At 45.1% G+C, this 59,378-nt stretch overlaps 2 protein-coding genes across 2 annotated transcripts; one reads left to right on the top strand and one right to left on the bottom strand.

Annotated features, from left to right (window-relative positions):
* Nucleotides 1–19,596: 19,596 nt before the first annotated feature.
* On the top strand, nt 19,597–31,486 carry GSG1L2 (GSG1 like 2). Its single transcript, XM_084832369.1, has 5 exons — nt 19,597–19,891; nt 25,921–25,968; nt 28,011–28,163; nt 30,820–30,931; nt 31,192–31,486. Exons 1-5 carry the CDS (start codon nt 19,597–19,599, stop codon nt 31,484–31,486), a joined length of 903 nt encoding a protein of 300 aa, XP_084688495.1.
* Nucleotides 31,487–48,475: 16,989 nt separating this feature from the next.
* Nucleotides 48,476–55,671, bottom strand: LOC146354153 (olfactory receptor 2D2-like). The gene is made up of 2 exons (XM_084829787.1): nt 55,653–55,671; nt 48,476–49,413 (listed from the first exon to the last, which is right to left on the bottom strand). The coding sequence occupies exons 1-2, from the start codon at nt 55,669–55,671 to the stop codon at nt 48,476–48,478; spliced, it is 957 nt and encodes a 318-aa protein (XP_084685913.1).
* Nucleotides 55,672–59,378: the final 3,707 nt, after the last annotated feature.

Below are 59,378 nucleotides of genomic sequence, written 5' to 3'. Positions count from 1 at the left end.
ATTTAAGAAGTCACACACTTTGGCAGGTGTTTATCTATAATATAGATTCTACATAGATGATCCCTAAAGGACAGTATAATAACCACATTTCAAAGATGGGCATGTGTGAGATCTATCCGTAGGCTACTGTAGCCAAACTAGATATTACACACAAATGTGGTTTTTGTTTTATTTTTTTAAAAGGCTGATGGCCACTTTGTTTCTTGAAAAACAACTTCAGGAGCAGGTGATTTCGAGTAGAGAAGTGGTGGGGGTATACTTGCCATTTTTCTGCTCCAAATCATGCCCCACCAAGCTGCTCTCCCTCTTGCTGGCTTCCAAGACCCATGTTTACTCCTGCAAACATGCACATGGACGTAGCTGGGGAGGGGGGAGATCTGGAATGCAAAAACACCCTCTCCTTGCTGCTGCTTCTCTGTTCTAATTTGATCCCCGCCCCCCTTGAGCTGTTCTAAATTGCTCCCCTCCATTTGTATGTAACCTCACTGTAATCTGGCCCTGAGTGTGTATCCATTACATATCCACTGGACATTGTATATCTACTTACTGTGCAAACCGCCACCATCATGGGTATGATTGGGGTCAGTGAACTTGTTTCTCTGTTTACCACCCTTAAGGGCTCCTAAAGTCTGCTTCTTTTGGCTACCTCACCTAATGGCTAGGCTGCCTCTGAAAACCAATGAAGGCTATGACCCCTGGAAGGGTCCCTGGGTCTGACCTCAGAGAAGGATATCTGATCTCACAAACCCCCTCCCAGCCACTACAGAAACATCCATGGCCCTTGTTTCTCTGAAGTTGGAGTTCTGACAGCAGAAGAGGCAAAAGGGGAGTGGGTGTTCCTTGGGCAGATCAGGGACAGATGGAGAGAAGGCGATGGATCCACAGGAAGTCATAAAGTGGGGGGAGGATGTGGGGGGAAGAAAACACTGTTCCTCCCTGACCCTGCCAGAACAACCCCAATAAGTCTTTCGATAAGGCAGTTTCTCTGCCTTCGCATCTCTACCCCCCCACCCCCCAATAGGATTGCTCCGTTGGGCTGTAGTCCTATACCTTCCTGGGAGCAAGTCCTATTAAACTCAGTGTGGCTTATTTCTGAATAAGGATGTACAGGATTGTGCAGTACATTTGTAGTATAGATTAGCTCCCCCATGCGACAGAATCAGAAGCTGGAAGCTGGAAAGCATAAAAAAAATCAGACCCATGGTCACCAGTGATGTGGCAGGGTGTGTAGAAGGAAGAGGGAACATGGAGAGATAAGAAATGATTGCTGCTTCTCACCACTAGGCATGCTTGCTTCCAGCCACTCTCATTGACAAGGATTAAAATTCTCCCCTCCTCACTGTTACTTGCCCTTGTTCTTCATCTACAGCACACTTTTTTTCCAGGGCCACATACATCTTTTCTCCTCATTTTTCCCTTTTGTGTTAGTGTTGTGCTTAGGTGCAATGGATTAACTGTATACTGTCCCAGTAAGTAAAGTCCCGCCTCTAGCCCCCCCCCCCGACTTTCCTCTGACTACTAGTAGGAAACCTGCTGCAAACCCGCATTAAGCCTTGCCAGGGAGGTGTATGTTGTTCAGTCGTTAAGTCGTGTCCAACTCTTCATGACCCTATGTACCAGAGCACACCAGGCCTTCCTGTCCTCTGCTCTATCCTGGAGCGTGCTCAAGTTCATGTTCATTGCATCAGTGATGCTAGCACCCTGTTAAACTTGTTAGTTAACGACATATGCCTGGAGCCTGAATCTAGTAGCCAATCTACATACAACAAGATTCCTGAGCAGTGAACAATAAAAGAAAGCAGAATCAAAATACAGAATTAAATTATTTAAAATCAGATTATAACAATTGGGGCTGTGCACCACTTTGGTTCTGGATCTGAATTCCAAACTGAAATGGGGTGATTCAGGCTGAATTGGTCCAGATCCGAATCAGATCTGAATTGGGTCAGATCGAAGCGAATTGATTCAGATCTATTTGGACTGATCGGGATCTGAAGCCCAGACAGCCTGTCTGGGAAATGTAAATATTTTCTTACAATTAGGCAAGGGGAGAGGAGGAGTTGAGAGGGGAAACTGAGCCTTGGCAACTGACATCTCTAGCTGCCAATAGGGCTGAACCTTTAACCCAGCAGTCTCCAATCACAGTGGTGGAGGTGGAGGTGGGGGTGTATATAACAGGAGATTCTGCTTTTGTTTTCCAGTGTGAGAGAGAGAGTGGGTAGAAGTGTAGGAGGAGAGTTCTTTATTGCTGAGTGTTTGTTGGATAGTGTTAGTGTAGCTTTACTTGTTTATTCTTCCCAGCACCCAGCCCTTCTCAATTCCATTTCTTAGTCTTCCTTTTCCCTTAAATCCTTCTTCTAGATTCTTCACACACACCCTTTCTCTTCTAGTTGTTGGTCTTCAGTTTGTTTCCTTGCTTTGTTTACTGCTTGTTCTTTGCCCCCACCACCGCCCTGCGGCCTTCTCAATTACTATTCCTTCCCTTCCCATTTTTCAACTCTTCATTTATATTCTTATAAGAAACATAACAAAATACCAAAACCCCCACCCCCTTTTCTCTTCTGCTAGTCTTTAGATAGATAGTTGGTATTAGTGTTAATTCCCTTCCCCACCCCCCTTAGCTTGTGAAGGTAGTTTTGTAGTCAGACCATTTCAGCTCAGCACCAAACCTGAGTCAAGGTTTGGAAAAATGAGTCTTTATGCTTCCTGTTGACTATCATTGGATTTATTTATTTTTTAAAAAAACTAACTTTTTCTCTTGGTCAGAACTAGATGATCATTTCAGGCATAGTAGCTCCCAAAAAGGGGATTATACCTGCCCAATGTCAGAAAAATAGGTGGTTTATGTTTTGGTTTTCTTTTAAAGGGAACTGCCAGTAACATTTTTATTACTTGGAAGAACTGAATAAACATTTCAGAATTCATTGTCCCATCAGAGGATATCATGTCTCCAAATTTCAGAATTATAGCCACAAGGACTTTTGTGCAAGGGTGGCCTTGACATTTTGAGGTCTCCAAAAGAGGACATATTTCTCTCCTTATTTTCCTTGTGGACCATTGTTCTGAAAATTACAGACAGCCTAGAGTTGTCCCTACGTAAGAAACCAGCAAAGTTTCAGAAGGATAGGTGCAGCAGTTCATGTGGAAGGGGAGTTCTCCAAGGGAGTGATTTGCTTTCCCTTCACCCCTTCCCCAGTAGTTTTTTTGGGTAAATTTATGTTTCCCAGGCAAGAAACCAGCAAAGTTTCTGAAGGATATACCTGCATGCAAATTTAGAATGACTGCAATTTATTTACATTTCACCAATATAAACAGCAGGGGAGCATGGGTGGTAAGGTGCTATTGCACTCATGTCCTACTTGTGGGTTTCCCCGTGGGCATCTGCTTGGCCACTGTGTGAACAGAATACTGGACTAGATGGAGCTTGGTCTGATGCAGCATGGCTCTTCTTAAGTTCTTAAATACAGAGTGCCTCTGAGTATATGCAGAATGCTTTTCTTTCACCACTGAGCACTTACATTCTCCCCTCACCAGTTCTCTTCCCCTCTGTGCAACCATCTCTCCTCATCCTACCATCCTCCAGCAACTCATCATAAAAATAGATGTCTTGTTTTGTGCAACTCCTCTCTACCGCCTCCTTGTCATGCACAAGCTCTCAGTGTATCCTCCTCCGCATAACTTCATTTGTGCCACGACTTCACCAAGTTTCAGCCAATGAGCCTGTTTTCAAAACCAGGGCTCATTTATGGAGAAACTCTGAGCATGCACTAAGTGCCTTTCCCTCACCACTGAAGCTAGAGTTCATGCAAAATGGAAAAAAGCACACACAAATGACAAAACATGCATAGGACTGAGCTGAAAGGGCAGTCAATTCATTAAATGGAATTGGGTAGGCACTGTATTAAGCAGTACCATGCTCACAACTCAGGACTTATTTCTGAATAAACATGCAGAACATCAAGGTGCAAACCTCCCTGCAAAAGTACTCGTGCTGGAATCCTATGCACACTTTCCTGAAGGTAAGCCTCATTAAACATAATGGGGCTTCTGAGTAGGCATACATAGGATTATATAAATGAGCAGTATTTATCTTCCCGCCACTTTAAAAAACAAACCCCAAACTCCTATTTTTATTAAAGCTTTCTGTTCATAGGAACATGGGAAGCTGCCTTATACTGAGTCAGACCCTGGGTCCATGTAGTGCAGTATTGTTGACACCGAGTGGCAGCAGCAGCTCTCCCGAGTTTCAGGCAAGATTCTTTGGTAGCCTTACCTGGAGATGCTGGGGATTGAACCCAGGACCTTCTGCATGCTAAGCATGTGCTCTACCACTGAGCTACAGCCCTTCCTATTGCTGGATAACAGCAGCTGACAAACAAAACAGCCCCAGATTTGTTTCTCTGCAACCATGTGAACCCACTCTTCTCAAAGACTTGAGTGAGAAGGAGAAAACGAACCCTCTTGTCTGTTTGTATAAAGTCAAATACAGTTCAGAACTTCTCTTGCCCACCGAAGAGAATTCCCTTTAAGAATTCCCCAAGATATGCTCTGGGTGGAATAAAGAAGAGAAAGGAAGAACAGGATGGGGGAGGGAAGAAGAAAAGAAGAACGGTGACTGGAAATGGCGGGTGGGGTAGAGAGAATTCCCTAAGCCAAGTGGCTCCTTTCAGAGAGGTAGTACTTCAAAGAAATTTAGCCGGCTGTGGAGGGTTTGTAAGGATTTGTTGTTGTTCAGTCGTTAAGTCGTGTCCGACTCTTCATGACCCCATGGACCATAGCACGCCAGGTCTTCCTGTCCTCCGCTGTCTCCCGGAGTGTGCTCAAGTTCATGTTCATTGCATCGGTGATGCTATCTAGCCATCTCATCCTCTGCCGTCCCCTTCTCCTTTTGCCTTCACTCTTTCCCAGCATCAGGGTCTTTTCCAGTGTTTTCTCTTCGCATTAGGTGGCCAAAATATTTGAGCTTCACCTACAGTATCTGTCCTTCCAGTGAGCACTCAGGGTTGATTTCCTTTAGGATGGACTGATTTGACCTCCTTGCAGTCCAGGGGACTCGTAAGAGTCTTCTCCAGCACCACAGTTCGAAAGCATCAATTCTTCGGCGCTCAGCCTTCCTTATAGTCCAGCTCTCACAGCCATACATTACTACTGGGAAAACCATAGCTTTGATTAGACAGACCTTTGTCGGCAAGGTGATGTCTCTGCTTCTTACTATGCTGTCTAGGTGTGCCATAGCTTTCCTCCCAAGGAGCAAGCGTCTTTTAATTTCATGGCTACAGTCACCGTCTGCGGTGATCTTGGAGCATGCACTTAAATGAACTTTATGAGGTGGGGTGGCGGAGGGCTTTTTCTAGCTTTTTTTTAAACTGCAGAACCTGTTTAAAAGCCTTAGCAGTTCCTTGATCATGACTCCACATAGTCCTAACCCTCCCTTTGGGATTATTTGAGTCCTACAGGTATTTTGGAGAAATTAAAGGGGGGGGGTGAGAAAGAGGTTTGTGGAGGCTGATTGGATCCTTTGCTGTACTGAAGCTACTAAACTTCTGCAGAATCTAAAGGTTCCACTTTGGGGCAGTAAAATCAGGTGCTGTGTGAAATACCAGTATTTCACATGAAGGTCTTTCTTCCCTTCCTTCTCCCTCTTCAAAATGTTATTGCAATGCAAGCAAGCTCCCAAAAGTGGGTGAGTAAGCGTAAAAAATAGGGGGAGAGGGTTTTTCTTCACCTCAAAATAAAGCTACCCCAGAGATTAGGGATAGTGATCTCCTAATGGTCACCATAAATACCTTCTGATTAGGATCTATAATCCCCTGTGTGGCTTGGCAGTTTTTACTTATTGTTTTAGTCTTTGAGGAAAGGAAATTTTACGCATGGCTAGCACAAAAGTCACTGGACCCAACTGTCTGAAATTTGGCAAGTTCCATCACCTCCATAAGGGCTGCTAGGTCTCCAAATTTCATGTATTTATCATAAAAACTAAAAAAAAGTTATGGACATTTATGTTTTCCAATGCAAGTCAATGGGAAAATGTAAAATCTGAATAATCTGGATTTCCCAATCTTGATTTGGATCTGAGGTGTGAATTGGGTTGGATCAGGTCTGAATTAATCAGAGGTGGATTGGGGTCCAATCAGAAGCTCCTAGTCGGCCTCCGAATTGGGTTGGGGGTTCATGCACAGCCCTAATAACAATAAAGTGTGGGTGATCAATCAGGGAAGGATTGTTTAAATGAAAATACCTACAGCAGGTGCCGAAAACAAGACCACGTCGGTGCCTGCCTGACATCAGCAGGCAGGGAGTTCCACAGAGAAGGATCCAGGACCCTGAAGGCTCTAGTCTGAGTGGACTCCAAAAAGACTGCAGATCCTTGCAGAACCACTCCTGTAATATTTTTACTAACAAATGCAAAAATTAGTTTTAAAAACTAATTAGTCTTAAATTTTGCAAATTTAATTACTCTAGACAAGAGTAATTTGTATAATTTATTCTAGAGGTAGGCAGATGTCACGCTTTTCAGATCTACTGTTGCTTCCCCCCCCCCCACAACCCCAAGATCCACCAATCAGTCAGGTACAAAAGACATATACTTAGATGTGAAGAAGAGGGTGCCTCTGAGCATGTTCTGAGTTATTTATTTTCAGTACCAGCACTGATCTGAGCTCACTGTCCTTTCAACCAAAAGTCTGCTCCTGGTTACTCCAAGCTTTCTTCATTTCAGCAGACTAATTTAGGTGGTAAAAGACATTTTGTTGTTGCTATTGTTAAACAATTGGGAGCCAGAAACCCTTGGCAATCTTCAGCAAACCACCTAGAAATCTGCCAGCAGTTCCCAATCTACCTTCTGCCTACCCCTGATGTGGTCTGATGGCAGATTTAGCTTTGGTGAGCACAAAGAAGTGGATAGAGTTCAGCACAGAACTCTGGCGCGCTTATTTTTTCTCCATGTATCTGCAGGAAGACTAATAAAACACAGCATGTTCTGCAGTCTTGTGGTACGTATGTGTCACAGCCCTAACTCTTTGCTCCAAAAGGTGGGAGAAGTAATTAGGTGGTAGCTATTTTAATACTGATCTTGACTAATAAGGCTGGAAATTGGTTGAAAATGGAGGCTGATTGGCAAATTGGAAGAAAACATTCATTACATGAGTTTTCAAAAGAAAAGGAAGGAGTGGGAGTTATGTAATGAGGAACATGGACCTGAACAAACTTTTAAAAGAGTGATGTTTGAATTTCAAATGATTGTCAGTGGATGGTCTTGTGACTTGGGTATCAAGAGGTCTCTCTTTCCCTTCTCCCACATACAGTTCAGCAGGGGTGGGCAACTTGGAACCCTCCAGGTGTTTTTGCCTACAACTCCCATCAGCTGAAGCCAACACAGTCAATGCTGAGGGATGAAGGGAGTAGTGCAAAATAGTATGTCAGCTAACATGCTACCAATGGCCATGCTGGCTGGGGATAATGGGAGTTATACTCCAACACATCTGGCGGGCACCAGGTTGGGGAAGGCTGCTCTACTGCTTCAGTGAAACCACCAGGTTTATTTATTTATTATATTTTTAATCCAAACAATAACCAAGCAGTTAAAAGACTAAAATGCTATAGAAACAGTTAAAAATATAAAATATAATACAAACATTTAAAAGAATACAGTATAATATAAACACAACAGGAATAGATAAAACAGCCATAGAAATCTAGAACTAGGTCTCTAAAATTCCTGGGAGAAAAGAAAGCTCTCTGCCTGGTGCCAAAAAAATAATGAAGCGGGCCTCAGAGGCAAACCTCTTTGAGGAATTCATTCCGTAACCACGTCCACAGTTAAGAAGGCCCTCTCTCATGTAGCCACCTGCCTAGCTTCCTTCAGCGGGGGGCACCTGGAGAAGAGTCCCTGAAGACGACCTAAGCCTCCGAACAGGTACATATGGGAGGAGATGTTCCATTAGATACTGTGGTCCCAAGATGTTTAGAGCTTGAAGGTCAACACCAACACTTTGAATTGGGCTCAGAAATGGGTGGGAAGCCGGTATAGCTGATGAAGCACTAGCATCCCGTGATCGTATCAGCCAATCCCAGTTAGTTCAAATCAGAGCAGCTAGGTTACTACCTGAAGTTTCCGAACCGTCTTTAAAGGTAGCCCCATGTACAATGCATTACACAGTAATCCAAACAGGTGATTACCAGAGCGTGGACAACTGTTGAGATAGGGTCACAGCTGGTCTATCAACCTAAGCTGATAAAAGGCACTCCTGGCCACCAAGGCCACCTGGCCCTCAAGTGACAATGATGGGTCCAGGAACATCCTCAAGCTGCTCTTTCAGGGGGAGTGCAGCCCGCATCCCACAGGATAGGCTCTTATGCTCCCGTTTTTTCCTGACTTACAGTGCAATCCTATACATGTCTACTCAGAAGTAAGTCTCATTGAGTTCATGGGGTTTACTCCTAGATAACCATGTACAGGACTGTAGTTTTTATTTGGTAGAAACTAGTAGAGCTGTGCACTGCTTCCATTCTGGATCCAAATTCCAAACTGAAGCGGGATGATTCCAACCAAATCAGAACTGGATCCAGATTGGCCCAAAGTGGTCCAAAGTTGGTCGGGTCAATCCAAATCGCTTTGGATTGCTTCGGACCTCTCCAGATGATTCTCAAGGCCAGACAGCTTGTCTGGGAAAGTAACAATTTGTTTAAGATTAGGAGAGGGGAGGAGTTGGGGGGGGGACTGAGACTTGGCAAGTGAAATCTCTAGTTGCCAGTAGGGCTGAACTTTTAATCCAGTAGTCTCCTATCACAGTGGTGGAGGAGGGGGTGTATATAACAGGAGATTCTGCTTTCGTTTCCCAGTGTGAGAGAGAATTGGTAGAAGGAGGAGAGTTCTTTATTACTGGATCATGCTAGCGCAGCAGTTCCCAGTACCTACCCAGCCCTTCTCAGTTCCATTTCTTAGTCTTCCCTTTCCCTTAAATCCTTCTTCTAGCTTCTTTAAACACACACACACACACACACACACACACACACACACTCTTTCTCTTCTAGTTGTTAGGTTTCAGTTTGTTTCCTTGTTTTGTTTACTGCTTGTTCTTTGGTTCCGCCACCCCTGCCCTTCTCAATTCCTTTCCTTCCTATTTTCCAACTCTTCATCTATATTCTTATTAAAAGACAAAAAATCTTCTGATCTGTTAGGCTTTAGATAGATAGATAGATAGATAGATAGATAGATAGATGATAGATAGCATTAATGTTACTTCCTTTCCCGAAATCCCTTAGCTTGTGTAGGTAGCTTTTCTTCTGTATCTGCTTTTCTTTTGGTCTCGTGTGTCTGTGTGTGTGCCGTGTGAGTACACCATACACATTACTATGCACACGCAGACAGTGTCTGGCCAAAGCAGTAGGTACATAGTCCTATATATATTGTGCAGCAAATCACTATACACAATACACACATGAACCATCTTTGGGGTACCATCACCCATGCTGCTGCTCTTGGCAGGGACAGAGGTGGGTGGAGGAGAGGTGCTGGTGAGACCAGCAGCACCAGTAGCCAGGCTGGCCCGAACTAGTCAGAGCAGTGCCTGGAGGTCAGGGTTTCAGGAGGTAGGTGCTGAGTTCAGTGTGACTTACTCCTGGGTAATGTGTATTGGAGCCAAAGACAGATTTAACTTTTTTCAGTTAAATTCAGTCCTTAATGAGGCGCTTCAGGTCATTCAGTGAAGCTGAATAGTGGCAGATTCAGGACAAAAGGAAAGTACTATTTGTACTTCAAAAAAGCCTACGCCAGAGATTAGGGATAGTGACCACCTAATTGGCACTTTAAACACTTCCTAATTAGGATCTCTAATCCCCTGTGTGGCTTGACTGTTGTTGTTTTTTACCTTTTGTTTTAGTTTTTGAGAAAAGGAAATTTATGCATGGCTAGCACAAATGCCACTGGACCTAACTGTCTGAAATTTGGCAGATTCAGTCAACTCTATAGGGGCTGCCATGCCACCAAATTCCATGCACTTATGTGGAAATACAAAAAAATATATAACTATTTGACAGATTTTCTTGGAAAAAAAACGAATTTTACCTGTGGCTAGAACAAAAGCCACTGGACCTAACTGTCTGAAATTTGGCAGGTTCAATCACCTCCATAGGGGCATCCAGGTCTCCACATTTCATGTACTGATCATAAAAACTAAAAAAAAAAAAAAAAACAGGGCTATTTCTGATTTCCAGTGTAAGTCTATGGGAAAATGCAAAACCAAATAATTAGAATGTCTGAATTTTGCTTCAGATCCAGAGTCCGAAGCAGGTTGAAGTGGATCTGAGCCAAATTTGAAGCTCCAAATCGGCCTCCAAAGTGGGTCGGTGGGTGGGTCTGTGAACAGCCCTAGAAACTAGTTATCAACTTAAGGTGATCTAGTGTGATACTCCTCAATTGGTGAATGGACACATTCTAAAAGGCATATTCTATCCAGGATAAAAATGTACTTTTGTCTCATGGTGGGAGAGAGAAAGAGAGCTGGCCCAGCTAGTGGCTGGAAAAACAAAATGAAAAAGCACCCAAGGAAAGCATTGTCTTAATGACTCTGTGTTAAAGATGCAAAAGGAAATAAGCTTTATGCACTGGAAAGAATGGAAGGGGAATAGAAAAAGAGACTAATGTGGCACCACTAGGAGCTTTATAATGATAAGGAATCACAGGAAAAAGCAGAGACGCACAGGCATAACATGAATTGCAATTAACAAGAGCTTTTAACATTAGCAAGAAGAAGTTGCAAAGGCACATTAGAGGAAGATGAAGGAGAGTGTGCAGGGGAATAGTACCAGAAACCTCTGTACCTCATTTCTCAAATGTTCTGAGTACGTTCGGGGAACCAAACGGGAGTGCTATTTATATCAGCCTATACACTGGTGGTGCACCCCTCCATATTGGAAGTCATTCACTGAATTCAGCTGTTCAGCAGGATTGGAGCATGGCTTCCTGGGGTTTGGGGACTGCTCTGACACACTTATTCACACCATCAGGGGTGTTGCTAGGCCTGGGCCCATGGGGTTCTGACCCTGAATCTATTTCCCACAGCCCTGGATTTATTCCCCAGAGTCCTAAGTGTCCATTGGTGCCAATTGAAGGTTTTTCCTCAGCTTAATTGCCATTCGCGGCAATTTTCAAGGGGAATTGCAGCTGGGAAGATGCAAGGTGCCCTGAAATCCCAGCTGTATGGCAATTCAGCTTTTTCTTTTTTTAACATTGGTGCTAATGGGAGAATTTTCCAAAGCTTACCTTCCATCCGGAGCGGGATTTCCAGGAGGATCACAGTTGGGTTACCCTCCCCCCATATGCCCAGTGGGCCCCCCAGATCCCCCTCAACATGGCAGTTAAGCTTAGAAAAAACCTTCCTTTGATATCTGTGGGAAAATTGGTCCCCAAGTCTAAGTGCCTAGCACCACCAGTGCACACCATCTTGCATTCAGAATCCACATGCTTGCTGGGCATTATGGGAGTTGTAGTCCAACACATCTGGAGGGCACCGGGTTTATTATTTATTTATTATTTATTTATTTCCCTGGGTTGGGGAAATCTGCTGTGCACAGAAAAGGACAAGCAAGATCCCTACCCAATATGATGCCCAGGTGGCAGGTTGATCTGCCGCTTCCATTTGTGTACTAAAGCTCAGAACCTGAGGGTACAGAAAGCCCCCAGCAGGGAGAGCCTTAGATTAGCCTTCCCCAGACTGGCCCCCTCCAGATGTGTTGACTGCAATTCCCATCATCCCCAGCCAGTATGGCCAGAGTTAGAATCATAGAATAGTAGGGTTGGAAGGGGCCTACAAGGCCATCAAGCCCAACCCCCTGCTCAATGCAGGAATCCAAGTCAGAGCATCCCTGACAGATGGCTGTCCAGCCTCGTCTTGAACGCCTCCAGTGTGGGAGAGCCCACCACCTCCCGAAGTCATTGGTTCCATTGTCATATTGCTCTAACAGCCAGGAAGTTTTTCCTGATGTTCAGCCAGAATCTGGCTTCCTGTCACTTGAGCCCATTATTCCGTGTCCTGCACTCTGGGATGATCGAGAAGAGATCCTGGCCTTCTTCTCTGTGACAGCCTTTCAAGTACTTGAAGAGCGCTATCCTATCTCCCCTCAGTCTTCTCTTCTCAAGGCTAAACGTGCCCATTTCTTCCTGTCTCTCCTCATAGAGCTGGGTTTCCAGCCCCCTGATCATCTTCGCTGCCCACCTCTGCACCCTCTCCAGCTCGTCTGCATCCTTCTTAAAGTGCAGTGCCCAGAACTGGACACAGTACACATCTGATGGGCACCAAGTTAGGGGAAGATCCCTTAGATGATGATAGTTTAGATAACAGGCAGGATCTTATGTACTTTTTCCAGCGGTACCATTCAGTCCTACTACAGAAACCTAAGTATGGCACACTTCCTTCTTTAAGCGAGGTGATGACTCTCAGTGACTTCTTTGCTTTTATCTATCTCTGCATCTCAGTTGAAGATCACCACACTGCAGGGCAACCTATTCATTTGAAAACAATAAAGAAGTTTGTGGCAGCAGAAGACAAATGGAATCTGTTACTCTTTCAGGTGCCACAAGACTCTCTCTTGTTTTTCTTGCAACAGACTAATATGGCTATCCCTCCGGGAGTTGTTCATGGAAGAAAAATTAATTAAACATATATCCTACTCTTACGGAAGATTTTAAGTAGTCTCTGAGACTTACCAGGTTCATATCCAGCTTAGCTTTATGCATACTACAGCATCAAGTGCACCCAGACTACTCATTGCACCTTGAGTAACCTGTTAATGTGAATATAACTCAGGTTTGGAAATAGCTTCTCCCTGGTCACCTGTGGTGAGTGAAAGTTGCTTTCAGGTGACCAAGCAAGGAAGTCTAGCAAAAATTGTGGTCTCCTCCCCACCCCCCAGCAAACTACAAATAACTAACAAAGATATGTTTGGGTTCTTGGGTAGTAACTTTTGTGGCCTTATTTGCAAGAGTGATGTGTTATATTGAGGCACAATGAATTAACTGTGTACTGTCCCTTTAAATACAGTCCAGCTTCTTTCCCCTCTCTCCCTTGGACTAGGAGAAGCTCTGCTGCAGGCTTGTGCTAAAAGCTCTGCTAGGAAGTTGCATTTAACCTTTTAAAGGGTAAAACTCAACATGAGTGCGTTAACCAACACTTGCCACCATTTTGTCTAGAAACTGGAGGTGGGAGGGGGACTCTACTTTAAATGTCAGATCGAGTGTGCGGGGAGGGGAGCAAAATCACGTCACCTTGTTGTGCATGGCTGTTTTCAGCCATTTCCCCTCACCCGGCCACCAGTAGTGGAGGGAAGCAGGCCTAAGGGGGGAAAGGCAGGAAAGGGGGGGTTGATGTCTCTCTCTTTTCCTACTTGTTCTGTCCTGTTTGATATGAGAAGTGCAGACATACACATGGCTGGCCCTACCATTGGACAGAGTGAGGCAGTTGCTTCAGGCAGCAGATGCTGGGAGGTGGCAGCAAGGTGTTGGAGGAGAGCTGTGTATGCTATGCGGCCTGGCCTGCACTCCCTAAGCTAGTCTGCCGCCTTCCAGTATGGCGGAGGATGCCATTGGCAGTGTCAAAGAAAGATTCAACTGCCAGTCCAGTCAGCTTTTGTGCATGGAATAGGAGGGGGAGCCATCTTGTGCTTCATTTCAGGCAGCAAAATGTCTTGGGCCAGCCCTAGACATACACGTTTATTTATTTTATTTATTTAAAATATTTCTGGGCCACCTTTCAGGGCAGAAACCCGCCCAAGGCGGCTTACAACAATAAAAAACATAAAAACAATTAAAGTATTAAAAGTGATAAAAAATATAAAAACAATAAAACCAACAACGATGTTAACAGCAGCAACAGCAACAATAGCAGTCATATCAAGAGAAGGCAAAGGTAAAATAATATGTTTTCAAGGCCTTCTTAAAAGTCTGCAATGACGGAGCATGGCAGACCTCCGATGGCAGCTTGTTCCAAAGGTGTGGGGCCACTGCAGAGAAGGCCCTCTCACATGTGGCCACCTGACTGCTGTCATGGGTGGGCAAATGACAAGAAAGGGCCTCTCTTTCTTGTCTTAAAGTGTGGGCAGGCTGATATGGGTGAAGGCGGTCCTTCAAATAACTTGGTCCCAAACTGTGCAAGGCTTTAAAGGTCAAAACCAGGACTTTGAATTGGGCTTGGAAATACACTGGTAACCAGTGCAGCTGGCGCAATACAGGTGTTACGTGATCGAATAGCTTCGCCCCCACCAATGCTTGGGTGGCCGCATTCTGCACAGGCTGGAGTTTCTGAACCGTCTTCAAAGGCAGCCCCACGTATAGCGCATTACAGTAGTCCAGCCTGGACATGACTAGTGTGTGGATGTCTGACGAAAGGTCCGTCCTCTCCAGACAGGGCCGCAGTTGGCATACCAGCCTAAGCTGGTAAAAAGCACGCCTGGACACCGCAGCCACCTGGGCTTCCCCAGTTAGCTCAGAGTCCAGGAGGACTCCCAGACTGCACACGTGGTCTTTCGGGCGGAGCACAACCCCATCTAAGACCAGTTGTAAACCTCCATCCGAAGTAGTTGGTTTCCCAACCCACAGTACCTCCGTCTTGTCTGGATTAAGTTTCAGCTTGTTCACCCTCATCCACCCCAAAACAGCCTCCATACACACACACACACACACACACACACACACACCAAGGAGGGCATCACATGTTTGATAAACATGCATTTGTCTTGTTTGGCCCAGAATCAATTAACTTATCATCACCAGTGCAGAGGTTGAAACCACAGCCGAGATTCTGTAGAGATCACAGTTGATATAGCCTGCATGAGCTAGGACAGCAAAGCAGTTTCGTAATTTTGTGAAGTGAGTCCCAGGCCTCCACTTTCTCTTTCCTACAGTGAATCTCCTTGATAGCTGCCTCACTTGCCCCCTGCAGCAGCCCACCAGACCTTCTCCAATACCTGCACTCACACCCAGACCACCTCCAAATTTAGGGCATGTGACCAGAAAACCTTCTGTTTAAAAATATCATGGTGTCGTGACAACAAGGGCACTGCATGTTACTCTTAGGAAAACAGTGTTTGGTTTGTTCAAGCAGTGACATAATACCTATGCTAAATGGATGCATGCATAATCAAAAAGGGATTAAAAAATGCCAAGGAAATTAATCTGTTCTGAAGAATCCCTGATCATCCATTACTTGCAGTCACCTTGAGCAAATCTCTCAGCTCCAGCTCTCCTGTTTATAAATGGGAGTAATAGAGATGTTATTGGCATGTCTGCAATAATTAACTTGGCCTGCAATCCTTTTAAACTGAAATTTGAGGGTTAAAGCAGACAGAAGTTCCATTTTCTCCTGTAGTTCTGAAATAACTTAATGTCCAAGTGCTCTGTTTATGAGATCCCATGCATCTTCACTCAGAAGTTAAGTCCCAACGTAACTAAATTATGCATCAACTTGCAAAATGGCTATATTTGAAGAGAACTTTATGCTGGTTAAAAAAGCACAAAAGCAGAGTTGAAAGCTCTTTTTTGAGTTTACTGATATGTATTATAGTCCTCCAGGAGCAGAGTTGGCTTGCCTGATTCCGTGCCTCTGAAGAGGCAACCTGCAAGCATCATGAACCGCAGCAGTGGACGGGGGCACGCACACACACTTCTCCAGAGCCCTTAATCATGTACGCTGTCCCCCCTTTTGTGCTGCTCCCCACCCTTTCTCCCACCTAAGTTATTGGCTGGCAATTCTGACAGAAGACGAAGGGTTTACAGGGAGGGTCAACATAGGTTAGCCATCTGTCCTGGTTTGTCCTGGACAAGTCCCATTCTTGAGTGGGTGGGTGCGTGGAGTTTGAGAATCTCTGGGAAGCCCTGTGTTGCAAACTGGAGGCGGTTGTGTCTGGCTTTTCTGCCTGCAATTGGCACTATCTAAAATATATTTTTGCATTGTCTCTTTTTTAGTATTTGTGGTTGGCAGCCACAAATGCAAAGCCACCTGAAATAAATGGGATTTCTCCTTCATGAGACTACATAGGCTGCTTCATCTCCTAAAATTTAAACATAGCTACCTTCTAGTCCTCATGATTGTGGTAAGAAGACTGAATATGTTCAAGTCATAAGCTCTGCAGCTCATTATTCCTCCCCTTGGCTCTTAGTCCATTATCCCCCCACTCCTACTGCCTCTCCTCTAACATTGTGTCCGCTCTTTCCTTGGCCTCTCCCATCCCAATACTTGCTAAAATATTCTGATCCCCCCCCCCAAATATACAAAGTGGTTGGCATAATTACTAACTCCAATCACTGCCAGTAGTCTTGAACTACCAAGGAAACACAGCAGCCCCTCCAACCACAGTTTGGCTACTTCTGATAAGGTACACATAGGCAAAGCATCTGCACACCCATGATTTGAGGGTGGGGATCAGATATGCTTTGCTGGTTTCAGCATATCCAACCCCTGCAAATCAGACAAATACTGGTGTTTTGGCCCAAGCTGTTCCTGCACTTGAAATGCAGATGGGACTGGGGCCTGTGGAGGCATATCACAGCAAAATGAGAGCTGGTTTCCCCTGGTGCAATTCCATGACCCTCCAAGAATGTTTAGATGAAGGAATTGCATGGCTGGAAAGTGTGGGCACGGGAAGGAACATTATAATTGACTCATCTGGTGCCTACATATAGATCAGAGGTGAACAACACACAGCCTGAAGGCCACAGGTGGCCCCCACTGCCCCAGAAAACTTTTAAATCTCTCCCTAGCATCCGTAGCAGCTACAGAGCACCCGAACAGGCAAATTTAACTTGTTTGTGAACGAACAGATGAGAGCAGGGGTGTGTGAGTAAGAGAGAGAAAAGATCACCATCACCCCTCTCTGTGTGTGTGTGTGAGAGAGAGAGAGAGAGAGAGCGCGAGCGCGCACACGCGTGAGAGAGTATTCACACACACCCTTCACACCCCATCCATCTGTACAGCTGAGCACGGGGGTGGGGGTGGGGAGCAGATAAAAAATAAAGGTATCTTTTCACCATTGCTCAATTGTTCCAGGCTGATCAACTGAGTAGTGCAGCAGAGGCTTAACCCTTCCCTCCCCTGCAGTCCTGAGGATCACTCCCTTGCAGTGCTATTAAGCTTTTTCCTAAGTTTTGAAGCAGCGTGTAGGTAGGGTGATTTTCACCAGGACTTTAGGGGCGAAGAAAGTATTAAACCTCTTCCTCACAGACACACCCATGCTGCTCAGCAGGGAACAGAAAAGAGGCTGAAGCCATGTCCCCCTCTTCCAGCTGCACAGGTGATCAGTGGGAAGAGACACTGAAGGTTGCTTATAATTAGACAGCAGGCAGTGTGTGACCTGTGGGCAATTGGTTGCCCACCTCTGAACTAGAGTTAGAAACCAAGGGCACATTTCTGGGAGACTATGGATATTAACCAAAGAATGTCAATATTGCCTGCAGAATGTACAAAATGCAGTTGGGATATGAACATTCCCAAGGCCTGCTAGAGATTATGCATGTTGACCAGGAAATCTGCACAACTCCCTCTTCATGGACAGATTATGTGCACTTTCCCCATGGGGCATGGTGAATATTCACAGTGGCCAGTTGTTCTGCACATTAACCATTTAAATCACATTACCGCAATATTTATTTTACTTATTTATTTATTTCATTTCTGTACTGCCCAATAGCTGAAGCTGTCTGGGCAGTTCACAAAAATTAAAACCACGAAGTACAACATAAAACAATATAAAATATGAAAGCTTAAAACACACACACACACAATTTGTATACCACCTTCATCAAAAATTGATTCTAGGGCAAAATAGAGGAGGCAGTTGGCAAAGGGCAGCAGCAGATGATTTTAGAGCACAGGCAGGTCGATATGAGAGTGGGCACTCCTTCAATCACCTGGCTTGGGACAGGGATGGCCTGGCTTGAACCATGGACTTCTAGCCCGGATCGCAGGCTCTTTGCCTATACATTTCACCAGCTCTTGCTTTGGGGGTGGAGGCAGGTTAAGTGAAAGCAAACAGACCCATCCCTGCATTCACTTGAGTGCTGAATCAGGGCACCGTGCTGGCACTTGCAGGCTTCTCCGCCCACAGAGATTTCAAATGCCATTTGAGCATTTCTAAGCTCTGCTGCCACCCAGACCTACCAGGTCGCTTCAGCCCATGCTGGTCCTTTATGGTTCACATGGCCAGCAGGGACTGGTGTGTATGCTCTGCAGTCCACAGGGAGGGTTCTCTGAACAGGGAGGGTTGTTGTCTCATGGAATATTTATTTATTTATTTGTTTGTTTCATTTCTATACCGCCCAATAGCTGAAGCTCTCTGGGCGGTTCACAAAAATTAAAACCAAACGGCACGCAGTAAAACAATTTAAAATATATAGAACATTAAAACCACAATATAACAATACAACCACAATAAAACCTAGCAGCAGTGCAGGAATTTAAAATACAGATTTAAAATAGCAAAGCTAAAAGTCTAGAAAGCTAAAATGCTAAAATGCCTGGGAAAATAAAAAGGTCTTCGCCTGGCGCCGAAAGGAATACAATGTAGGTGCCAGGCGAACCTCACTAGGGAGCTCATTCCACAGCCAGGGTGCCACAGCAGAAAAAGCCCTCCTCCTAGTAGCCACCCGCCTCACTTCCTTTGGCAGGAGCTCAGGGAGAAGGGCTGCTGAGGATTATCTTAAGGTCCAGGCAGGCACATATGGGAGGAGGCGATCCTTCAGATAACCTGGCCCTAAGCCATTAAGGGCTTTAAATGTTAATACCAGCACTTTGAATCGGGCCCGGAAATGGACTGAAAATGGATACCAGCTTTTGCCCAGGATGTTTTCTGGGCTCCTAGCTCTGCACTATTTACAAAGAATGTGCTAACTGAGAATTTCTAAAGCAAACAAATTTGCACCTTTCCCAAGAATTTAGGAAATCTGTCTAAATCTCCTGTGTTTACCTGAGGTTTAACCTAATCCCTAGTCTCAACAGATGTGCTTGGGTGTGTTTGTTCTTTCCCTCTCTGCTCTCATTTCATTTATAATCGGCCCCTCGCCTGGCCAAACCCGTGCCTCCGTGCACTAGTTTTTGAGGCTTGGATTTGCAGTGCAAGGGTCAGTTGCTAAAGCGATAAGTGCTGGGGCTGACGCAGCTGCCTGAAGTATGTCCCGTCTGACCCGGAAGCCCTGCCTTCTTATCCCTGATCTGTTGGGGGCAGGCTATGGCTACTCAGTAGGGGGAGAAATACACTCTGCATGTGCTCAGAGACACACTTGCCATAACAAAAATCATGCTGAACCCTGGCAGCATTGACAGCAGCGTTGGGGCTGAGCTGAGAGGTCTTGGGGCTCTGTTCTGGTAAACTCTGGCTCAGATCAAGTGGCCTCCTCCCCAAACCTGAACGCTGGTGTATCTCTGCCCTCCTCCTCCTCCTCATTTTAACTTCAGAATTGTCCCGATGACTTGCTTGCTGGTGGGGAACCTGGCACTCAGAGAGGGGATTTTCAGTGGATGCTGAGAAGAGGGAGCATCAGCAGTGGGTGTTTCCAGCATCTTTTAATGCTGCCGCCAGCTGCCTCTGTGAGGAGGCAGATCTGAGGCGATGGGGGCGGACAGGAGGCAGAGAGCCTCGGCAGCGCTCTCTCTCAGCTCTCTCTCGTTAATTTTCTCCATCACAGCCTTCAGCAGCAGCTACTGGTGTGAGGGGACCAGGAAAGTCGCCAAGCCCTTTTGCAGTGAGCTCAGGGGTGGGACCCACTGCATCCGCTTCAACAGCTCAGGTGCCAATGACAGCAACGTGGTGCAGTACATCTGGGAGACAGGCGACGACAAGTTCGTCGACCGAAAGTTCCATGCCGGCATCTGGTACTCCTGTGAGGAGATTATCAATGGAGGAGGTGAGTGGCATTCCCTCAAACAGCTCCCCCTGTCCCTCTTTTCTTTGGGACAGTGAATTTATTCATTGTTTATTTTATTTATTAGTAAATTTATATCCCCACTTCTTTTTTTCCTTCAAGGAACCCAAGGTGGCTTACATAATCCTCCTCCTGTTCTCAATTTTATCCTCACAACAACCCTGTGGGGTAGGTTTAAGCTGAGAGTCAGTGACTAGCTTCATGGCCGAATGGGGACTTGAACCTGTATCTCCCCAGTCCTAGTCCAACACTCTAACCACTACACTATACTGGCTCTTAGTAAATGACAGTAAATACTTGCTATGTATAAGTGGTTTGTGTTGGTATGTAAGTGGGTCTGTTGGGTCAGAGGCTATTTTCACTCTGTTATTGTTGTGTTTTTAATTGTTTTTAATTGTGCCTAAAGTATTTGTTTTATTATTGTTTTTATCAAGTTTTATTAGTGATTGTAAGCCGCCTTGAGTGCCATTCTTGGTAGAAAGGTGAAGTACAAGTCAAACAAACACATGGGGCTGGGATGGAGGGATGGGGACGCCGAGAAACTCATGTGGTAATCCAAAGGGTAGAATGTTGGACTTATAGTTGAGAAACCTACTTTTACATCCCCGCTGTGCCACAGACCTGTGTTGCGACTGTTGGCTAGTTACCGATAGCCAAATGTTTCCAATCACTTACATCCCTGGGTGCTTGTGAGCTGATTCTAAAGGACTATTTAGTATCTAAAGTACTTTTTAGAGATACTAATTCCAAAGTACTATTCACTTTAGGAAGTAATCATACTTGTCAAAGGCTTCTTCACATGTTATAAGGAAGGACACATTCAGTTGTGGTATAGCATCCCTTGATGTGATATTCCTAAAGGGTATGTTGGTAGTTACGTCACATTCCTATCTACAGCTCACTTACCAAAATCTCCTTACTGTTCTAATAGGTTTGGGGAAATTACTATAACTGTTTATCACACATTGTGCAGGTCCATATAGGAAGGGATACCACAGAATACAACAGAGTTTACCTTTTGAATTCATGGTAAGGTGAACAATATCTTATGTGCACAAGAAATAGTCTGTCAGAATTCATGTATCATCTCTTTTGTGCCTTTTTATTAAAACAAGTGGAAATAGGTTTTAAAAAGAGGAATTAATAATTGTTAACTTTGGATGTAATCCTAACACACTCACACACACACACACACAATCAGAAGTAATTAGTGATACAGATCTGGAACAAGTGGTTTAAGGATTGTGGCCTGTGGCAAAAGGCCGCTTTAAAAATATGACATCGACAGAGGTGGAGAGAAAATCATATTCTATTTTATTTACTCAGAAATGTTTCTGAGAGTGAGTGTTCTAGTGCATCAGTTCTAGTGCAACAGCAAGAAATTAGTGTAATTGCCTTTTAGTTGCACTAGTAAATCAAAAGCTTTTAAGAGAGAGCGAAGATTTGATATTACTCTTAGTTTTTAACTATTTTCTGTGTAATATAAAGGCAGATCTAAATAAAGCTGCCTTGATGAAAAATGTTTTAGTTTTGGCTAGGCATGTGGAATCTTTAGACTCCACCTATCTAAGAATATTAACAGAATATTTTACCTGAGTTGGCAGTTTAGTGTGGTTAAGGGACAAATTAAATGTTACAAGCAAAATACAAGATTTCTAACCCCGTGTTTTCCCCCAAATGCAGTGGGCAGGACGGCATTTGCAGGGGAAGCTTTGCAAGTGTGTGTGTGTGTGTGTGTGGGGGGGTATTTAAGCCAATTTTCCCCTGCAAAAGTAGCTGCCAGTTGTTTTTAATATTTTTTCCTGAACAAGTCGTAAACCTTGGGGGGAAATGTCCAGGGGGATCATATGCACATGAAAACCAGTGGATGTGGGAGCTGATCTCCCCTGAAAGTGGCTATCTGTTCCCTTCCCCCACAATCATTCATATTAACTTGATAAATGCATGTTTGGGGATATGCCTGTGCTGAAATAACAGGTCATTCTGGCCCATGAGTGTAGGCTGAGGGCTAGGAAGTCCTTCGTTCAGATCATGTCTCAGCCACAAACTCATTGGGTGGCCTTTTGGAAGCCATGATCACTGAACATCCTCCCCGCAGATGCAATCAGGAGATAATAAAACTGACCCATCTTCCAGGGTTGTTGTTCTAAGATTCCTGAGATAATATCGGTGAAGCACTTTGAGCACTTGAAAATGTGCTATATGAATGCTATGCCTTACCTGTGTGCAGGAGAAGGTGGATCACTGATTCTCTCCTCCCCACAGAAGATTATTTACAGGAAGTCCATGTTGTCATTTTGATAGTAAAGCTAATGTCTTCCGATCCCATCCCAGTTGCAGTTGGGTAATTTTAAGCACCAGACTTAATGATCTTCCTGATCGGCTGCTTCCAGATGAGGTGCAATTGATTGTGCAATTGCCCTGCCTAATTTATGGAATTTTAGTGGTTTCTATACATCATCATCTTAAATGTGTAACCCTCCTGTGTTTTCCCCCTGCTTTGTCCATCTTTTTTTCTTACAGAAAAAAACCCTTTAAGGAGGAAAACCTGGAATAGCTGGTGCAATGTCCTTTGATTGGTAACCCTAGGAACCCCCCATCTGGAAGCATCTCAAAAACACTTTGCACAACCGAAAAGGGCTACAGGAATGATTAGTAATGGCCATTATCTAGTGGTCCCAGGAAAGCCTTAGTGGAGCAAGAGGAGATGATGAAGAGGAGGGATTTAACAGTGAGAGAACTGGCTGGACAAAAGACAAAGGGGCCCAATTGCCCAAGCTAGAAATGGGAGGGGGACACAAAGATGGTAAACAAAGCAAGAAAGGGAGTAAGGGAAGCTGAGAGACAGACAGACAGACTTAGGCAGGGCTGGCTCTTGGTTTCTGTGGGACCAGGGAAGAGACCTGCAGTGGGATGAGCCAGGGAGCAGGCATGGGAATTGCTGAGGAGCCTGCCAGGGCTCAGAGCCCATGATCTTCATTATTAGGACCATGGAGATCTCAGCAGCCAGGGTGGGCTCAGATCGGGACTTAGGCTCCACCAATCTCCACAGCAATGCCCATTGGTTGGCTGCACTCTACAGGTCCCACAACAAGGGCAGAGTGGCAGGGACTTTCAGAGTCCTACGACCTAAGAGCCCTTATAGTTAGTTACTAAGCCTTAGGAGAGGCATTTCAACATTTTAGGGTGGTGGTGGGAATTGCACAAAAGCTTAGAAACCACCAAACGATTGGTGGCTGGTGAAAAGGGGGTGGGGCCAGGGAAAGCAGGCAGGGCCATCTGGGGAACTCTGGAGGGTTGGTCTGGAATCCCAGGTGGGTTGGATTTGGCCCAGGGGCCTGAGGTTCCCCACTCCTGCCCTAGGACAAGAGAACTTCCTTTGGATCACCAAAATGGATCGTCCCCAGAATTCCTGCAAGCTGTAAAGGAGGACTTCATTTCCCTCCTGGCTGCTGGACAAGTTCGCAAGCTGCGGCTGTGTTGTGTCAGTGTTCCTGCCCTCCCTCTTTCTCCGCCACTCCTAGCCACATGAATAAAGGTGGACGATGCATTGCTGCTCTTGCTATTCCAGCTGTACCCTCCTCCTCTGCTCCATACTAATGGCCAGCCTAAAGAGGAACCAGTCCAGCTGCTGGCTGCTGAAACTGGGTAGGCCTAAGCTTGTGCAGTAGCTGGCCTGTGGACCAGCTTCTCTCCCACGCAGTTATGTATGCAAACAAACAAGTTACAGTGACAATTTTGAGGAACTGGGTTGGTTGGTCTGACAGTGCATGGATCCCAACAGCGGCCCAGCTTTGCTGACCATTGACGCTGGGCCTGTTTTCAACCAGGAGGGCGAACTCATATTTAAGCACTCAGGAATTCCAGACAACATTCTGCTTCTGCAAGCAGTCATGCTGGTGGGGAGCTGGGCAGCTACAATCCCGAGATGTTAACTGTGCTGATCGGTCACCAAAATATATGAGCTGCATCAGCATGGGAAGCATGGGAACTGTGGTGCAAGACCAGCAAATGTGGCTCAGAATTAGGGTGGCTATTCATGCACTGCCCAAAAAGAGGACAATGATTTGTATAAAATTTGCATATGCTAATTTCTATTAGTAGATGCAAATTTAGAAATAATTATAATTTAAATAGAAATACAGTACATCTCACCATGGTCTGGAAGACTGTGACCAGGTGACCTGTGTGCCCACCCATTCATTCTGCTGCCCAGGTGCTAACTGGTGATGGGCAACAGTTCATATGCATCATTATCTTTAAACTGGAATGAGACAGGATAGCCTTTCAAATACAGGACGGTCCTCTGGCAGCCCTTCAAATAAAGGATGGTCCTGTGTAAAGAGGACACATAGCCACCCTGCAAAACAGGTACTCCTTCAAGGAAAGGCTTTCTGTTTTGCTCCTGGGATTGCAGCTAGGGCGTGTTTGTATGTACGTATGCAGTACCATCAGTACAGAGGATGCTTCCCAAAGTGATGTAAATCAGATCCTGCCCCAAGGAGCTTACAATCTAAATATTGACTGTGGGGGTGACCAAAGGAAATGCATGTATTCATACACGCATGCACACAATTGGCAGGGTTAAAAATGTTCAAACTGTGTTGCACAAATGATAAATCATGTGGTTCTGTGCCCACACCGTTCCATTTCAAGCAGCCACCCACAGAGTAACTGCACAGGCGAATTGGGCCAGCACCGCAGCATGATCATACATGACATCAGGAGAAATGTCCAATGAAAAAAATACTGTGATAAACAGGGAGAATATGATTGGAACATGGATGACAAGGCAGTGAGCCCTAGACACAGAAGGGGAAAGAAGAGTTTAGAAATGTTGAAGAAAGCACAGTGAGACTTGGCAACAGCCTGGCTTTGAAGCTAGAAGAAAAGACAGGGATCTAAGATAACCCCAAGATTTCTGGAAAGAAGCAGAAGTAATTCACAGAGAGAGAGAATGGGGGGAGGGGGGGCTGAAGGGGTTTAGGGTGGCAATAAGACATCTAGGAGAGAACGGCACAGAGGAAAACTAGAAATTTGAGCTTGGAAGAAGATGAAGGGTTAGTCATAAAAATTTACATTTTGGAGTCATCAGAAGTAGAATCTAATATAAGTAAGCCTTCCTGAACCTGGTGCCTTCCAGGTATGTTGGACTACAATACCCATTACCCCCAGCCAGTAGGGCTATTGGCCATGTTGGCTGGGGATGATGGAAGATGTAGCACAACACATCTGGAGTGCACCAGGTTGGGGAAGGCTGGTATAAGCATTTGTAAGAGCATCCAAAGTGCATAAGAAAACCCAGGACTTAGTCCTGGGGAAAGCTCTACCAATATTGCCATGTGTTTGCCCATTTCATTTTGTTTCAGAAGGTTGTGTTTCTAGTCTAATTTGTGTTATGCTTCCGAAAATGGGGATATGATCAGTTAGAGGAAAAAGCTGAAAGTTGCTGGACTCTCTGACTCTCGGGGACATTTTCTATGAGATGACATTTTGTATTGACATCCAAGTACAAGCGCTGTGACAGATGTGAAGTGCACATATGGGCATTTTGTGTGTGATTGTGTCTTGCTTATCCTTTTAAAGATACACATGACCAGTGACGATGAAGGATTGTAGCCGTGCCCTTGTGTACTTTAAAGGGACAAGTGGTGAAAATAAGAAGGTACACTTCATAGTTGACACCGCATGCTTGCATTTCTATTCTGATCAAATTGATCAAATATCAGTTCCAAAACATCAAGTATGAAACAGCTTTAGCTCCATTTTATATTAGATTTATGAAGATGGGCAGATATTCTTTGAATTTCTTCCCTTCGGGTTTGCATTCCAAATAACACTGGAATATTTTTTTCTCAGTGCCTCTGGCTTCCTTTACCATCTGCCTGCAACTCGCTGCTCGTGGGAGGCTGTGTTCCTATAAGTGTTTGGAAGGCGGGAGGCTAAGATGGCTGATGAGACATTTGAGTTTTCTTCAACTATAATTTTTGTGCATTTTACATACTTTATAGGTGAGAAATGTAGAAGTTTTATCAGCCTGACACCCCCAGCAGATCGAGGTAATTATATACTGTCACTATTTCAAGTTTCTGCCCTTTCTATATGGCTGTTTGGTGTTCTGAATCATGGGGAAAGCAATGCTAACACCCCCGCCCTGAGGAAACTCTAGTTTCCATGGGACACCAAGTTGGAGAAGGCTGCAAGTCTGTCCCAAGTCAGGTGTTCATCTTGACAGCTTGACAGAAGCCTCTCAGGTAAGCCTTAGCTACAGGGAAGCAACGGTGGGGCCTAGTTGCTCTCTCCAGCCTTCCTCAAGTTAGCACTCAAGTCAGGTAGGAGACTGACTTGCTTATTAAGTACCGCTGAAACCCCAATCCAAATACCAAATATTCCATGTACAGCCCTACCAAACTTATAATGCAGCTGCAGCTACAGTGGGGCAAGACCAGCTTTTGTCCATTACAGCCCTTATGCATGTCTATTGGATTGGGGCGCAAGGATTCAGTTACTTTGAAAATCCAGTTCTGTTGGCTTCCAACAATATGATGAGGTTTGTGACCCTCTATGTGTGCGTCCCTTCTCGTGCGCCTTTATAAAGGCAGCTTGACACACAGAAATTTAGCAAGTGAAGCTTTCCTGCTATGGAGATATGCAGTAGGATAAGCTTCACCAGCTAAAGGTGCAATCCTATACAGGTTTAGGCAGAAAAAAGTCCTCCAACTCCCAACATTCCCTAGCTAGCATGGCTGGCAGTGGAATGCTGGGTATTGTAAGACCTTTTTCTGTCTAAACATGCATAGGAGTGTGCCCTAAATCATCATTCCCGCTATTTCCAATTTTCAGGAGGAGGGTTGTTGTTGTTCAGTCGTTCAGTCGTGTCCGACTCTTCGTGACCCCATGGACCATAGCACGCCAGGAGGAGGGTGCTGTTGCCTAATTAGCCAAAACAGCACCACCCATGCACAAGAGGGAGACCAGTAAACCATGAGGGGAAACCCAAGCTTTGCAAAAGTACCCCCCCCAAAAACCCCTAGCATGGAAAAAACTCTCAAATGAGTTAATCCCCCCCAAGCTAAAACATGACTGCACATGCATGCAGCACATGCCTGAATCACCCAGGTCCATTGGCCCCCCAAACCCCAAACCCATTGGCACCTGGGCTCACGCAGCCAGCTTCCAAAAGTCAGGTTCCAGGCTGAGTGTGATTCAAGAAGGAGGAAGTGGGAACAGAGGAAGCCTAGGGGAAGAGGGGGGATGACGCTGAAGCTGCAGATAGGGTTGGCTGTCAGCTGGCCTGATCCACGCCTTTCATACTCTCCTTGCTCAGGTGGGAGGCTGCCCAGTGCTCATCTGCCTCTCGCCTGAGGAGTGGGACACCTCTGAATGTACGGATTGGGTTGACTGATAGCTGGCCTGATCCGTGCCCTCAGAGCTCCCCCTTCTCAGGTGGTGAGGCTTTCCCTCTCTAGGCAGCCTCCCCCTCTGAGAAGGAGGAGCTTTGAAGGCTCCCATAATACATCATCAATGTTTTGTTGCAGGACCCCACTTGTTCCCCCTATTTCTGATGTTCAAGAAGTGATTGTTGTTGTGTGTATATAGCCAAAATAGGACAACCCGTGCACAAGAGAGAGGCATCTACAGGGGGAACTTCAGGTTTTGCAAAAGTATAAAAAATCTTTAGGAAAATACAGGTGGGGGGGGAGGGGAGGGGACATCTCAGCAATGGTTGAGCTTGCTCAGTGGGCAGGGAATGGTGACTGACTGATGGAGTGGCAAAAAAATGGAATGGAGTGGCTGCAAACTTGAACAGGAGTGCTCCATGCTGTAACATTTTGTTGCAGGTCCCACTTATTTCTGTGTATTGGACTGCTGGTAAAAGCATTGAAGCCAGGGCAGGGGGGGGAAGAAGTGCCCTACACAGAAATTGACCTTCTCCTGCTCCACCTGTGAACATTCAGTTACTAGCTCCTCTTAAAAGCGGCCAAAACCACAAAGGCCATGTGTGTGTCTGTCTGTGTTTGTAGGTGTGTTTAGATTAACGGATGCAAAATGGTCTTGGAGCATCTAGGCATCTCAGTGCTACTGACCCTTGTTGTTCCAGGGGTTCTGTGGTTGTCTATTGCAGCGGAGCTCCTCTACATCGCTTTACTCCTGATGGGCATCATTCTCATGTTGATTGAAATCTGCCATTCCATCAGTATCCTGGATGGGCTGAAGCTCAATGCGTTTGCTGCGATATTCACTGTTCTAGCAGGTATAGCTTGGCAATATCACCTTCGATGGTTCATGCAAGCAAAAGTAAGAAATGATCTGAATAGACAAAATGGGCCTTTTGCTGTGCAGTACCGGGACCTTTCTCTGGTATCTGTCATGCACCTGGATAGGAGACCAATGTGCAGGTTCAACTGGGGATAGGATGTGCTGAATGTGGCCTGGTCTTCATGGTATGTGATCAACATGGGAGCCACTTCTCTGGGATGACCTTCAGCTCTCTGCTATAACGGGAGGTGTTGCTTGCCCTTACTGCCTGAAATAAAGACACATACATAATAGAAGGACACAACTTTATTAACAGTCAAGGGATCCACAATGGTTGGTTAGGAATACAGGAAGCTGCCTTATACCAGGACAGGCTATCGGTGGCAGCTCTTGGCCAGAGGAGGTAGGGATGGACAAATTGGTGTCTTTCCAGTTCATGTCAGTTTCGCTTAATCTATTCCATCTAATTTCCACATCAATCTGAGATTTTTCTAAAAAAAACAAATGCACAAAAATTTGCATTTACTTTTATACACAATTTCCCATAATGCACACATTTTCTTTGCAATTTTCCCTAACGTTATGCACTTTTGTACACAATTTTCCCCAATATACACATTTTTGTGCGCAATTTTTCACCCTAGAACCGCACTGCAAATTTCAAGAGAAATGCGCAGTCCAGAGGATAACTGTGTTCTGATCTGCATATTAGTCTGGGAAGTGCACATGTTAGCTCAGTTCACTTAAAGATGAAGACCAAACAAAATTCTCCCCATCACCTGCTGACTGCTCCTTTTAACTGGAGATGCCAGGGATTGAACCTGGGGGGCCTTCTGCGTGATGCAGAGCATATGCCCCAGCACTGAGCTACATCCCCTCCCCTGAGGGACCACTTCGCCAAGCCAGAGTTGTACTGGTGGCCGAAGGCTGTCCCTCTCTGGCTGGCAGGTGCAGGTTACCTGCATCTAAGGTGAGAGCTGGGAAACGTGGGCAACTCCCCAGTGTCTCAAAATGACAGACCATTTCTGTTGTAAGCCTCCATTTTGTTGTAAGTTGCCTTGAGTCTTTTTTGAGAAAGGAATCTAAGAAATAATAACAACAACAACAATAATAATAATTTTTTAAAAAAACATAATTTCTTAAACTGGCCCTTAGGGTCATTGAGGCCCCCAGTGCCCAATGTGGTTCCCTTCCCAGGTTCTCTCAAACTGGTAAGAAGTCTATTTTATTTATTTATTTATTTAGTCCTGATGTACCTCTTAATGTAATAACATCTCTAAACGGTTTACATAGAATTGGTTCAGTAAGTTCCCCATCACCACTACGTTCTCTGGAGGTGCTCAGCAGTGTTTCCTGCACTTCTCCTCCCCATGACCTGCACTCAGCCTGCCACCTGTGGCCTTCATAGTGATTGCAGTAACCAAAAAGCCAAATTACAGCAAACCTTGCAATAAAACAACTAAACCATAAACAACCCCCCCCCCCAACCTGGAGCCAAAAAGATCCTACTCGGACCCGTGGTGACTGCTGTCCCTTCCTCTACAGAAAGTGTAGGGTGGGATGCTGCTGCTTCCCCTCCAGCAGAGGCAGAGGGGCTTTACATTCACCCCTGAGCTCTGTCAGCACATTAGCTGGCCTGTGCACTTGCTGCTGCCCACCTTCCAAGCCTCGTGCCAGTTCGGACAGGGGTGGAGGCAAAGCTGCTTCCACCCACAAGCTTGAGGCTGGGGCTGGGAGGCAACATTTCGCAAATAAACTCCTGGTCGCATTTAAACGATTGGTGGCTCCAGGAGCCTTCGCTGTTTATATGGAAACTCTCTATGTCTGTGTGAGAAGCGGTGCCCCACATTTCAGCAGGGGAGTGGGACGTGGCTGCAGTGAGGATCAGGGGATAGGCCAGCCTTCCACAACTTGATGCCCTCAAGATGTGTTGGAGTACAACTCCCAGCAGCCCCCAGCTAGCATTGCTGGGAGTTGTAGTCTAACACATCTGGGGGCACGTGGTTGGGGAAGGTTGGCATAAACAGGAGCTCAGTAGTAGAACACAGGCTTTATAGGTAGAAGATCCTAGATTCAGTCCCTGGCATCTCCAGCTAAAACAATCAGGTAGCAGGTGAGACCCTGGGAAGCAACTGCCCAGGAGAGTAGGCAGTACTAGGCTCCATGGACGAATAGTTTGACCTGGTAGACAACAGCTTCCTATGTCAAATGTGTGCAATACCTCCAAGGGTGCCAGTTCCTGAAAAATGCCCCATGCAGAAGTGCCTTCAGACATGCATTCTGCCCTGGTCCACTCCTAAAGATGCCCTTTAGTTTGTGCAACTGCCTCAAGCCAAAGACATCCAGGTGGATGGATTCATTGTGTGCCCCTCACCTCCCTTTGTATGAGAGAGCTGTTGTCTTTCTTACCTAGTCAGGGATGGAGCATCAAGTACTAAGTCTTTTCAGGCAGACAAGCTTAAGGCGAAGCCTACCAGTCAGTCATTACAAATCTATAACCAGTGCATGGCCACCAATTTCCGTTGGTATTGAACAGGTAAGGTGACTGCCTTTTAGATGTTCTTTCAACTTTTCCTGGGAACTTTACAAGCCTTGGGATAAATGCGAGCCTGAATTAGGAAGGTAACAATGTATTATCTCTGTGATTTCAGGTCTCCTGGGAATGGTGGCTCACATGATGTATACAACTGTATTTCAAATGACTGTCAATCTTGGTCCAGAGGATTGGCGCCCACAGACCTGGGATTATGGCTGGTCTTACTGGTAGGTGTTTTTTTTTTGGGGGGGGGGGAAGCATAACAATAAAAGGATGATGATATCCCCTGCCTGAAACCTTGGAGAGCCACTTCCAGTCAGTGTGGATAATATTGGGTTAGATGGACCAAGGATATGACTCAATATAAGGCAGCTTCCTGTGATACTACTAGTACTTAAAGAGGTAAACAAGTTATGTGCAGGTGTGTGTCTGTGTATATGTGTGTCTGTGTTCTGCCATTTATTCATGTTTTTTTCTTCTTTGACAGTCTTGCATGGGGCTCCTTCGCCTGCTGTATGGCTTCCTCTGTGACCACAATGAACAGGTACACAAAAACTATTCTGGAGTTTAAGTATAAACAGAAAAAACTGGAGAGAAGTTTAAAAGTGAAATCCAAGTCCTCCAATCCAGAAAAAGCCTGGAAGATGTACGTTGACACTATCCACCACAGCACAGCTGAGGAATTCATGCATCACCTGTCGGACATTCATAGTCCAGCCAGTCCTACATCATTTGCAGAATTGAATAATATCCCCATGGCACATTGTGAACAATATTGCTAAACATGTGCCATAGGGTTGTTGAGGCAGGAGATAGCCTATGGTTACTTGATGCATTCTTTTTTATGTACAGGATTGCTGTTCAAATTGTAAAAAATACTGAACTGATGACTTACAAAGAGAAAGCCAAGAAGAAAAGCCTTCTTCTCTTTCATTTCCCCTTTCATTTTGCTTCTGTCCTGGTGGAGGGCAACACACAGCCAAAATGAAGCACTAAAGTACCATTGATTGGGGGGCGGGGGGGGGGACTGACAGTGCAATCCTATCCATGTCTACTCAGAACAGGTGAGTGACTATAGGAGTGCAGCTTCAAGCACATGCTTAACTTATAGCTCTCCCACTGAAATCAATAGGATTTAAAACAGCACTTCACTTTGGTTGGATTCATGCCCTTACACTGTAAACCTGTACCTAGTGCATTTTGAATGCATTTATTTATTAATTATTTATTAAATAATAATTAATAATACACAAAAACGGCTCTCTGTACTTTTTTTGCCTTTTTAATAAATATAGGGAAATTACATTTATGTTTGTTCCAAAGAACTTTACAATGAAGCTAAACACGGAGCTGAGCTCTACAGAGAGGGTTTGTTTGTTTGTTTGGCAAATGCTTCTGCTTTACCCATTAAGTGGTTGCTTCTTCTTTTTTTCTTTTGAGATGTCTTTAGGGGCTTAAGCTATATGAAGCTTAGACAGTCCTCTCTTGTTAGAGCTAAGTTTTATAACTCGGAAAACAGTTTCCCCTTGCAAACTTCCCTGCACTTTTTAATAATGCCCACTGAGGCACCTGCAAAAGTTCTCTTACTGTGAGGTAATTAAGAAAACTTTCATATTTTAACTTTCTGGTGTCAAGGAATCCCTTGAGTAGGTAATTATTATCTGAGAAGTGAATCTCACTAGCTGGGTTTTATACTTTTGGCTGCAGGCAAAGGTGGAGTAAACAAAGGATGTAATAATGAGGGATTTAGCAGACCAGTCCTATGGATTGCTTTCCTATAGTGCAGTAGGTTGTGCTGTGAGTGACAGTTAAGCAGAATCCATCCCTTAGCCAGTAGGAGTAGAGTTGCCAACCTTTGCCGCAAATGCCCAAGGTCTGCTCACCACAGGATAATGTCAGTGCAGAGTTAAGCTTCTGCCCTTGGCTCCAGGCAAACACCCCTTCCATTCCATAGGGTGCTTCCAGATGAAGCTTTTGTCATGCAATCACCCTGCTTTATTCATGGAATTTTATGCGGGGTCCAGACATCATCATCTTCAACTGGTAACTCTTCCCTGTTTTCCTGCCACTTATTTATTTATTATTTATTATTGCATTTATATCCCGCCTCATAACCCAAGTGATATAACCCAAGAACCCAAGGCGGCTGACATTATCCTCCTCCTCTCCGTTGTATCCTCACAACAACAACCCTGTGAGGTAGGTTGGGCTGAGAGTCTGTGACTGGCCCAAAGTCACCCAGTGAGCTTCCATGGCCAAGTGGGGACTAGAACCTGGATCTCCCAGCTCCCAGTCCGTCACTCTCACCACTACACTACACTACACTACACTACACTACACTACACACTTCTTCCATCTTTTTCTTTCCAGAAAAACATCCATTAAGAAAGAAAAGATGGAAAAGCTAAACCATGGTGCCACTAGGAGCTCTCCATTTAGAAGCACCCATAGTGAAGCAGATTGCCTCATAGGTCAGAAATTGGGGTGCCTGAGTAAAACAAAGAGGGAGAATAGCCTGACTGCACAAGCACAAAATTAAATATCAAAAGGTCAGTACAAAAACTACTATGCAGGGCACACCACTTGGATGTTCTGACTCAGGCACCAAACTAACTTGTGCCCTTTCTGGACCTGAACCAACAAATGACCCATACAATGCCAAGTAAGACGCTACTGATGAGCTGCACATGGGAAAGGGGCTGATATAATAACGCTTAGCATGTATATAGAACTTAGAAAGTGTTATGTAGTCCACATACAGTAATCTCAGTAGTCTTCACAACAGGCATTTCAGGTAGGCTGGTATTATTGTCCCCCTATTGTCACTTAGTCGGTGCAACAGCTGTGGATATGGGATCATTGGTTCTTGGCAGAAAATTATAAAATTAGAAAGGAGCAAAAGGCAACTTAGTGAAATACCTTGTTATGCAGGACTGTGCATCTATCTAACCTCCCATAAAGCAACTCACCCAATCAGAATTTGGTATGGGAGAAGAAAAGAGAAGATTTGCTGCAGAAAATTGGTTAGGGCACATAGCTGGGTTCAGGGAATGCTGGGAAATGGATAGCAAGCTAATAACAGAGCAAGCCAATGCATGTTTACTCAGAAGTAAATTCCTCTGTATTCAGTGAGCCTTACTCTCACATAAGTGTGCATAGGATTGCATCCTTAAGCATACTGACTTCTTAGAAGCAATGATGATGCTATCACACCAGAATATGTTGGTATTCATGTCAAAAGAGAGCGTGCATGCATAATTGCTAGTTCTGTTTCAACATGTACAGTAGGGGTATTGAACTTCTTTCTGCCCCAGGGCTGGATGCCATTTCAGAGAAGCTCTCAGAGGCCATATTCCAGTGATGGGTGGGGCCTTCTTTCTTACATTCAATTCCTTGGTTCTTAGATTCATGGGGAAGTCTTAGGGAAGTGCCAGTATTCTCCCTACCTGAATTTGTCACTTAAATTCATGATTCCAATTTACCTGGATTTTTCACCCCTAGATTGATACTGACAAGGAATTCACAATTAATCTGGAACAACTTTGCAGAACATGGAAAGAGTTGGCCCAGAGCAATCCTCCATAGTTTCCTGTTCCTTCCATTTCCCCCTCGCTGTTAGTGATGTACTTGGGCAGTTGGGCACTCTTGCACATTGTTTTGGAATATTAGAAATCTGCTTTTGTGCATAATAATATTCAGTACCTGCAGGGTTTTTTTAGCTTGTTATGAGTGAATGGGCTACATTGTATTGGCTTATGTGCAGTGTAGTTTGCTTCTGGAATCCTTTTAAATCTCATGATAGGATTGTATGGCCTGATTCTGAATAAGAAAACCAGTTTTTAAAAGCATCAGTCATATTCCATTAGTGGAAATCTGTCATTCCTATAAGCTCTGTTCTGCTCCCAGAAGCATTTCAATTCTCACCATTTAGGAATTTCTTTTCTTTCTTTTTTTTGTTTAACTGGAGAAAAGTGGTGGGTTTTTGCTCACAGCATAAAGGTCACCTGACTCATTTACTATGTGTAGAAGGTGGCAGTTTTGCAGAAACCTCACAGCAAAGTGAAATGTGAAATTAGATGTTAGCTGGGGCAGGAGACAGCTTGTAACTGAAGCCTGGGTGTTCTTTCCTCCAAAGAGATGGACCTGCACTGTGGCAGATCCCACAGCCTATTGTTATTTTGCCAAGTAGCCCCCAGTGAGGCATAGAACCATCTTTGCTCACATAAAAAGTGGCAATGATCTGGTGGTAGCTGCAAGAATTCAACTACAAAATGTAAACAGTGGATGCAGGGTGAGGAAATGCAGTCTGGCCAAAAGAGGTACAGTTGGTGGGAACATAAGAAAAATGGCTCCTCCTCCCACACTTTTCCCAAACTAATGTAAGCCAAGAATATATGGCAGGGATCTTTGTCTCGAAGGTTGTGGATAAAGAGAGCCTCATAACCACCCTAGCAGGCAATTAAAGAGAGGGATTCCACAGCAGGAGCAACGTGAAAGTTGGTTAGCTGCGAAGGAGGGCCTCAACTGCAGACCAAGGTCCTGGCAACCCCAGGGCCTTAAAGGGAGGGTTTTTTAAAAAATATTTCATTTGTAAGAATGTTTCTAGACCACCTTTCATCCCAAACCAGGGCCCCCAAGGCCGTTTACAATAATATGAAATACCAATAACAACCATTAAGATAATTTAAACAGCAAAATGCCATTAGGACCAGAACTTTAAAACCAATGAGAGCAGAGCAATTGAACCTTCAACCAACAAAAACCATTAAAAGCCAAGCCAAATAGAAATGCTTTTACTCCCTGTCATGCCTGCTCTTCGGAGGATAACCTGGAGCCCCCCGCCCCTGCAAACATTGTGGAGTAGCTGCCTGTGGTGGGAGACCTTGGGGAAGACCCCGGGCTTTGGGGGAGACAGCCATTGACCGTTCCCCCTGAAGTTGTAGTTAGCCACCTCTTGGACTCAGAGCAGCCCCCTAGCCCCAGGGAGCACAGCCACAGGCTCAGCTGGCTGCCAAATGCAAAAGTACCTGCCTGAGGCATAAGGACTCCTCATGAGTACAGGTATGCTTGTGAGTAAGGCTGTGTTTGTGAGGAGCCCATTCCTCAGGTGGCACTGCAGCTGTGCTCTGGGTGGGGCAATCAAGGCTCAGGCGTAAAAGCCTAGGTGCCAAGTGCTGGCATGATGCCTGTGCCCCAGCTCCTGGGTGCTTGTAGTGTGTTTCCCTGATAGCCTAGCTCTTCATCTGTTGACCTTGCCTTTGGAATGGATCCTGATTAATTCCCTGGAGCTTTGTCTGTCCTTGTATCGTGGCAAGTAGGCCACTGCACATCTAAAAACAAACATTTCTTTCAGGATGGAGCTCCACAGTCAGGTTGCTGCTACAGAAAAGACCCTGTCTTATGTTTCTACCAACTGTACCTCTTTTGGTGGTGGCATAAGTAGCAGGGGGGTCTCAAAAGATGACTGCAACCTACAGGGAGGCTCATACGAGGAGGTGACCTTTCAGATATCCTGGACCCAAACCATTTCTTTATTTAGAGACATCTACATTCAAGATGCTTCACAAAGAACAGGAATGACAGGTCCATCTTACAATCTAAACTAGAGGGAAACAGCAAGAGAGGGGCACTGAGGCATGGTTAAGCAGGAGAAGAATATTTATATTCACTTGCAGTTCGTATTCCCTGCCCTTTCTCGAAAACAAGAGCACAGAGCCCCCAAAATATGACAGGGAGGTGTACGTTTAGTGTGACTGCCACAGGTGCTCCCAAAACTGGGAGCAGTTTTGAAACTGTTTTAATGGTTTTTTAAAAACAAACAAACCTGTAAGTACATGAAAGGCTTTTTGTTGTTGTTCTTTTGAAAGAAAGTTTGACTACTGAGATGATCCATACATATACCTTAAAAAGAAAATAAGCGCAAAGCTACTTTGCTTTCACAGCAATTTCCCACACTTTAAGAATGCTTTACTTCCTTCCTTCTCTTAGGACAGGGATGGGGAACACGGAGCCCTCCAGATGTTGTTGGATTGCACCTCCCATCATCCCTCGCCATTGGCCATGCTGGCTAGAGCTGATGGAAGTTGCAGCTTGACAATATCTGGAGAGCCACAGGTACCCCACCCCTGTCTTAGGAGTATGATTGCCTAGAACACTATCTGCTTCACTATCCCGTCTAGTAAATCTCATGATTCTGTCAACTGGGGAAAGCTGCTGCAATTAGGAAAACAGGGTGGACAGGCTTTTTCCCCTAAAGGAGGCTCGTCCTCACCATGGTGTTTATCCAGTTTTCAACCTGCCCAGATAAGATCCAAATTGGCAATAGTACTGGTAAGTGAAAAATCACTCTTGCTCCACAGAAGTAAGTGTTCATGGCCTTACAACCCTGGGGACCCTTCCTGTCAGCTGGCTTATCCAGCCCTCTTGCACACTCAGCGAGGAAGCCTGCATTGTTTGCAGGCTATTGGTTTCTGCCAGAGCCTGAGAAACAAAGTTGTTTACTTGAGGAAACGACTGCAAACAAGCGAACAACGTTCCCCAGGATTCAAATGGCTAGTTTTGCACAAAATAACGCACATGGAGAGACATCTAAAGGTGCTCTGATGTACTGCAGAAATAAAAATAAATCCTTGAATTAACATTTCAGCCAACAAGAACAGGTCAGAAATGCTTTTGCCAGCACTGTGTGTGGGACACTTGTACACCAATGTCCAGTTAGGGAATCGTGCTACATTCTGGCTCTAAGCAGCATGTGTGTTTGTACATGTACATATGAAAAAGATCTGGTGACCCACGAGAACAATTGTGCTTCTGTAACTGCATTGGTGTGATTGCACAAACTCCCCATATCGTGGTTGCAGAGTTAGCTCAACGCTTCCTGGACTACACTGTTGGTGCTGCTGCCCCAGTTTGGTGACTTTTCCTTCTATTTCCTAGTCCATCAAGGCAGTAGCAGAAGGAAAGAAGGAAAGGCACAGTGAGAGGAGGCTTTCGCATTCCGGTTTTAAGCATGAGCCAAAGCGACCCGTGATACCGTGGGCATTTTAGCTAAAGCCAAAGTACTGGTGGTGCCTTTTGTGTATGGCTTCCCATACGAATGATGAGTCTCTGTATATTTCAGGGGAAAGCAGTGAACTTACATGGATATGGGCTGGCAAAGTGGTCCCCTGGCATTCCTTTGCTATGAACCAAAGATGGATTACTGTGGTTACTTACAGCACATGCAGAGTGTGACAGCAGCACCGGTGCCCCTTGAATGTGAATAATATAGGTAAGGTGGAACAATTTGTTCTAGAGCAGGGGCAGGCAACTTCTGGCCCTCCAGATATTTTGGCCTAAAACTCCCATCATCCCTCACCATTGGCTATGCTGGCTGGGGCTGATGGGAGATGCAGGCCAAAACATCTGGAGGGCCAGAAGTTTCCCATGCCCATTCTAGAGAGAGGCTTTCCCACATTGCTAGCTACTCCCATGCTGCTTGTTAAAGACAGTCATGCTTTTCAATTTGATGTGCCTAGGTCAGGGTGTTGAACGTGAACTGCTTTCAGCCCGAGGGCCAAATTCTGGTTCAGAGAAGCTCTCGGGGGCTGCATTCAAATGGTAGGTGGGGCTCAAGGCCAAAGGGGCAGGGCCAAATTACCTGCATATGTTAGCTTAAAGTGTTTAGTGCCAGAAATGAAGCCTTCCTTAGGAGAGGCATTTCAACCATTTAGAAGGAGGGGGGGAGGACTGCAAAACCTGAGAAACCACCAAATGATTGACGATTGTGGGAAGGGGGTGTGGCCATCTGGGGAACCCTGGAGGGCCAGATTGGGTCCTTGGGTGGTCTGTATTTGGCCCATGGGCCTGAGGTTCAACACCCCTTACCTAGGTGGACAATGCCCATACCCTGGGTGTTAATGGCCACAAATGAGACACTGCACTATTGTGCTGTAGTTCCTTTGAATCATCCAGCATCCGATGCTGTACTAGACCGGGCACTGGCCTGATCCAGTCTGACGGAGCCAAGGCCAGGAGAAATCATTTATGTATTTATGTATTTATTTATTATTTAATTTATTAATCGCCCATCTGGCTGGTCACCCAGCCACTCTGGGCGATGTACAACATACAATAAAACAATAAAATTCTACAATAAAAACATTTTCTAAAATACCCTAACCCACCCCAAATGCCTGCCTGAACAGCCACGTTTTTAATGCACGATGGAAGCTCATTAAAGAGGGGGCATGACGGAGTTCCCTAGGGAGGGAGTTCCACAGAGTGGGGGCCACCACAGAAAAGGCCCTCTCCCTCGTCCCCACCAGTCTAGCTGTCCTGGCTGATGGGACAGAGAGAAGGCCATCCGAGGCTGATCTTGTTAAGCGACCTGTCTGGTGCTGCTGGAGGTGCTCCTTAAGATAGGCTGGGCCGGAACCATATAGGGTTTTAAAGGTCAAAACCAACACCTTGAATTTGGCCCGGAAAACAACTGGTAACCAGTGCAACTCCTTCAGCACTGGAGTGATGTGATCTCGCCGGCGGCTGCCTTTAATCAGGCGAGCCGCCGCATTCTGTACCAGCTGCAGCTTCCGAACCGTCTTCAAGGGTAATCCCACGTAGAGCGCATTACAGTAGTCTAAACGAGAGGAGACCAGGGCATGTACTACTGATGGGAGCAAACGGTTGGGAAGGAAGGGGCGCAGCCGCTGTATCAGATGGAGTTGATACAGCGCTGTCCGGCTCACAGCTGACACCTGAGCCTCCATGGACAGCTGGGAGTCCAAAATGACTGCGGACCTGGTCTTTCAAGGGTAGCCGTACCCCATTTGATGCCATAGTTTATACCAACTCTATCATGCACCCTGTCTCATCTTACTCACCTCTGAAATGGCTCATCTCGATTAGGTCCTGTCTAATTTCTCTCTAAGGCTGCAATCCAATGCCTGTTTAGACAGAAAACAGTCCTACAACTCGCACCATTCCCCAGCCAGCAGGGGAATGTTTTCTGTCTAAACATCCATAGGATTGTGCCTTAAGTAAGTGTCTAATGGTGTTAAACAGCTTCAAACTGAAAATTTGGGAATGTTCCCCCCTCCCCCAGAAGATGCAGTGTGCCATGGGAGAACCCAGTGCTAACATCTCATTGTGTGTCAGGGCCGTGTAGATATTAACCCAGGCTAGCCCAACAAACTAGGGCTCTTTAGTCTGGGCAGACAGGCCAGGTGGAATAGCACGGGTTCAGCTGAAGTCTCAGCTGAGATGACTGAGCACCATCAATCCCTGAAGATGTGTCCTTGCAGATGCAACTTGACCTTATGTATGTTTGCTTGGAAAGGTCCTGCTGAGGTTGGGGTGGGGCCGTGGGGGTTACTCCCAAGTAAGTGTGTATATGGCCTTTAGCTTTAATCCTACCTGCACTTGCTTGAAAGGCCCCATTGAAGAGGGGCTTACTTCTGAGTAAGCACAGTTAAGATCACACTGCAAGAGTCCTCATTTATACACAACGGGCTTTTATTTGAGCATTAAGAAAATTCTACATTCAGAAACCTGTGTTCTGTAATGTATGCTTTATTTCATTCATTCGTTTTAAATCTCCAAGGTAGCCTGCAAAAGGAATATGAATGAATGGGGCAAATTAAGCAAATATGTGTAGGTTTCCCTATAAACTAAGATTGTTATGGGCATAAGGGGGAAATTGAAATTGTTGCACCATTGCTCTCTACGCCTGTCTGCTTGCTCATGACTTTATGGAAACTGGCCTTTTGTAATCAACTGAAGGAAGATGTTTAACCCTAATCAGGATACTGATCTTCATTACACTATGATTCCACATACTTAGTGGGAATATTTGCCTTCCTTCGAAGTGCTTCTGCAGTGTTCAAATCAGTTATAAGTTATTTTTGATACAGCCGCTGAAGGTGAGCTACGGGCCATTTCAGGTCTGCTGTGGTCTCTTGTCAACTCATTGTGTAATCAAACTTTCGGTCCTGCAAAAGTGTCCAATCAAGGCAGCCAGCTATTTTTACAGGCTCTTCTCCAGGGCTTTTAACAGCAGCTTGAGATACAGAAATTAAGCTGGTTAAGCTTTTCATAACATGGAGACAAAGTGGTGGGGAAAACTTCAGGTGCTTTATTTTGGTGAGTCAAGCTGCTGTTTAAAGGCACAGGAGCAGGGCCAGTAAATAAAAGTTGGCAAACCATCCAACACACACCCACTGCAGAGGTTAACATGTAAAAAGGTATTTAAAAACAAACAAACAGATCAGACATTTTTAACATTTTGTTATAGGTAAGGGTGTATATTGGGCTGTTTCATGGGACAGAGTTCCATGTGGATCTCATTGTATCACAGAGGGAGAAAGAAAAGCAGGGATACACCCAGCCTCCTGCGGATGTGTAATGCCCCAACTAACCCTTTTAGAATAGGGTAGCCGTGCCACTACCAGATAATTTATTTGGGATTATTAGTAACATTATAACATAACACGATTAGTGTACATGGGTATTTTACAAAGTAACATAGCAAAAGAGAAGTCCCTGCCCAAAGGAGCTTACAAATTATATTAAGATAGGTGGGAACCAGTGCCAGCACAAGACAGTTTGCTGCCTGAAGTGGAGCCCAGATGGCGCCCCACCACCATCACTAGGTCCAGCATTTTTAAAAGTCTTGCTGCACCATTCAGACACCAATTCCTACATCCATCGATTCCCCCTCATGGTGCTACCTGGAGTGGCTCACTTCACCCTGCTGCAAGGCTGGACTGATCCTGGTGGCAACAGACAGCAGAGGGATGGAAGGAAGAGAAGGCTAAGCTGGGATGCATAAGATGGGCAACAGTGACATGAAGGTGAGCAAACACAGTAACACAAGAGCCCTGTTCAAGCCTTTGGTACCAATGGGTACCAAACATGTGCAGGGGATACTGAGAATGTTCCCAGCTAGCCATACTCCAAGGCAATGAGTAATCAGTGCAAAGTTGATCTTTGCATGTAGGACCCTCTTCAGGCTGGTACAGATGGCATATTTGCCAGTGGGGGTCTGGGGCATGCATCAGCATCTAGGGGCAAGGCTAGCTAGGTCCATTCTTGGAAGCCCCTTTGCAGTCATTGCCCACGAGTGCCAAACACATGAAGAGTCTCAAGTGAGATCTTGTTAATGGTGTGTATGACGACTGAGATGTTAATGCAGCTTCCCCCACCGTGGTGCCCTCCAGATGTTTTGGATGGCAACTCCCATCATGGCTAACCATTGGCTATGCTGGTGCTGATGGGAGTTGTAGTTAAGAACAGCTGGAGGACACCAGGTTGTGTTAGGCTAGGTTAAAGGCTGTGCACATTGAGTTGGACTTTGAGTAGGGAGTTGGAGTGCGGGGGGATCTTCACAATGGAATGAGAAGTGTGTTGGAGTATTATCTGGATTTTCATGGAATCAGCTTTGGTCTGTCAGGGACACATGAAGCAAGAAAAGCCGAGTGTCCTATACCTTAAAAATCTGCTTTTCACAGGTCATACAGCACTTGAAAGCAACATACTTCCAGGTTGGCTTGGGGGTGGGAGGAGTAGAACTGAACGTCACCTACCTGGCAGGGGCTGCTCAACCAATGAGAGAGGCTTGTCTCCCACCCCTGTCCAGGCTCCCTCTGTTATTATCCCCGACAGCATCTGAAGGCTCCCCATGAGAGCACCCCACCAGCGCAGTTTTGCCCCATTCCAGCCAACAGGGAGTTAGAGCTCCCACCACCTTTCTCCTGGGAGTAAATACAGGGATCTAGCCATTTCACTCATTGACAGTCTGCAGCCTGTGCTGCCCAGTCATAAAACCCCAACTGTGCACTTCCAGGGAGTAAATACAGTCATCTAGCTGCTTCACCCATTCTCAGTCTGTAACCTCTGTTGCTGACTCCCCCACCCCGCCCCCGTCCCCTTGAGAATCTGTAGTGTCTTTCTCTCATTGAGAAAATCAAAGCTGTGCTGTTTCAGGTACTAGCTATCTAGCAAGAGGAGGTGGGCAGGAATGGGAGCCTACAGCCCTGCAGTATCTATACAGTCATACAGTGAAAACTAAGGAATGCAGAAGCGGAAAGAGAGAGGAGGCAGCAGCAGCAGCACTAGCTGAGGGAGGCAACTCCAGCCAGCCCTTTCCCTCCATGCAGAGAAGAGCAAAGTCCCACAAGCATCAGAGAAGCACATAATCATGGCTCTCAACACAGATAGAATGAGAAATGGAGGCTAGATACTCCCACTGGTGAAAAGGAAGTACAGCACAATCCTGAAGGCATGGAAGAGTGCTCTAGTGCTTTGTTGAGTTGGAAAGGCAGGCTAGTTACTCTACTTACCTAGGTTACTGAGGGCATGGCCAGGTAAAAGACACACCCCTAGGTACACCCAATCATACCGAATTTAAAGTTGGGGGATGGGCACACAGCAGCTGAACCATGGGGGAGCCAAATTAAAGAAAAAACAATGGAGTAAATGTACTCTGCAAAAATGCGGCTTTCCTACAGGTAAACGCAGGGTGGCTGCAGGGTGGCCACGATATCATGTGCCGCAAAGGACCTCCAAACAGCCCCAATCTTCAGCAAATCACCCTGAAGACAGGCCCTTGGACTTTGAGTTGGAGTTGAGTTGGACTTTGTGTAGGGACTTTGAATAGGGAGCTGGCACCATGTGGGGCCAAGTGTTCCAGAAATCTGGTCCAAGCATTCCTGGATATGTACAGCGGTTTACTAGCTGCTTAAAACAGACGTGCTTCTTACAGGGAGTCATTTCAGCTGGCTAACCTTGCCATGAATGCATGAGGGCATGTTATATAGCAGTTACACAGTCTTACTTGAACCCAAAGGTGCATTTACCACCCACACAAGCCTCAGATTCTGTATCTTCCGCATGAAGATATTAAGGAAAATATATGACCTATCTACAACACAGGTGTACACTGGTTTAATGCTCATTCCCACTTCTTAGTTCTCCGGGAACTGTACTTCTGTGAGGAAGAAAGGCATCTCTAAGTGAATTCTCAGAACCCTTACCAAATTGAAGCTCTAGGATTCTTTCAGGGAAGCCATAGTAGCCATAATACCAATATTGAGAATGTTTCTCCAGTTGCCTTGCAGTGAACCAAAGGCCACTGTGTTATAAGCTGTCTGAAAATTCCAAAGACTACAGAGAAAATAGTGAAGTGATCAGAGTCTTCTTCATCATGGAGAATTGTGATGTCAATATTTACACCTTGAGCACGGGTCCTATTCTGCAGAGGATTTTACATGATAGTTAATCTATTTGGAACTAGAATGGATCTTACTAAGGTCCATTTCACATATGATGTTTTAAAGAGTCATATGTGATGAAGCGATCCTGAGAGGAGGAGCACAGGTTTGATGGCTCTACTTGCTGGCTGCAGAGTGTTGCTAATTTTGTTTTCAACAGTTCTGGCACCTTCAGCCACGTACCTCTGAACTTGTACAGAATGTCCTTCCTCTGTGACATGAGCCAGCTTCTAAGAAATGGACCTATCGTCATCGAACATCTAAGTAGGCTCAGTGTGCTTCATCTACATATAATAAACCTGTATTATTACATTAATGTATAATGTTACCCTCACCTCATTTCTCAGAGTGGTGAGGAGTTCCAGGCAGCATTTACCCAATTTTGGTTCCCTTTCTAAGGAGATCACCAGAGGTTTATTGGCATTTATTGACAAATATACAGGCTGAGCATAGGTGGAGGCAACAAAGGAAGAAAAGAAGTGCTGAGGATTCCTAGAGTTTGTGTGGGTCAGGCAGGTGAGGTGTAGTAGTGATCTTTAGCCAGGTAGAAAACAAGGGAAGGAGGAGATGATGAAAGTTATAATGGACAAAATGAGCTAACTTCCATGTGGTCTTTCAGAGCCATTCAGTTACATGAACATGCAAAGAAATGTATTGAATGGAGGGAGTAAGTCAGGGCTGGGGACTGGAGGAGTGAATAGCTTGTACGGAGCTACAGGCAAACCAGCCAAGAGTTGAGGACAGGGATAAATTGAAGGTGGAAACTGCAAAGTCTAAGAGCAGTCAGATGGGACAGAAGAAAGAAGAGGGGGCAATGAATTAATGGTCTGCGGGTCATGGAAGAAACAAGAAGTAGGGAATGGGGAAAGAGGGCTGTGTGCAACATTGGAGGAGATGCAGTGAAGGAAAGCAGGGAGTTGCATAACAGAGAGGCCAGAGACAGCACAACTGTTGATGAAGACAAGATCAAGAGAATGTCCAAGGCAGGGGACTCTGTCTGAAGGCAGAGATCAAAGGAAAAGAAGGTTAGAGAGAGTAGGCAGGTTGATAGCTGAGTCAGAGGGAATATCAACATGAAAGCTGAGATCAACAAAGAACAAGGTGGGAAATGTTGACAGAGAGGAAGAAAGCTAGTTAGGCATGAAGGTTTGAAATGAAAGTTCAGAAAAATGCCAGTGGGATGACATAGGACAGAAACCTGGAGATGCAAAGGGAAGAAGAATGAACCTCAGAATGAATGTGAAAGGTGGAGAGATGGTGGAATTGGGGGAGTGCATAGGGAGGGACTGGAACCACTCTTTTCCCCCATCTTTTTGCTTGGGAGAGGGGAATGCCAACACCAGCACCATGGCCTTCAGGGTGAGTTGTGGAAGGAGAGGCCTTCAAAGGAGAAGGCAGCAATGGTGCAAATCTTGGGTGGGCAGGGGTGCAGTGAGTGTATATAGCTGGAGGGATCAAGAGAGGAAAATATAACAGAGGGTGACAGCTTTCTGGGATAGGGAATCCCCAGAGGGAGTTCCAGAGGGAGCAGGATAAGGGAAGAGGGAAGACTGTGAATAAGGAGGAGATAGAAGTAGCTACCAGAAGACTGAAAATATTACAGGGGTTGATAGGTCAGAAGCCTTATGGCCGGAACAAAGAGAGGGATGTTGCTTTTGGAAAAATAGTGGGAGGCAAAAGGTGCAGTGCAGAATCTCTGTTCCCTTCCCCATCTTAATGCCTTCTCACTATAGAGCCCCAGGACGACTGATATTTGTCTAAACAAGTGGCATTTGCAACAAAATGCTGAAGTCCTGACCTGCTAACAAGGCTGCTCCTATTGAAGATTCCAGCCCACCACATTCTTATTGAGGATATGGCATTCCGTCTCTCCTCCCACCCACTCAGTTTCCAGTTTTCCTATTGTGTTTTCTACCCAACACTCAAATCCCATGGCTGCTCAGCATGCTCAGTCCTCATTGGCTGGGTGGTTATTTGCTTTCTTGCACTCTAAGCTTTAATTTCTTTTAAAAAAATTAAATGCAATTTGGGAAACATTGGTGTTTCCCCAACCATACTGACACCGCCCTTTTGTTTCAAAGTTAGCCCCATTCACTCCATTTCTGTCAGCACTCGCCATCAGCACTTGGCATTAGAAAGAGTGATAGAGAGGAGTGATATAAAGAGAAAAGCATGAGGAATTGAAGGACTTTCATGGTCAGGCAATCCCCGCTGATGGTCTTTCCCTCATTCATGCGCCTGCTGGGAGTGAAGATATGAGGAGACCTCAAAGGTGCACTTGAAACGGTTTATTTAAGCCCTACACATTTCAGGTCACAATGCTGTTCTTCAGAGGAAACTATGAAACAAATATACAATCCGCATCACGTATCTGTGGGAATCCAATTATTTAAAAAACTCTTTGAAACACAAAAATGTCATAAAAGTCAAGAGCAAAAGAATGAGTCAAAGCCTATAAAATGGCTTATATTAATGGCACAGTTATCTTCAGAGAACCATTATTTTAAATTTAATCTTACTTCCCTTTAAAAACACAAATTCTGTCACTCCCAGCAAATATATAACAAAATATGTAATGCTTATCTCCAAACACATTTTAATATCGTGGTTGTGTTTCAAAGATATGAGGGCTTTTAGATTAGTCTACAGTGCTGTGATAAGTAATAGATTGCATATCTGTTTTATCCTTTCCCCTGAAGAAGACTTGTGAGACTCAAAGTGTGTTGGGCCTTAATAAACTATTTCAAGTGCACCTTTGAGAAGCAGACAACAATTTCTGGCTGGCCTCAGTAGCAGTCGATTCAGGAATGCCTCAGAACGAAGAGGCTTATTTACACAGGTTGCCCCAAAGAAGGAAATCGTTTTTCCAAATGGGTTAGGCTTTAATCAATTTAGGAACCTTTGAGAAATCATTTCTCCTTCATGTTCTTGTTATATACCATGTCTACCTCATGGTGTCTGTCAGTAACCAAACCAAAAATTGTGATCACCTGGTTCCTGTCCCTCACTCTTCAGATTGGCCAAAGCTCTCCTCAGAAAAGGAAAATGGAAGGAAGGGCTGTGCACCTCTTCGGATCCGAATTCTAAGCTGAAGCGGGGTGATTCGGCCTGAATCAGTTCAGATCCGAAGCAGGTCAGATCAATCCAAATCACTTCAGATCACTTCAGACCAATCCGGGTGCCCCCCCCATGTGCCCAATGAGCATGCAAGCTGCCCACTGAGCCACATGAGTCCCCAGCTCCTTACCGGAACCCATCACTAGCATCCGCAGCCATCGGCCTCTTCAAGGGAGTCGCCATTTTCTTTGCAATGGTGACTTGTCTATTTCCATATATCAACTGTTGTGCAAATGGTGGCTGTAAGGCAGTCATTTATACAACATTACAGGTGTAAATGGCTGCCTTACGGCTGCCATTTCCACAACATTTGATATAAGGAAATAGACAAGTCGCCACTGTAAAAGAAAATGGTGACTCCCTTGAAGAGGTTGACAGCTGTGGGTGATCGCAATGGGTCTAGGTAAGGAGCAGTGGGCTCGCGCAGCTCAGTGGGCAGCAATTCAGATGTTTGGATCTCACTTCGGAGCCAGAGTCTGAAGTGGCTTGGGATCAGGCCGAAGCGGTCCGAAGCATGTTGGGGCCAATTCTGAAGCTCTGAATTGGCCTCTGAAGTGGGCTGAGGGATCCATGCACAGCCCTAATGGAGGGGCTTCTTCAGCCACTGGTTGACGGAATATGCATCCACCAAGCAATGATCAAAGGAGTCCCCTGTCTCACTTCCCTGCATGAGTGAGCAGGCTTGGCTACTCCTCCTTCTCAGCCAAGCAGTGGCCAAGGAAGCATCCTGTCTCCCTTTCCTGCTTTAAAGGGTGGAGACTTGTTGGTTTGGCCCCGTATGGTTGAGCTGCTTTGGTGCCTTAAACAAGCAGTTGCCAAACAACATTCAGTATCCCTCCCAACTTTGGAACTGGGGAAGGGGTGAGGATCACTGTGCAGCTGCCAGGATAATTCCCGCCCATCTCTGCAACTCCAAGGTTCATCACAATTGCCAGGGGGAGATGACCCAGTCACCATGGTGAGCATGGCAAATGAGAATGTGCAAGCCTGCATTGGAGGTTTCCTTTTTCATTTCTGGCAGATGCGTTCCCTTTCTTCTTTCCTCATGACCTACAGGGCCAGAGATTTTGCAAGTGTATGGCTCAGTGGAGCACTGAAAGCCCCTCTCAATGGGGGCTGGTGCTGAGAGAGAGAGAGAGAGAGAGAGAGAGAGAGAGAGAGAGAGAGAGTGTGAGAGAGAGCAGCTTCATAAACATGCCTCAGAAGTTGTTACAGACACAAAACAGGGTAACCTCTTGTAAGTCCATCTTTATCAAGGCCTAAATGGAAAAACTCTTAAAGGACTAACCAAGATGCTCTCATCCATCGATAAAATGTTAAACTTTCCGGTATAAAATGGCACATTGCTGCAATAACTTTCACCTTTGAGTCAGTATCTGGGCATGGAATGGAAAGCCTGTGACACAGTCAGGTTGCCAGCGAGGATATTTTCCGACTCAGTAATTTCCTTAAGGCACCCTTCACCTCCTTGTTTCGAAGGCTGTAGATCAGGGGGTTCATCATAGGGGTTATCACAGTGTAGAAAACAGAGACAGCCTTATCCTGGCTGCTGGCAGAGCTGACAGAGCTGGGCCTCATGTATGCAAAGAGTGCCGTGCCATAGAACAAGCTCACCACCAGGAGATGTGAGGCGCAGGTCGAGGCAGCCCTCCGGCGGCCCTCAGCTGAGCGGATGCGCAAGATGGCCATCCCGATGCGGGCATAGGAGGCAGCAATGAGGACAAAGGGCAGAAGCAGCAGAAGGGAGCCAAAGACAAACACAACCACCTCTGCTTCGGTATAGTCAGCCGATGCCAACTTGATCACTGCGGGAACCTCGCAGAAGAACTGGTTGATGCGGTTTTGGCCTCGGTAGGGCAAGCGCAGGGCAAAGGCATTGACGATGAGTGAGTTGAGGAAGCCGCTCGCCCAGGCAGCTCCTGCCATCCAGCGGCAGAAGCGCCAGCTCATGATAGTGGTGTAGTGCAAGGGGTGGCAGATAGCCGCGTAGCGGTCATAGGCCATGATGCCCAACAGCACACACTCGGCCATCCCGAAAACCAGGAAGATGTACATCTGAAAGGCACATCGGGCAAAGGTGATGGCCTTGAACCTCGAGAGGAGGTGCGCCAACATTTGGGGGACCGTAACCGAGGAGTAGCACAGGTCCAGCAGAGACAGGTGGAGAAGGAAGAAGTACATGGGGGTGTGTAGGCATTGCTCGGCTCCAATCAGCACGACCATCATGCAGTTCCCTACCAAGGTCACGAGGTATGTGGCCAAGAAGAGGAAGAAAAGGGTGGTTTCTGCAAACATCCCCTCTGCGAGGCCCAGGAGGATGAACTCGGCCACAGAGCTCTGATTGCACAGCCCTGTTGGACATGCCACCTGCGGAACTGGAGCAGGAAGAAAAAGGAGAAGAGGGAAGGGGTATCAAAGCTCACAAAGTCAACTATAGTTTGCATACAGTTGATGCCATGCACTCAGACCGTATTGCCCCCAAGGACTTTAAAGACATTACCGAAGACATTGTGCAATTATTTTTTTAAGCCCTCCCCACTTGCCTTGCTGGTATCAATTTGTTCTTTCAAAATGCCTGCTGTCCCAATAAGGTAAGATTTTATTTAATTAGGGGCACAAGTGTCACATGGGCAGGAGTGCAAGGCTCTCAGAAGTAATTCTGTTCACAGCTTTACAACTGCAAGGCATCTTTTGCTCAGCCTAGGTGTGCAACATCTTTGCATGGTCATCCTGTACCAGAAAACTCCGTTGACTGGGTTGCTTGCAGATTACTGATTTCTGTCACAACCTGAACAGCGAGGTTGCTTATGTAAGGAAACAGCTGCAGACAAACAACTTCTTCTGGAACTGAAGTTGCCCGTTTTGCACAAAACAACGTACACAGGGAGACATCTAAAGGTGCTCCACTGTATTGCAATCATATATGTGTTTTAGACTTTCATGTGAGACCATGCAGCAAATACCTGCCGCTGTACTGTTTGTGGGACAGTTGTGCACCAATGTACAATTAGGGTTGCTTCTATCATGTCTCCTCTTAGTTGTTGTTGTTGTTGTTGTTGTTAAACTAAAGAGGCCCACAGATGCTTGAGCCTTTCCTTGTATGGAGGTGGATTCAAACACTTGGTTATTTTGGTTGCCCCTTCCTGCTCTGTTTCCAGCTCTACCATATCCTTTTTGATATGGGATGACCAGAACTGTACTCCATAGGGTACAAGACCACAAGATTTGGTTGAGAGCTTGATTTGGTGGTTTGGAAAACAGCCCAATTTGCTTGGATTGATTTGGAGGGTGCCTGTGTTGAGTGGATCGATATCCAAATCTTGAATCAGAAATTCAGATCTTCATGCTTCCCATTAATCAACAAATAGCTGTATTCTTTTCTATTCGTCAGAATTAAATGAAATTTGCAAGCACAGTAGTCCTTTATGAGGGGATTACAGCTACCAAATTCCAGACAAATGGGTGTAAGTGTCCTTGTAGTACATGCCTTTAAGCAAGGGAACTGCTGATAACTTCTTATTGCTTGTCAGAATTGGATGTAATTTGCAGGGATGGTTGCACCTTTCTAAGGGGATCGAGTCTGCTACATTTCAGATGAATAGGTGCATTAAGCTTTGTGCAGCAGGTTTTACAGACTGGATGTTCCCCCCCCAAAAAAAAGGTTGTGATTATCTTCGGATTTTTTTGTGGGCAGTTGTTATGAAAATAACATAACATAGAGGTGGCCCTAGTTAAGGAATCTGAAAAATTACAGAAGGATACGGGAAGTGTTTTTTGTGGGAGAGCGAGAGAGAACTAGCAAAGAGCGCTGGATCAGTCCTAAGATACATTATTTCAACATCCCTCTCCCCAAACACTGGGATTTGAGAGCCCTTGTAATTCACTGTGATCAAAATCTGAGCTGCCAGTCATAGACCTACACCCCCTCCTCTCCTTCTTCTCCCTCTTCGTACCCTGGTGTTTTCCTTATATGGAAAACTTGGGGAGAAATGTATCCAATTTTGGAGACACGTACTCTGCATCTCTGTGTCCCTCTGAGTCTCGACTCTTCACAAGTATTCAGATTTGGATTCAGTCCACTCTGGAGAACCTTGCCTGACTCTGCTTCAGTGTGGACATCTCCTGAATTTATCTGAATCAGCAGCAATTCAGTTTAGGATACACCTGAATCCAAGGCACACCCCCTGGTATGCAGTATTCCAAATATAGCTGCACCATTTGTTGTTCAGTCGTTCAGTCGTGTCCGACTCTTCGTGACCCCATGGACCATAGCATGCCAGTCCTCCGCTCTCTCCTGGAGTGTGCTCAAGTTCATATTCATTGCATTGGTGATGCTATCTAGCCATCTCATCCTCTGCCGTCCCCTTCTCCTTTTGCCTTCAGTCTTTCCCAGCATCAGGGTCTTTTCCAGGGAGTTTTCTCTTCGCATTAGGTGGCCAAAATATTTGAGCTTCAGCTTCAGTATCTGTCCTTCCAATGAGCACTCAGGGTTGATTTCCTTTAGGATTGACTGATTTGACCTCCTTGCAGTCCAGGGGACTCGTAAGAGTCTTCTCCAGCACCACAGTTCGAAAGCATCAATTCTTCGGCGCTCAGCCTTCCTTATATGGCTCTCACAGCCATATGTTGCTACTGGGAAAACCATAGCTTTGATTATATGGACCTTTGTCGGCAAGGTGATGTCTCTGCTTCTTACTGTGCTGTCTAGGTTTGCCATAGCTTTCCTCCCAAGGAGCAAGCGTCTTTTAATTTCATGGCTACAGTCACCGTCTGCCGTGATCTTGGAGCCCAAGAAAATAAAATCTGTCACTGCTTCCATTTCTTCCCCTTCAATATGCCAGGAAGTGATGGGGCCAGATGCCATGATCTTCGTTTTTTTAATGTTGAGTTTCAAACCAGCTTTTGCACTCTCCACTTTCACCCTCAACAAGACGCTCTTGAGATCCTCTTCGCTTTCTGCCATTAGGGTGGTATCGTCTGTGTATCTGAGGTTGTTGATAATTCTCCCGGCAATCTTAATTCCGACCTGTGATTCATCCAACCCGGCATTTCTCATGATGTACTCTGCATATAAATTAAATAACCTGAGTGACAATATACAGCCTTGTCGTACTCCTTTCCCAATTTTGAACCAATTGGTTGTTCCATGTCCGGTTCTTACTGTTGCTTCTTGTCCCTCATACAGGTTTCTCAGGAGACAGGTAAGGTGGTCTGGTACTCCCATCTCTTTAAGAATTTGCCACAGTTTGTTGTGATCCACACAATCAAAGGCTTTAGCGTAGTCAATGAAGCAGAAATAGACATTTTTCTGGAATTCTCTTGCTTTCTCCATGATCCAGTGAATGTTGGCGATTTGATCTGTAGTTCCTCTGCCTCTTCGGAACCCAGCTTGTACTTCCGGTAGTTCTTGGTTCACATACTGCTGAAGCCTAGCTTGTAGGATTTTGAGCATCACCTTGCTGGCATGTGAAATGAGCGCAATTGTGCGGTAGTTTGAACACTCTTTGGCGTTGCCCTTCTTTGGAATTGGAATGTAAACTGACCTTTTCCAGTCTTGCGGCCACTGCTGAGTGTTCCAAATGTGTTGGCATATTGAGTGCAGCACTTTAACAGCATCATCTTTAGCCATAAGCTATGGCCCTGCATGGCATAGCTTATGGCTTCACTGAATTACACAAGCCCCTTCGCCCCAACAAGGCAGTGATCCATGAAGGGGAGCTGCACCATAGATTTATATAAAGACATAATGGTATTTTACACTGTATTTTCTGCTCCTTTCTTAATAATCCCTAGAATGGAGCCTGTTTATTTCTCCATAAGCACACACAGAGTTGATATTTTCAATGGGCTAATCTCCATTATTCCAATATATCTTTCCTGGTTATGGGAAGTCATTCCAGGATTGGAATGCCCCACATCTTCCTTCCTTCCTTCCTTCCTTCCTTCCTTCCTTCCTTCCTTCCTTCCTTCTTTACTAATTACATTTGTATCCCACCTTTTTCCCCTTGTAAGAAACCCAAGGTGGGTTACGTGGCCCCCCTGCTCCTCCCCATTTTATCTTCACAACAACCTTGTGAAGTAGGTTAGGTTGAGAGACAGTGACTGGCCCAAAGTCACCCAGTTGACTTCATGGCTAAGTAGGGACTACAGCCCAAGTCTTCTGAGTCCCAAGCCAACACACTAACCACTATACCACACTGATTCTCTTCTTAGAAAGCCTCCATGAGTGCTTTAATTTGGACTGCGGTCATGATGTGTCCTTGGGTCATGGTGTGGCATTGGTGTCAATGGTGCTTGGATTGTGGCCTTTGCCCCCACGCTGTGCCCTCAATCCTGCCATTAGCTGCATAGGGGGAAAACAGATGTAAAAATTGTGCCCATAAACTTCACCCTCCATGGCTAATGATAGATTCAAGAATTTTTTAAAAAAATTAGTACCCCCCCTGCACTGCAAACCTGATCCAAATTGCTTACCCCACAGTTCAGTTTTAAGAAAGAAAAATGTGAAACATTCCAATCACAGAATTCCTATAGAACGTGTAGTTCATAATCTCCACTAATTCAGCCCATATCAGTACATATGTGAAAAAGTTTAAAGGTTGTGGGTTTTGGTTTTTTTAAAGCCAAATGTGCATCAGGTTACACTTTCTTATGAGGCACCAATACAGTGATTCCTTTGAAACTACCAATTCTGCCTACGTGATACTGTACTAGATGAAGCATTTGCCTGACCCAGTCAGACAGATCTTGGAGCTAAGGACTTGGAGCTAAGGTCAGAACAGGCCATTTGAAGGCCCTCCTCCAGGTGCCTCCTCCCAGGGAGGATCAGAAGGTGGCAACAAGGGAGAGGGCCTTTTCAGTGGTGGCCCCCCAATTGAGAGCCAGTGTGGTGTAGTGGCTAGAATGTTGGACTGGAAGTTGGGAGATCCAGGTTTTAGTCCCCACTTGGCCATGGAAGCTCACTGGGTGATGCTGGGCCAGTCACAGACTCTCAGCCCAACCCACCTCACAGGGTTGTTGTTGTGAGAATAAAATGGAGGCGGAGGAGGATTACGTATGCCGCCTTGGGTTCCTTAAGGAGGAAATAAGGCGGGATATTAATGTAATAAATAAATTACAGAATTATCTCCCCAATGAGGCCTGCCTGGTGCCAACATTGTTATCTTTTTGGTCCCACATTAAGACCTTCCTCTTCTCTCAGGCATTTGGCAGCATATGATGTGTTGTTAAACAGGTCCTGGATTTTTCTTATTAATTGTTTGAAAATTGTTTAGATGTATGTGTGTCTGTATGTGCTGTCTGTTTATATGTTTGTATGTAAATGGGTTTCTATACTGTGGGCTTCTTCACCCAGAGCTTTTATCCTGCTATTGAGATTGAGTATTAAGTATTGAGACTCACAATACTTATTGAAGCTGATCAGATGTATCAACCTACAATTCATGTTTATAAACATTTGTTATCAATGAATAAATATGATACAAGTGGTTTTCAGCAGGAATGGAACAGGGAACTGGAATCGACCTATTTTTCTTAATCAATGTACTGCCGTTTTGGCATCTGTATCGGACATTTCAATGGAACTTCAGTTACGCCTTATTCAGCAAAAACTCTTGTTTGGGGTCTATTGGATGCCACAACATCTTTTTAGTGAAGGCTTGTCAAATTCGGCTAATTGTTGGAGGTGTAATGCAGTCTATGCTTCTTTTATTCATATGTTTTGGAAATGCCCAGTGGCCGTCTCCTTTTGGGAGGAAGTTATTGTATAGATAAATTTGTATTGGAAAGCCCTTTAATATTTACTGATGTAAATGTTATTTTAAACTATTTACCTGCTTCTTGGAATGTAACACATGGTCAGCGTAAATGGATTTTTTGCACCCTTTTGGTTGCTAAAAGACTGATACTACGATATTGGAAGGATAAAAGCTCACCGCCTATAACACAATGGACTGATGGCGTAACAACACTAGCAACATCTGAAGGAGTACTATATAGGTGTAACTTGCAAATGGACTTATATGAGGATATTTGGTTTGCTTTTACTGAAGCTTTTGCTTAACCTATTTTTTTCTCTTCTTTTCTTTCTCGAATATTGTAATATTAGAAACTGAGGCTTTTTAACATGTTGTTATATGTTTATTTCATTCTTTTTTTAGGTTTTGTTATGTTTTCAGTTTGGTTTGGTTTGTAAAAAGTCACAATAAAAGATTGGGGGGGAAAAGAGATCGCTCACTCACGGAAGTTTGCAGGCTCTTTAGATGACGTTGTTAACTTCCAGGACATCTCCTGCAATAAATGACCTTTATTCCATTTTTTAAAGGATTGGAGATTAATGAGGTATCAAATTGCCCACTTGTGTTCTGCTTGAGTTCCCTCTGTGAAAAAGGAAAAGCTGCAAGAAGAGGAGCAAGAGATCAATAAAACATATGGAAGACTCAGATAAGGGGGAGAAGGAGAGGGGGGAAAGGAAGCACTTGTAAAGGGAGCAGAAAGCCCCATTTAAAATGCAGGATCTTAGGCTGGTGTAGAGATGCTCTATGTATAATTTATTTTTTTAATTATTTTTAATCATTGTGAACTTCCCAGAGAGAGTCAGCCATTGGGCAGTATAGAAATGTAATAAATGAAATGAAATTTTGATGTCATTGGTTATATAAACTCTTTCATGCATCAAATGTCTGATCTCACTTGCCTCTGAACTGGTTCACCCCAGTTAGGCCCTTTCTGCTTTCTCTGTAAGTGAATTTATCACTGTTAAAGCTCCAAACTGGAAATATAGGTCACACTCCCTTCCCCTCCCCGTTCTTTAAATGGATACAGTCTTCCATAGGAGAACCCAATGCCAACATCTCTTTGTGTGTCTTGGCCATGTAGACATTGTAGTCCATGCTGCACTAGCAAACCTGGGACCCTCTCTGTGTTTATGTGTGTGCGCTGACAGGCCATGGAGCAGCATAGGTTCAGCTAAAGGCACAGTTGCAGTCTCAGCTGTGATCAATGAGCACCATTCATCTCAAAGATATATTTGTGCAGATGCACAAGCAGATGCAACTTGACCCTGTGTATGGTTACTAGGATGCAAGAATCAAACTACACATTACATAGGAATTCCATGGCTGAAATTTCTTTCTTTCTTTCTTTCTTTCTTTCTTTCTTTCTTTCTTAGAAAGCAGTGGGCTAGGGGTCAGGGGGAGACAGAATGTAAATGGAGGTTATTGGATGTGGAGTGTCTAACCTTTTGTCTCTGTGCCAATTCTCCAACTTGAATCACACTCCCACCCCAAAGTTATTATTACTCGGAAAGGGGAAAACACAGGGTCACAGTTTTTATGTCACAGTTTCCCCTCTCTACGTCTAATGGTAGCTTCAGGCAGGATTAAAATTCAGGTCATGGCATGGTAACAAAAGATTGGATCCAGACTTTCAGTGTAATCCTATGCATGTCTATGCAGAAGTAACCCCATCAAGCTCAATAGGATTTAGCCTCCCACGTAAATGTGTTTAGAAGTGCAGCCTTAGTCATACTTAGACTAGACCAATTGCAATTGATGGGACTTTGGTTAGTCATGATTTCAGTGGGTCTACTCTAAGCACGACTAAGTCTCAATTCATCAACAACACACACACCCTGTGCCCCCTGTACTATGGCCACCATCCAAATCTCCCAACTGCTTTTTAAGAAAGAAAAACTGTGGGGAGCTCCAAGCACAGAACTCCCACTTAACATCTAGCTTTGCCCTAAGCTTGAATGAATTTTTTACCTAGGGAGGTGGTGGGCTCTCCCACACTGGAGGCGTTCAAGACGACGCTGGACAGCCATCTGTCAGGGATGCTCTGACTTGGATTCCTACACTGAGCAGGGGGTTGGACCCAATGGCCTTGTAGGCCCCTTCCAACCCTACTGTTCTATGATGCTATGAATCTATTGGGCTTACTCCCAAGTAAGTGTGTATTTTCCCTTTGGCTGCATTTGGTTGATGGATGGAGTGATTCAGAATCAAGGAATTCTGCCTTCTTTTTTCTGTAAACTCTAATCAGGCACATTTTGCTTCCTGAGCCAGCAGCCAACACTGTGCATCTCTCTCTCTCTCTCTCTCTCACGCACACACCACACAACCATAAGGCTTAGAAACATGGGACATTTTAAAAATGAGAGTTCAGAGTCTTGGGATGTCATTTGTCCATCTTTGGAAGTTAAAGTGTGGTATGATTGTGGCAGGAATCATTTTAATTCCTTCGTTTAGATGCTTTCTACTGAGGAGTGTTGAGGTCGACACCCAGCTCAGTTGTGCATGGGGTTGGCAACCTGGTGCCCTCCGGATATTTTGGACTACAACTCCCAGCCAGCCCAGCCAGCATAGCCAATGATGGAGATTATGGGAGTTGTAGTTCAAAGCATCTGGAGGGCACCAGATTGGCTACCCCACCTACTGAGTACTAGTAGCCTCAGTAAGTGCAGACATGTAATCCAAAGCAATGCTGGTGTTCCAATATGAATATAGACCTCCTACGTAATAAGCACCCACCATTTCTTTCAAAGTAAGAATCACTGGATGGTGATTTACATATGAAGTTGACCCCATTGTTGAAGTGAACAGAGATATCCTTGAATGCATCAGAAAATGCCTGATGTGTAACAATTAACTCTCTACCTCTGTTTTCCATCTGCAGAGTGTAATGATCACGTTTCTTGACTGGAGAAATGGATGGGATAACATTTGTAAAGTGATTTGTACACATTGTATCTAGGCAAAAAAGCTTTTGTAAAGAAGCCCTTTATATGTATGTGTGTTACATAAACAAAAGCTTTTTTTTTTTCTTCAATAGGCTGAAAATGCACAAGAATGTGATTGTTGTTACTTTGAGAAACATTCTTATGGGTGACCTGACCATACCCCACCCCACACAGAGTCCAGATGCCAGTCAGTTTAATCTGCGTAACTTTGCAGAGACAGTATATATGTTGCTTAGGCTAGAACATCGCAATCCTACTCTAATAGTGGGAATCCATTATTTTGGAATATCCCCAATCCATGGAATAGACACCATAACTCCCTGGTATCCTTTATTTCTGAGAAAAAAAATATCCAGGCAGCCCTGTGTTCAACCAGTACATACAGGGTGAAAAGAAGAAAATTAACATTAACATTGACATTAACATTGTGCTCTTCACAAATGGAAATAGCTGTGAGTTTACCTGCAGTTTGGCTTCCCAGGTAAGCAACTTCCCCAAGATGGGATGACTTCACTGTCAATGGAGTTTAATCTACCAGATATCAGAAGGGAGCAGAGTCACAAAGGCTGCCATGTAGTAAAAACTAGTTCCACAGTGTCAAGCTTAGCACATTATAAGCCCAGGTATTAAGCAGGAGGTCCCAAAGAGCATGGATGTCTTTGCAGTGAACTGAAGGGCAAATACATCTCTTGGGGACCATAGGCACAAACAAGCCTTGAACTTCCTTCTGCCTTCATCTCACCTCCACAGTTAAAGAAGGACGTTTTAACTATTTTGAACTCAACACTAAGTAAGTTTTAATAGCATATAGACTTTGTGGCTCTGGGCTGATGTGCAAGAGGTTATTCCCATTTCCTGGGATGCAGTGCAGCACGGATGCTGCTGTTTCTGACAGTGTCCCTGACACATGAGTTTCCACATGATGTCAGGGAAAGCATTCCTTCGTAATCCAGTTGTTTTGCCTTTTTCCAAAGGAAAGAAGCCTCAGTTTCCTCCCATCATTATGATGTGATTCTACAAACACATAGTGGGAGCACTGATTTATTGAAATATTTTGATTCTGCCTTTTCACTACTTGTGTCTTAGAATCATAGAATCCCCAACCCTGGCTTACTCTCTCCATTCAATATTTCTGTTCATGCTGTTATGCAGCTGAATGCCTCTGGAGGACAACAAGACAGCTGATTTTGTCCGGTATAAATTCATCCTCTCCTCCTTCTCCTCTGTTTTTCATCTGGCTGAAGGTCACCACTAGGTCTTACCTCCTTGACCCACACAAACGTTAGGATCCTGCAGCACCGCTTTTCTACCTTTGATGCCTCCATTTATGCTCAGACTTTGTAAATAAACACAAATATCGCAAGACGTCATAGAATCAAATAGTTGGATCCATATTTAGTTTATTCTGTCTAAATATAAGACTATAAGGGTGCAATCCTATGCATGTTAGACAGAGAAAAGGCCTACACCTCCCAGCATTCCCCAGCCAGCATGGCTGGCTGGGGAATGCTGGGAGTTGTCTAAACATGCATAGGATTGTGCCCTAAGAAGACCAGAGTATCAGGCCAGAGG

The sequence above is a fragment of the Heloderma suspectum genome, chromosome 2, assembly GCF_057233095.1.
Source record: "Heloderma suspectum isolate Gila_16-S chromosome 2, 16-S_ref, whole genome shotgun sequence".
NCBI classification, from domain to species: domain Eukaryota; kingdom Metazoa; phylum Chordata; class Lepidosauria; order Squamata; family Helodermatidae; genus Heloderma; species Heloderma suspectum.
Note: the sequence above shows the minus strand (reverse complement) of the source record. Positions and strands in the feature narration are given on the sequence as shown.

Coding starts and splice junctions, on each gene's coding strand:
- GSG1L2 (XM_084832369.1), top strand. CDS start 19,597: ATGGGGGCGGACAGGAGGCAGAGAGCCTCGGCAGCGCTCTCTCTCAGC. Junction 28,164..30,819: donor GATATTCACTGTTCTAGCAG/GTATAGCTTGGC, acceptor CTGTGATTTCAG/GTCTCCTGGGAATGGTGGCT. Junction 30,932..31,191: donor GATTATGGCTGGTCTTACTG/GTAGGTGTTTTT, acceptor CTTCTTTGACAG/TCTTGCATGGGGCTCCTTCG.